The 69,247-nt window shown below is 41.4% G+C and overlaps 6 protein-coding genes across 13 annotated transcripts in view; 2 read left to right on the top strand and 4 right to left on the bottom strand.

Annotated features, from left to right (window-relative positions):
• The window catches only part of SPPL2A (signal peptide peptidase like 2A), a 26,179-nt gene extending 13,138 nt beyond the window's left edge, over nucleotides 1-13,041 (bottom strand). The window contains exons 1-8 of one of the 4 annotated variants that reach the window (XM_036389504.2): nucleotides 12,835-13,041; nucleotides 8,975-9,094; nucleotides 8,048-8,230; nucleotides 7,191-7,280; nucleotides 3,778-3,911; nucleotides 1,556-1,707; nucleotides 705-801; nucleotides 93-194 (exon numbers count right to left, since the gene is read on the bottom strand). In XM_036389504.2, coding sequence (XP_036245397.1) covers nucleotides 93-194; nucleotides 705-801; nucleotides 1,556-1,707; nucleotides 3,778-3,911; nucleotides 7,191-7,280; nucleotides 8,048-8,230; nucleotides 8,975-9,094; nucleotides 12,835-12,888 — 932 coding nt within the window. In that variant the 5' untranslated portion in view covers nucleotides 12,889-13,041. The remainder of the gene's footprint in view (nucleotides 1-92; nucleotides 195-704; nucleotides 802-1,555; nucleotides 1,708-3,777; nucleotides 3,912-7,190; nucleotides 7,281-8,047; nucleotides 8,231-8,974; nucleotides 9,095-12,834) is intronic. The other 3 variants (XM_036389507.2, XM_036389503.2, XM_036389506.2) reach the window with 3 other exon arrangements.
• A 7,150-nt stretch (nucleotides 13,042-20,191) lies between these two features.
• LOC118690664 (CDC42 small effector protein 2-B-like) lies at nucleotides 20,192-26,077 on the bottom strand. Of its 3 annotated transcripts, none has more exons than XM_036389528.2 (4): nucleotides 25,452-26,077; nucleotides 23,822-24,028; nucleotides 23,294-23,395; nucleotides 20,192-22,758 (listed from the first exon to the last, which is right to left on the bottom strand). In XM_036389528.2, the coding sequence occupies exons 2-4, from the start codon at nucleotides 23,873-23,875 to the stop codon at nucleotides 22,684-22,686; spliced, it is 231 nt and encodes a 76-aa protein (XP_036245421.1). In that variant the 5' UTR covers nucleotides 23,876-24,028; nucleotides 25,452-26,077; the 3' UTR covers nucleotides 20,192-22,683. The 3 variants fall into 3 exon arrangements, with proteins under 3 accessions (XP_036245421.1, XP_036245424.1, XP_036245422.1); XM_036389531.2 differs by having other exon boundaries at nucleotides 25,468-26,077; XM_036389529.2 differs by having other exon boundaries at nucleotides 25,512-26,077.
• A 2,474-nt stretch (nucleotides 26,078-28,551) lies between these two features.
• Nucleotides 28,552-31,385, top strand: LOC118690582 (nicotinamide riboside kinase 2-like). Its single transcript, XM_036389386.2, has 8 exons — nucleotides 28,552-28,698; nucleotides 28,846-28,936; nucleotides 29,315-29,360; nucleotides 29,500-29,686; nucleotides 29,924-29,995; nucleotides 30,689-30,795; nucleotides 30,996-31,087; nucleotides 31,195-31,385. The coding sequence occupies exons 1-8, from the start codon at nucleotides 28,673-28,675 to the stop codon at nucleotides 31,198-31,200; spliced, it is 627 nt and encodes a 208-aa protein (XP_036245279.1). The 5' UTR covers nucleotides 28,552-28,672; the 3' UTR covers nucleotides 31,201-31,385.
• A 248-nt stretch (nucleotides 31,386-31,633) lies between these two features.
• SQOR (sulfide quinone oxidoreductase) lies at nucleotides 31,634-41,721 on the bottom strand. Of its 3 annotated transcripts, none has more exons than XM_036389383.1 (10): nucleotides 40,239-41,721; nucleotides 38,701-38,946; nucleotides 38,185-38,355; nucleotides 37,651-37,704; nucleotides 35,952-36,146; nucleotides 34,871-35,080; nucleotides 34,221-34,404; nucleotides 33,342-33,409; nucleotides 32,328-32,506; nucleotides 31,634-32,125 (listed from the first exon to the last, which is right to left on the bottom strand). In XM_036389383.1, the coding sequence occupies exons 2-10, from the start codon at nucleotides 38,926-38,928 to the stop codon at nucleotides 32,068-32,070; spliced, it is 1,347 nt and encodes a 448-aa protein (XP_036245276.1). In that variant the 5' UTR covers nucleotides 38,929-38,946; nucleotides 40,239-41,721; the 3' UTR covers nucleotides 31,634-32,067. The 3 variants fall into 3 exon arrangements, with proteins under 3 accessions (XP_036245276.1, XP_036245278.1, XP_036245277.1); XM_036389385.1 differs by lacking the exon at nucleotides 40,239-41,721 and adding an exon at nucleotides 39,660-39,984; XM_036389384.1 differs by lacking the exon at nucleotides 40,239-41,721 and having other exon boundaries at nucleotides 38,701-39,984.
• A 506-nt stretch (nucleotides 41,722-42,227) lies between these two features.
• On the bottom strand, nucleotides 42,228-47,803 carry BLOC1S6 (biogenesis of lysosomal organelles complex 1 subunit 6). Its single transcript, XM_036389387.2, has 5 exons — nucleotides 47,552-47,803; nucleotides 46,702-46,846; nucleotides 45,655-45,742; nucleotides 44,967-45,053; nucleotides 42,228-44,179 (listed from the first exon to the last, which is right to left on the bottom strand). Exons 1-5 carry the CDS (start codon nucleotides 47,616-47,618, stop codon nucleotides 44,060-44,062), a joined length of 507 nt encoding a protein of 168 aa, XP_036245280.1. The 5' UTR covers nucleotides 47,619-47,803; the 3' UTR covers nucleotides 42,228-44,059.
• Nucleotides 47,804-51,692: 3,889 nt separating this feature from the next.
• Nucleotides 51,693-68,590, top strand: SLC30A4 (solute carrier family 30 member 4). The gene is made up of 7 exons (XM_036389391.2): nucleotides 51,693-52,415; nucleotides 57,193-57,339; nucleotides 62,222-62,375; nucleotides 62,625-62,913; nucleotides 63,184-63,289; nucleotides 65,565-65,699; nucleotides 66,343-68,590. Exons 1-7 carry the CDS (start codon nucleotides 52,025-52,027, stop codon nucleotides 66,495-66,497), a joined length of 1,377 nt encoding a protein of 458 aa, XP_036245284.1. The 5' UTR covers nucleotides 51,693-52,024; the 3' UTR covers nucleotides 66,498-68,590.
• The last annotated feature ends 657 nt before the right edge of the window (nucleotides 68,591-69,247 follow it).

The following is a 69,247-nucleotide window of genomic DNA, read 5'->3' as shown; positions in this document are numbered from 1 at the left end:
AGAAGGATGCTGCACTCCAGCATTAGTTGTATGCTGGGAAGTTCATTAACACCAGTTATTCACCTTACTCTCAATCAGAATGCACCACTTACCTGTCTTCATTTCGAAATACTGCCCAGACAACAGCTGCTGCTATGCAGAATATAGCAAGGAAAATAAGCCTCACTTCAATGGTTTTGTTGGAACATGTAATCCTAAAAGAAAATAATTAAATTAAAAGAGAAGGCCTGCAACAGCCAAGACACATGCCTGTGCTATCACACATCCTTAAGCTGACAAGGTGTTCTCAACCCATCTCCCTGCTGCCTGTAGCACAGTATTTGCTCCAAACAGGATCAAATGTGCAGGATCCTCCCCTTACAGAGTTCCTTGATGAACACAATAAGCACACATGACAGACAACCAGCATTTTGTAAAACCAAGCTCAGACAGCCAACCAGAGCTTTTCAAATTTTATTACAGAATGCTTCCAAATATAGGTAATGCAGCAAATCTACAGCTATTTTAACTGTTGATTATGCTACAGATGCCTTTAATATTTATTAAAGCAGCTCGTAATTTTCTTTTGTTACTATCCCACACACTAAAACCATACAGGAAACAATTCATCAAACTGTTCTTGTATTTTCATGCTGTCTTGAGTAGCAACCAGAAAATACCCAGAGGAAACCTGCCATTTTTAGTAAGTGAAAGGTGCACAATACCTGCACTGCCCAAATGGGATTTCTCCTATTAATGCTGCAAGACAGTTGTACAGGCTCATTGCAGATGCCAGGCAGAAGACTGATATTATAACATAAACTAAATCAAAACAATGAAGACAGGAATCAGTGCCAAAAAAACAGAAAACAGCAAGTAAACACAATAACACACGATGTGATATTTTGTGTTCAGGGTGTCTGACTGGCACTGGGTGATGTGGTTTAAGGGTTACAGTGACAGTACTGAGTAGACAGTTGGACTGGATGATCTTGAATGTCTCTCTCAACCTTGAGGATTCTATAATTCCATGATATAAACTGTTAACAGTTATACCAGTGCTCAACAGTACTGGAGACCATAGTAAGCTGAGTATAGAAAATGCTGAATTCTGAGTGTCTCTGCTATGACAAAGTTCTCATCAAGCAAAAACTTGACTCAGAGGTGTCAGAATTGCTTTCTAGCCAGATCCTCACCAAAAAACTAAAACCAAACACCAAGCCCCATCTAACAAATAAATGCTCCCATCAAGCAAACTCCAAACACTACTAGGTTGTCACTGCCATCCTCCCAAGAATGTTGACATAAATCATATTTTGTTTTACTCATCATTAGTCACCTCTCTTGCACATGACTTCATTCAGAACAAGCACTGTCATGGCAGATTTTGAAAGACAACTGAAGAAACCTTTCCTTTAAGTAGCAACTGCATCCTTTCAACCCTCAACTCATGCATGGAGAGGATAATTTAAAAGTTATATTCATTTGAGTTTAGAAATCTAGCTTTTTAGACTTAAAACACTTCATAATATCACATAGAAAAGTGAGTCAAATGAGATTATTCATTGTTTCTTACCTAACCATTTGTAGAAGAAATAAAGTAAGACCAGCATGACACAACAGATGACAACAAACAAGATAACTGTTACAGGGGTGAAAGTAACATTTTCTTCCTTTTTCCATCGCGTTTCTCTCTCCCCTGGACTTGCTACTGCTTTCAGATTCTCACTGTTTTACGAAAACAACAAACACATTTACCTCAGATGACAGATTATGAAAATGTTATGCTATGATCAGAATTGATGGTTATAAAACATTTAGACTGACAAGGTTTCAGTTTAGTCCTTCATATTATCATTAGACTTAAACCCAGAGAAAACTGTATGGTTATTGTTTGAATTTCTCCCCATTTTTTAATGAAGATAAGCACTTCCAACCTAGCACAGATCACAAGGAAAAGATTCTTAACTATACTCCTTTCAAATGGTGTGGTAATTCCCAACTTTAAGGGAGCATCCTCAACCAAAACCCTGGCCCATGTGAAGAAAAGTAGTACTACACTCAAACTGCTTTTCAGGATGCACACACTGAGCTCTATTAGTGCATCACCTCTGATTAGAAAATTTATTGGGCTAAATGTGGAGAATCTGATACTTATGTCTACAATAAGTCAAAACCAGAGGTATTGCACACTCTTAAAACTTCATCTAGACATTAAGTGTCTGCAAAACCCATTCATGTTAGAGAATGAAGCTAGCTAAGTACCAGTTCCTTTACTCTTACACCTCATAATTACAGAGTAAGTGAAAGAGAGGTGGTATAATTGGGGGTTTTTCACCTGGGAGTAAGATTCCTGTGCATACATACTCCATATTTATACCTCACCATGCAAAATAAGGAGGCTTAAATTGCTGTGTTTGTTCTTTGAGCAGAGAGCCCTTCTACTCTTTAGTACAGACCTGGTGCAAATTGCCCATCAGATAGCATGTTCCTGAGGAATCCCAGAACCCACCTGCCAAAAGCTGAATTCAGCACTGAAACAGCTACCTTCAAAAGAGAGTAACCCACAGGAGCAAGGCACCTTGTTAGATGAATCACCTTCTCAGAAGACATGCTTTGAATAAGCAGCTTTTTTAAAAAAAAAGCTTGCCCTAGATTTATGAAAGAGCACTTTAACTAGTTTAATAAATTACATCTAGGTATTTTTAATATGGGAGACAGCACCACATTTTGTTATTTTAGCATTCAGTACAGCCACACCCTGCAGCACTGCAGGTGAAAAAGAAGCATAATCAGATCCAACCTTTAAAAAAAGAAACATGCACACCTCCCCTCCTTCTACTTCTTTAATCTCTTTAAAATAGCTAATTTGCATAACTGTGGGAAAAAGGAAGCTGTTGTTATCACATACAATCCTCTCCTTGTTGTGCTGAGGAGCAAAGCACCAGAACACCACTGAGACCCTGAAGGTAGCAACACATTTAGCATACAGAGCCACCCAAGAAATACTGCAGAGTAACAGCATGCTCTCAAAGGCCAGCTATAGCCAGTTTAACCCCAGACTAATAACAATTCTGTGCATCACTCAGAGCTGCACACCCCTCAAGGACAGAGCAGAAATCCCCAGCACTCCAGTTTCCTCTGCCTTTTCCACATTGTGCACTGCCAATCCCTCCTCCCTGCTCAGGGACTGCTGCTGCCTCCTTGTCCTTGCCCAGGCCTAGAGCTGCTGCTGCCCCAGCTCTGCTGCTCCACCAGATAAAACAAAAAGCTGAAGCAGATAAGCCAGGCTGGACTTTATCTGGAGCCAGCCAGACAACCAAACTGTGCATCCCATTGCTCCCAGTGACAGGAGTGCTGCACAGCCAGCTGGGATGGAGCAGCTGTACAGATCCCTACCAATGCAGACACTACATACAAGATGTATTTACCTCCTGAATCACTGCACTTGAAAGTGTAACTAAAATACCTAATTTCTATTGTGGATATTGGAGAATTATAATGCTAGTTACAGAGTGTTTGGTAATTTGTCAAAGTGTTAACTCATGCCTCCTCACAAGAGCTGCATTATCCCTCAAGAACTTTTACACTCTGTTCTTGAGGTTCCTCAAAGACCTCTGGTGATTTTTCAGAGGTTACAGTGCTCAAACATTTAATGACAAAGCAGCTAATTGCACTTAGGTCTTCTAATTTTTTAACTACCAACCTAAAAGAAAAAAATTTCTCACTAATCATAGTGACAGCTTTCACAAGCTTTGCAGTCCATGTAATTTAAGCAGTTCCATTTAACCAACTTACAGCTCTGCTACTCCACTCCAGTAGCCTCCCAGTGCCACTGTAAACACAGCAATTAGGAAGATGACAACCATACTGTAGTCAAACTCTGGCAAAGGTGGTGAATACAGAGTCACATTAACTTCATTTCCAAGCACCTGAAATATAACACACATGTTGGTTCATAAAGGGAACAAAGAAATTATATTGCTTATTTTCCAACAAGATGTACATCATGATTTCCTACTCTTAATCTACATAATGCTGAGAGGAAGTTGTCAGCTCACTGCACAAGACATGTCAATATGTTTACCAAGAAGCAATGCTTCCCATGCTACCTTTCAGGGTGGTCAGGTTTGGAAACAAATCTATTACTGCTCCTGTGCAAATACAGAGATACCACAAGAGAAAATGGAACCTCTTTGCATTCTTCCCACACTTCTGAGAGGTTGTGCCTCCAGCCCAAATACCTCCCCAAAATACACCAAGTGCTATCGAAGACATCTGCTCTGCAGGAAAGCACACCTAACTCAATCACCTTGAAACACAACTCACAGCTCCACTGAGGTACCAGCAGATCTACCTCTGGCTCTCAAACCCACAGAACTCAGCTCAGAGCCTGACAAGAGGCTTCAGACAGAACACCAGTGACAGCTCGAGGTGGCAGGAAGTTATTTCCCAACAGCTTAACACAAACATGCACTGAGATGGAGTCAAAAGAAAAGAAAACAATTTCACACTATTTTAAAAATTTAAGACCTAAGGAAAAGAAAACAATCAGCTGAAGTACACAAAAGAAAATGGGAGAGAACACTGAGATGTAACTGGTACTGAATTGTACAAAAATCCTGAAAGCAAAACCAAGGTGCTTCCATTTGACTGAAAGGTAAGATTTAAAAAAACAAAGAAAGGACGATAATTTGGTAGGAAATGGAAAATAGTAGGGAAGACAAGTTTGCTGTTGCAGTCAAACTAAGTCCAGACATCTAAAGTAATTGTGCAGTGAGAACAGACTTCAGAGATGCAGAAAAAAACCCAGATTTGTTTACAGTCTGCATGTGAGATAAAAGCAAGAGAGAGAAGAACATGCCAGACAGTTTGGCTTCAGAAAGATCAAACTGGCACTAAAAAGACTGAATGGGAAGGCCAGTGGTAGAATGGAATACAGTGGCCACAGATGAAGACAGCTGAATCATTTCAACATCTAAATTTTCTAATTACAGATAATAACCTTTCTGCAGGCTAAAGAAGTCAGAATCATTCCTTTTGCCTGAAGTTATGGAAGTTCAGAAAACAAGGAATAAAATTGAATTCTAGTGAAACACTGTAGTTGTATGAAGTGGAACATAACATTAAAGGGAAAAAAACCCTATTCGAATTACAGCATCCTCTGTGTAAGAAAAGCCAAACAAAAAAACAAACCACATATACACAAAAACCCAAACACATACCACCAAGAACAAAAAAAAAAAGAAAAAATCCTAAGAGGTTTATACATTTTTAGTATTCAGTTTCAACATATCTTAATCCAGTTTTTCCTTGAAGTTTCATAAATCTTACAAAGTGTAATTCACATTAGAATCCAGAGCAACTGTTTCCTTTTGCTCCTATCGTTCCCCTCTTCACTAAAAACTCCCTAAGTCTCAACTTCCACCACAGGGAGCACTGGAATGAAACAGACTGCATCAGGTAACAAACCTGCAAGAGAGCTGTCCACTGACTAAAAGGTTTGTACCACTCTGCTACTGCTATCAAAACTCTTAACAGACTTGGCTCTAATGGTGAGGGCTAACAGAGATGATTTACTTGTCAAGTAAAAAGAATGCTTATATAAACTACTTCCCTCAGACTGGTATTGTCTCTCTCTTCTAAAAAAAAGGAGGAAGCTGGAAGCTTTAAAGACAGTTAAACAAGAAATGCAACTGTAGTTGGAAGTGTACAATGGCTGCTGGATTCCAAGCAGCGCATATAATTCAAAATAACAGCTGCCAGTGACAGGACAGAAGGCTTTGGCAAAAAAGCAGAGCAAAACCAGGAAAGATCACTTGTAGTCTAGGCAGTGTTCCTCACTACTTTTATGAAGGCAGTCTCATTCTAGGACAAAAATGAATTCTTTTATTCAGCAGCAGAATGTGACATCACCTGGCACACCAATCTGCAGCAGAGGTGCTTTGGTGAGTTACTCCAGCTGTACAGAAGTGATTCCACATCACAGCTCTCCAAGCATAACTGGGCAATAAAGAAGTGTAGAGAAGATCCAGACCTAACCTGCCCTGGCTCCCTTTCATGTTAGGAGGGCATCCTAAAACCACTCAAGCAAGCAAACAACACTCATCTGACTGAAGAAACAAATCTGAAGACAGAGGACAGCCTGAACCCAGCTGGAGTACTTATCAAGTACTTATCAAGTACTTATCAAGGCTGTGGCAGTCTGAAGACAGCACAGACCTTCAGTCATGCCAGTGCCTATCTGCAGTGACAACAGCAAACAGCCAAAGTCCTACCAATCAGGCAGTTTCAGCTTGCATACTTACCTAAGACAACCTCCCATGGCAGCTCTGAAGATTGAGAGCAGAAATGGTGAAGTGAGCTTGCAAATTCAACTCAAGAAGCTAAGACTACACAGTGCTAGCCTCTGCTATCCCCAGAAAAACATGTGCAACACAACTCATGCTTAGCAAAACTATTCAACACTAAATAAAAAAATCAGAAAAAGCCACACTGATGAAAATATACTGTTTTCCTTAAAACACTGTGCAATGTTTTGTTATCCTAATATTACATGCCAAGGAAAACAAACTCCAAATACTCCCAAAACAAACTCTCCTGCCTATAAAGTGTAGGAGATAGCACAACTGCTGTATTTTAATAACATGCATTTGGCATCTCACCAGCAGAAACTCAAACTACACTGCCTAACCATTCTTCAGCTAATGCTGTCACATTATACAGAGGGAGCTCAGCATCTGGCAAAGGCAAAAAACTCTCAGTCTTTCCTCAAGATCCAACCTGCCCAGGTGCTGCTTGCCTGAAAGCTCTGGTGCCAGCAGCTACAAGCTCAGCTGCTGTAGCTTCTGCACTCAGGAACTTCTGCACTCTCAGGCTGCAGCTCTTCATGTGTGTCAGGCACCTGCAGCTGTATCCAAGTCTACTGGAAGATACAGCTTATCTTGTACAGCAGGAAACTTTTCAGGTTCCCCATCTCCAGTCAGGTATAGTGTTTCCCATTCTCAGTGTTCTAATCAATCCATCTCTCTTGTTCACCTAATTAGGAAGGCCAGTACTTCCACAACTAAATGTCCATCCTCTCTTAGGAATGAAAGCAGTATCTAAGCACATTCAAATCAGGCAGACATCCAGACCTGACCTGAAATTAATCTATTTGTTCAAATACCTAAGTTTATACAACCATAACATGCTGAAGTTCTGTTACTTACCAGCTGCATATCTACTATGTCATTATATCTTATAAGAGCAATTGGAAGAGTCACATCTTCAAAACCAGTCTTGTTATCTGAAATAGCAGACTAAAAAAGAAAGTGAAAATGGTATGTATGTTGAGCCTATTTACAAAGTAGGTTAGATCCCTAAAAGCAGATTATTCTTTCCATTTCAGTGTATTTGTAGGAAGGTAAAAATCAAAAAGCTCATTCATCACCCTTTGCAAAAGATTAAAAAAGATAGATGTACTTAAATCAAACCAGGTGATAATACCAACATGTCTGGATTCCTAATGCTGTTGTGTTTTTATAGTATTACAAGGGATAATCAAAACTGGTTTCAATTTCTACACTTCTAAAACAAGATGAACTTTCAGTGATAATCACACAAATTCATGAACTGTACATATTTGTACATACAGTTTGCAGCTGCAATGGAGAACAAAAAACAATGAGATCTCACAAGACCTTTTGTGATTTCCAGTTTTGGATTACACTTCCCTAGCTTATTTTACTGATAAAAACCAGTATCACCTAGGTTTACATGGAGTTCAGAATGCACTAAAATTAGGGAATGATAAAGACAAGTATTTGCATTCAGAAACATGTCTGAAGATACAAGGAACATTTAAACATCCAGCTCTGCAGCTCCTCTGAGCTGATTCAAGCCAGCACTGCACAGCCCAGGCAGCACAGCTCTGTGAGGAGAGTAAATGACTCATGCTGCAATCCCACACATGGTCAGCTTCCTCTGCTTTTGGGGCTTCTCTCAGCTGACCCTGCACAACACTGCATGGCACCAGACAGACAGGACACTACTTCAGTATAGAAGAAAACTGCTTGTTGTTACTTACCAGCCTAGATTTACTGGCAATCAGAAGCATTTTAGCACCCAAACTTTGTGCAATTCTTGCTTTCTCCAAGAAAGTGCAGTTTCCTCTCATCACTACAACTGCTTTGTCTTTCATTAAGCCAGAAGGAACTTCAGCTGAACTGCAGAGGACTGTAGAAGTCAGGTTTTCCAGAGTCCTGAAAGTCTGCAGTGAAAGAGGGAGAAAAGGAATGTGATTAAAGTAGGAAATTTGATATTACAAACAAATTAATCCAGAGGACTACATTATGCTCTTTAACTGGATATTTGCCAGGAAGAGGTGTAACAGAAAAGAGTAACTCAGGAATATAAAATCACAGCAGCAGTTTCTGCAGCCTGCAATAGTGAGGAACACTTGAAGCAGCATAGAGCTGAAATAATCTGGGTATTTCTAAGTGCAATTTCACAGTAGTTGGTACTGTAATTTAAATATAAGAAACTGATTACACAGAAAAATCACCTGGTTTCAAGACAATTAAACAGTACATGAAACTGACAAGCCAATATAAAAAAGCTCCAGAAGTTTACCAATTTTTGTACACAAATAAACAGAAATTTAACTCCCAAATACAGACCTCAGACATAAGGATAACATCCAAAGAGAAAAAAATTAACAGGATAAAATGAATACATAAACACACAAATAAATAAACACATAAATACAAAAGCTGGTTCTAAGCACAGAGAGAGTATTCCCTTTGTAAACTCTAGAAGCCAACTCTTTCAAGGATAGAAATGTTCACTACAGCCTTTTTTTTGGGTGGTTTGGGGGGAAGGGGACAACATGAAGCAAAACAGCAAATATTAGTGTAGCACATATTTAACTCAAAATTTTGAAGACCATTTATAGTTGACTTAAATTCATACTGCATTCTAGTTTTCTTAGAGAGCATGACTACAAGCTACTTACAGCATTGTCCAAGGTTTTTGGAAGAGATAGCCAATTGGAGTTGTAAATGATGCAGTAATCCTTAGTTACTGGAGGCTCTCCACTTCCAGAGGCGTGCAGGATCCCCTCATCAGCAGCCACCTGCAAGAGATCCCAGAGTTCTGAGCTCCGCCAAGTTCAGAATATCAGCTATGCAAACATTCTTCTAAAAAGCGTATGAAGAGAAAGACTTGTTAGCAGAAAAGAAATTTACTAAACTCATTATTTTACATAAAAAGTGATGCCATGAGAGATGGGGAGCTTGAGAGCAGAGTGGAAATCTAGTAAGAACCTAGTTACTGCATAATGCTGCTTATCTTCTTTGCAAATACAGTGTGTTTATGACATGTACAGTTCATGTCACCAAGCAGAATACCAGCAAGAAACCAAAGCAATCACTTCAGATTCTCTATCTTATGCCTTCCAAAAAGTGTAAAATTTTATATGGAAAGCAGTTAGAAGAGTACATGGAAAAAGAGATGGAGTTCTAGAGTCTTCCTTCCTCAAAGACTCTAGAATTTTCCCTACTAACAAAAGTGGGGATTATATGTAATACATATATATATATATATGTATATGCATCATATGACAATTCCCCAAATATTTTTGTCAAGTAACTTTAGTTACTTACAAATAACTGTCAACACAAAGAGACCAACTAGTGTACCTTAAGAAGAATTTGTGTAGTCGAGGAAATACTGGTGTTTCTTAAGATTAGAGCCCCTCACATAATATGATTCCTTTTATTTACAAATACAGCTGAGTTTTAAAACTTGTGATAATGTTAGGAATATATTCTTCTCCCCAAGCATAAATAAAGGTCAGGTATCTAAGTGGATAAATGAACAGACAAAAGATTAGATGCAGCTACATCTATAAAGCAGTGAAAAGAAATAAACATTATTTGCATCTCAAAGAAGTATCCCCGTAAAAAACTGGAAGATGTTCTTACTTCAACTGTTTGTCTTGAAACTGACCTCAATAGCATGAAGCATTATCAGAGTAAAAAAAATCATTTTTTTAAATTCTGCTGTAAATTTCAGATGTGTACAGAAAAACCACTAGCATATAAAGCTAGAAGTAGGCATGTGTATGGGGGAGAAGCTCAAACAGTCAGATACACAATGCTAAGCAGTAACAGTGCTAGAGAGGCATTTCTCCTCCAGCTAGAAGATCTGTATTCTGCAGCAAGGGAGAACTGGAGAGAAAATAAAGGCATGTGACGATATTGTTTCAGAGGTTTATGTCTGCCTGGTTTGAATAGCAAAACCCCTTCTTCAGAGGAATCCATTCTACTGGCCCCAGCGCATGAACATCTGCTGGGAGAACTGTGTCAAAGGGCCTGAGCACATTAACTCTTGAATACAGAACAGCTCTTCAGCTGTCAGCTGAAATCAATTGGTCCATGATTTATGATCAGCACAAAAATGATCAAGCTGCCCCTCTTAAATGCATTCACCTAGAAGTACAAGCTAATGGTGAATTAAAAGCAGTAAAGACTTCTAACAGGTGCAAGCCCCAGAGGTTTACATCCATTAAAAGCCCTTTCTGCTTCACCAAATAGAATGATAGTGTTTTCTGGGTTCCAGGAAATCAAGTGTTAACACTACACAAGATCAATCCACCTAGAAGGAGTGATTACTTGCTTACATGATATGCATGTTTTGTTTGGCAAGCTTCCCTCCTCTGGGGATTAATCAGGGCACACAATTCATCCTCATCAGGTGGAGAGAGGCAGGACCTGAGCATGACGTGCAGCCACACCTATTCATGCTGAGCTCCAGACAGCATTGAGAAGTTAAAAATTAAAAGAAACACTACATGATATGGCTCACTTGGAACATCTCCAGGGAAATCCTCTTGCATCCAGCTAAAGTCCTGTTACTTTCTAATGGCTTCAGTGTCCTTTCACAACAGACAAGGGCTAGGTTTGGGTAGGTGGCCTTGCAGTCAGCTGTGTCACTGAACAAATCCTGCTCTCAGTACACATACATTTCTCACCGAACACATTTTCAATTTTGTTACTTAAGGAAAAGACTGAATGTGTGATCACAAAAACATCTCTTGAAAAGATTAACCTGCTTCCCTAGGCTGATTTGTTCTGGCATAAAAGCATTCCCATGGAGAAGAGGCATGACAGCTGTCCTTACTTTAAGGGCATCACCATCTCCTTTGCCTTCAGGTTCAGACAATTCCTAATAACTTCCAAACAAATTCCTTTCTATTTCCAACAGGTAGTTCTCTCATTATATTTCCTTCCCTTATCCCCTTTAAATTTTTGTTGTATAATTCCTTATCTTTGATAGAGAAGAAGTCTCATTCTGTCTCTTAATCCCTAATTTTCCAAAGGTGTCCCAGCCACTGCAGGGATATAAGCCTGGGCTGACTGCTGAGTGTCCCAGTAACTGCACCACACAGAATACAGGAAATCAGATGAACCAGGAGACACAGAGACCAAACCAAGCCTATGTTTACAACATCCATCACAATTAGTACCTAGATAAGACATACAGAAACGCAAGGGTACAGACTAGGGAGAAGGCAGTCTGTATGTAGCAAGTGACAACATAAAACCTACAGAAACATAAAAAGGCAGGGGGGAAAAGATGAACAGAACAGAACAACCATCATTTTGTTGTTCTGCCAGTGGCCATGTGACACACACAAATCAGCCCTTCTCCCTCTCTGCAGGCACTGTGACCCAGGAGAACAGGAGCCCATGCCCAGAGAGCAGCAGTGACCCTTCCCCAAACCCAGCTCCCCATGCTGTAAATGTCAAGACACTACTCCTGAGGCAGAATGACCTGGTCCAATGCTCACCACTGCTACAACTGCATCTGTAGAGCAAAGAAGGAGGCAGGACAAGGCCTGGAGTCTTATAAGAGGGCAGAAGCCCCTTCCCTTGTCAGCAGCAGCCAACCATTGGAGTAAAGGGCAAAGCCACTCTTCAGAAAACCCCAACACGCCAGTGACAGCTACATGGGACTCAGGAAAAGCCAGGGAGACAAGTTACTACCCCCACAGGCATTCCCAAGGTACTAAGAGACTGTGTTGTGCACCTGTTGCTGAGCATATCCAATGGTGACTTCCTACACAGGAAAGAAGTATTCTGCATCCTGTCTTACCAAAACAAGATAAATTCTGTTAAAATTAAGTAAAAAAACCCAAAACCAAACAACAAAACAATTTTGTGGAACAGCATTTAATGCATACATGTCCTTTATACTGCCTAAGCAGATGGCCTCCCCATTTCACTACCCCATTTGGCAGAAGGTGGTCTGCCAGATTTCCACGGCAATGTACACCTGTGGAGAAGCTGAGAATGTGCGCCACACCAAAACCAAAACTGAAGATGAACGAGACAAAAGTCAGGATACACACACACACACTCTAGGAGCTTCCCCCTTCCCGGCATCCGAATTTAAACACCATGTTTATCCACGAAGGCCCCCGTGAGATTTGTTATCTCAACTCCCAAGGCGTGACCGGAGCTGGCCCGGTCTGAGCTCCCCGGGCCCGGTGAGGGGAGCCGAGAGGCCTCGCCCGAGGCGCGCCCAGGAGGCCCAAACCCCCCGGGCCACACTCCGGCCCGACCCCGAGGCGCTCGGGGGCAGGGGGAGCGCAGCCCAGCCCAGCCCAGCCGCGGGAGAAGGGAGCTGCGCAGGCCCTGCCCGTCGCGGCCGGCGAGCTCCCGGGAACGGGCCCGGGGTAGAAGGCGGGCAGAGGGAGCCCCTGGGCCGGCAGCGAACAGCAGCGACAGCAGCGCCATCCGCCAGCGCCGGCCCAAGTGGCGCCGCTCGGGCGCGGCCGGCGCGGCAGCGCGGCCCCTCGTCCGTCCTTACCAGCGGGAGCAGCAGGGCCCACAGCGCGGCCCACAGCAGCCCGGCGGCCCCCATCGTCCTCCGCCGGCTGCTCGGGGAGGGGCCTCCCTGGGCTCGGGCTCCGCACGCCCCCGCGGAGCCTTTCACCGGCTCCCGGCGCGGCGCCACTTCCTCTTCCGTCCTCGGCGGCCGCCGCTGGCGGCCGGTCCCGGGACACCGCGGGCACGGCGGGCGGGGGCGGCGCTGCCGGCGGGGCGGTGCTGCCGGAGCCGGGCGGGCGCGGGGCTGCGCGTCCCCGCCCCCGGTGTCCGTGTGTGCCTCTGTGCCCACAGTGCGTTCTTTCACTGCGGTTCGCAGGGCTCCGTGGCTGTCAGCGGTATCCAGCCAGCAGCTCCCAGTGTTGTAGGCACTGAGGGGCTCGCTGAAACTCCTTAAAACCCTCACAAGTAAGAGGAAACGGCCGCGTTTGCCTCACGTCTCCCCACACAAAGCAATCCGAGTGCTTCGCCTCGCAGAGCCGTGGGGGAGAGGTGTGGTGAGGATAGCAGGGTGTCGTACGTGAGAGCAACGAGTAAGAGAAACAGAGTAGTGTGACCTATAACACAAGATTGAGGAAGTTGCGTTGTTTCCTCTTAAAAAACCAAACCCAACACATAAACAAACAAACAAACAAAAAAAACCCACCAAAAAACAACAACCCAACAAGCGCATTTCAGAGATGTCTTCCAGGTTTCTAAAGTATTAAAAGGGCTGTGATGCATCAGATGCAAGAACCAGCAGGGATTTCCAGGAAGGAGATGGGCTGAAACAGCTCCGTGATTTACCAGCAGAGGAAGTTGTTCAACATCCCTTTTTTCACTGGAGGTTTTCCAGTCCTGGTTCCGCGGTCCGCCCCTTGCCCCTTCCCGGGGCCTGCTGAAGAGCCAGCACAGGGAAGAGGAAGGGGTGAAGATAAGGAAGATTGTTGTAGGAAGAAGGGAATGTGGCTGAAACGGCGGAGTTGTGAGGGAAAGGGAAATGCAAGAATAGGAGAGTTGAGCTCAACTTCAGCATCAGTAAATCAAAGCCTTGAGTGGGTAACAGTTTTGAGTTGCTCACAAACTAAGTGTTTATTAGTTATTACGACTGAGGAAGGAGATTCCTGCACGCATGGTTTTTCCCCTCTCTGTGCATTTAAGAACAAAGGCATATGGAACATCTCCAGAGAACATTCCCCCACTGCATTATGGCAAATTGTCAAGAAGCTGTTCTGTTGCTGTAAAAACTGAGTAATGTTTACATAGCTGTACATAAGTAGTGTTATGATCAGTACCGATATTTTGATGGTAACAGACAGGCTTTTTATTTCGCTTAGTGGCAATCTGCAATTCATCATTGTATCAGCAACAGAACAGGCTTGTGCGTCTTGTAGAATTGCTGACTTGCAAAAGCGTGTCTAACAATTTCATGTGCTTAAACAGTTAAACAGATAATGGCACACTAGGACACAGCTAATAATTAATATTCTATGCAGAACTGGTATTTAAAAAAACAGGCTAGTACGTTGTCCATCTGTGTGTTTCTATTCTGGTGCTGTTGTCAGAGTAACCGTGACACTTTACGCCAACTACTATCTCTTCTTCTGAGTCTAACAAGATCTGGATGACAAATGAATACTGATTTACTTCAATAAATCTGCCAATTCTGTGATCTGTAATGAGCTATGGGCTATGGGTATGTACATTACACTGTATTTTGGGCATGGAAGAAGTGTTTAATTTGAATTACAAGTGTGTAGCTCCTCCCAGCATCAGATTCCATGGCAGCATGTCCTGTCCTGCCACATGCTAATCCTTCTCCTTGTGTTCCCCAGGAAAACACAGCAATTTTTACTCTGTCTACAGATGGAAATAAAAATGGGCCAAGGAGAAAGGAATACAATTTCTTCTGAATAAAAGGAAATTGCTCTCTCAAAAATGTATGTTTGGTTTGATGTCCCCTGCCTTGATGGTTGTTTAAAGATACTGTGAAAACATTTTTTACACTAAACATTATTATGCAGTCCAGTGGGACTGTGTGGGTTAGAAATACCTGCACTGGAAAGGCAACTTCAGTAGTCTCCAGGCTTTACCATTAGCTGTAATATGTAACCAAAACTAAAAACATTATCTATTTTCAAATTTCAACACTGAGAAAACTAGATTTTGTTCATATATGTGATTTCCAATGCCAGGCAGAAGAAATCTAGGCTGTAAAAACATTCAGAGCTTGAATAATGACTTCAAAGCCTAAAGGATCCTTTCTTTTTCTCCAGTTTTAAACCTCAAGTTCCTTACTTGCAATGAACAATATAACCCTATGCATGAAGAGATACTAAAGATCTGTACCAAGAATTGTATCCTTTCTGTACCGTAATTCTTCCCATCAGAGAGAAGAGCAACACCACTCTCAGAAAAATCCCTTTCCCAACCAAAACATCAGCACAGAATAAAATCTTTAACTCAATTAAGGCATTCCTGAAAGTGTTAAGAAATGGAGATGCTTAATGTAGGCATTGAGGATATTAGTTAGAAAGTGGAAACCAAATCTAAATAACAATTAGCACAGAAAATAAACAATAGTATGCATATATTGAAATCTTCTTCATGGGAATAATGAAATTATCCTTTCCTTCCCTCTGCAATTTTCCACCACTTACACACACTTCTAAACACCAACAATTTCATTCACAAGGAAAGAAATCTAAAATACCATCATTTCCAGGGCTGTTCTCCTAATTCTAACATTACATTAAGTGCTAATTTATGTTTTTTCATAATGATCAGCCTCTTGGCTTTTCAGTAAACTTCTCCCAACCAACCTGCTTTTTTCTATTCCTTTCCCTGTATTTCCTTCTGCAATTTAATTCGCTCTTCCAATAGCTTAACTTTGAATTATTGTCTAATTCTGTTAATTTTGCATAAAATGCCATAAGCAGAAGATAGTTCCTTGCTAGGTAGGCAGATGTGGAAGGGTGGCTATCAGTATTAGGTGTTTTAGAGAAACATTGCATAATTTTTAGAGGACTAAGATTGCAAAAGCAGCTAGACTCTGATTATCAGTTATGTCACACAAGTATCAGGACAGAGGGGATTTGGGGTTCATTGATCAATACACAAGCTTCAAAGGGATGAAGGAATTTTTAACATGTATTAATTTTTAAGAACTAAGAAAGAACACTGATCCAAATGCTGCACATATTTCTAAGAAATTTAGTAGGCAGCAGAATAGTAGGACAGAAAAAAGCATGTGATGAGGAAAAGGAAATAGCTTAACCAAAAAACATTTTACTCCATCCTATTAATTCTTTCAGTGCCTCATATTTTCACAGCTTTTTGGCTGGAGTCTGGAACAAAACAGCAAAATAACACAGTGAAACCTCTTGATTAAATGGGTACAGGAAACATTGTTGCTGAAGCCTGCTGTCTCTGTGAGACAGGGCACACATGGCAGCAATAGGGACATGTGCAACAGCCCCATGGGACCTGCACCTCCTGGCAAGAGACTGATCCAAAACATACAAATAACAGCATTTAAGAACTATTTATTAATACAAATACATGTTCAGCAACTTTTCCCCACGTACCAACAGCCTTATCTGAACACCAGTAAATATTAATTTCTGCAAGGAAGAGATACCCTAGTTCACTGAATATTATGAAGCAGAGAGAAGATGAAAGAAATGAGTGAAAGCCTGACTCATATACCATTATGTGGCACCATTAGCATGCATTAATGAAGCACTGTGAACCTTACTTTTGAATTACATTGTTAAGCTTGTGTCACACCCTCAAAGGCATTGAGTCAGGTTTTAATATTCCCTGGTGGTAGAGACTGCAAGGGTAAATGTGGGTAACTGCATTTAAAAGGGTATTTCTGTCACCATTCATCTGCAGCTTCAGCTCATGTTGAGTCCAGACTTTCAAACTTGCATATATTTGATCAATTTTTTAAAAACAGATTTCTGACTAGAATAAATACCATTGTTTTGTCAGATCTGTGAATCCTTAATAACACACAGCTCACTAATTACTGGTTATTAGGGCAGTCTTCATTCACATTTAGACTCATGTAAGTTATGTAAAATGTACACCTATTTTTAAGCACCAGCAAGATCAGATGCATGTAAATACACTATTATATATAAAATAAAAAGAATCCTGTAACCACTTTTTCTAGCTCTTTGATGAAGAAATACGAAATTAATTAGTCATCCACTTGTACAGGCCAATGTCAGCTTTAAAAGCACATTTAATTCTTTTCCAGTGATTTAAATGTAGATTTTAAGTCAATTTTTAAATTTTCAGTAAGCCAGAGCAATCATACTAATTTCAGTTTAAAAGAATGGCTTATTTCCTTACACATTACTTAAGATGGTCTAAATATATACATATATATTAAAACAAATATATTAAAACAGTAAAATACATGATTCAACTTTTTTTTTGCCTCTGAATTAGGATGGGCCCTTAGTAATAATAACCTTGGTTTTGTTCAGTTTGGATTCATATGCAAATATTAGAGGAAACTTAACATTTGTTAGAATATTCTTCCCCTTTATATTGTTTTAATAACAATAAAAACTTAAAAGGTTTACTGAATAAAGTAGTTTCAACACAGTTTCATGGCCTTGATTTCATGAGTAATTCATTGCAGAGGTCTCAACAGACACCTCAAAGCTGTGGTTCTTGTCCAGCCATTACTACTCTCTCACATTAAAACTGGGTTAAGAGAACTTCCACTTAAACTAAGGTTTTGGGTATCATTTTAGGATGTTGGTCATGCTAATGGGATGCACTTAACAGGATGTAAGGAACCAGTGACAGCCACATGATAAGCTGGGTTCAGGCAGTGCAGAGGCCAAAGCAGACCATGCCAGGGGTGCCCTGTACCTCATCCTCCCTGAAGGGACACAGCTTTTAGTTGTGAGCTTGTCCCTCTCTGAGCTCCCAGGTGCAGACAGGGGCTGTGCTGCAGTATCAAGCACCTCAAGCTGGGAGCTTTTTTGGCACAAGAACACATACCAGTAACATCCCTGTCTACTCAAAGTGCTTTCACTATTTTGTTTCATCTTCCCATTCTCTACACAACAGCAGGAGAAAAAGTATTGATGGAAATCTGGTATAGTCTTAGTAGGCATCTCAGCCTGCAGAGTCCATCAAACTGTCACCCAAACTTCCTCAGGCACAAGGAATTCTTCATGACCTTTCACTCCAATCTGACCATATCCTCCCAATACCTGGAATCTGAGTATCAGCTGGATCTAGTTCATTTCCCTGAAGTTTTGGCACTGCAGTGGACCAAAGGCAGATACAGTTTTACTACTGCTGTTTTGTATTAATGTTAGTTTTTATTTGGCTAGTGTTCCAGTGGGTGCAGCAAGCCTTGGAATTTAGAGCATCTACAACCTCACAAATAGCAGAAAAAAAAAGAGAAAAATCCCTCATGTCTTTCAAACATAAACATGACATCAGTCTGCAACTGTTGAAACCAGAGTTACCTTTGTGGGTGGCTCTGTACTTTCTGAAAACAGCTTTGTAAGCCACTGCAGGAAGAGGATACTACCATTCATTAAAGTTATATTGGCAATCTGTGTCTCAAAGTCCCAGCTTAGTCATGCATTTAAGTGCCTAATTTCCTCCATATACCAATTATGCACATATTATGGGTATTTTCCAACTGATATCAAAGCTGTCTTGTGCATTGCAGATAAGAAACGTCAACATGAGCATGTTCTGCTCCTTCCTCATTAATGTGCACCACATTGCCTCTCTGTGGCTAAATCTCCCTCACTTCCATACCTCATTTTTTCTGTAATTCCTGATCAGCCTGTTAGCTCTTCAACACCTTCCCTGCAGTAGGAAGAGTTAAGCAATAACAAGGGGATTTTATGCTTTCCCATAGCAAAGAAAAACTGGCTTAGAGCTGTGTGTGATGAAAGGTTTAATTCCACAGCTTAATGCACTGTTGAGGAAACAACTGTCCAACAGAGCAATTGTTAGAGAGGACCTATTTTGTACAGGATGAGAAACCTTTTACATATACAGTGTAAGCACATAAATATTAACAGGAAAACTACTGGTCTAAGTACTTTGTGTCTTCTGTGTTAGACAAATCACTGTGTATGAAGGAAAGACAGTTTATCTGTAGAAGTCCAGGCACCAACCACTTACAGCATCTCTTTAGGCACTCAGGACTCCACCTTTAGAGGTAAGCAGCTAAAATTTTGAATTTTAAGCATTAACCACAACGTATCTGGAAGTCTTACAGGAACCCATCCACCAGAGAATATTTTAGCATCACTGTAAAATAGCACTGTTTTCTTTCTGTAGTTCCACAGCAATTATGAAAGGCAGACAAGATTGTTTCTTATCTTCAGCTGTTGGCTTTTCAAGGCAGTGTCACAGTGCTGACGGCAAAGTAAATCCAAACATGGTCAGGAGCAGCCATTTAATCATCTTTCACTGACAGATTGGAGTTTCTTTTTCCAGTGATACTATATTTAGTAGCATGTAATGAATTTCATGAACATGGATTTTAACACTGTTAAATTGTGCTTATTCTTACTGGCATAGTAAGATTAAGGGTATTTATTAATCTCTCAACATGTTTTGTCTACACAGAGTGGAAGCTATAACAGCACCAGGTAGTCCAATATGGCAAGAGCATACAAAGGAATAGTGCCACATGTGTGGGTTGCAAGTTATCATATCACAGGCAACTTGGAGCATAGCATTGACACCCTGTAATTGTATAAAGTTGCTCTGCAGGAGATAAAAAAGACATATTAGGCTGTGAAAAAGACAAATACCTTTTCTATATACTGACCACAGGTGTATGCAGTATTACAGAACAGTCAGTAAAGCCTAGCAGGAACATCAAGGGATAAGAGAGCAAGAATTGAAAATACCTCCCCATCCCAAATTTTTTTTCTCAAGGAAGCAAACAGTGCTAAGACTCTGCCAGACTACATAAAAACCAGTTGATCCTGCTCTGCTTGCAAGTTATTTTACTTCTGACTAAAAAAAGAAACCATAAAATGGCATCATGTCAGACCTGCAGTGTTTCTTGATTGTCTTGATGTAAGGTCTTCACAGCCTACAATGTAAATTAAAAAGTTTGATCAATTGGTATTATTTCTGTATTTTATTTCAGTCAAGCTCAAAAATCCACCAAACCCCACAGTGGAGTAAGAGCTTGCATAGAACAGAGAAGACTTGATGTAAAATTGTGCTCTCTAGTGGAGAAATTTCATTCTGTGCAATAAAAGTTCAAGCCATGCTGATCCATCCACTTAACCAACAGGTTTTTGGTGCAGAGAAAGTATCAACATTTTCCACAATATGAAAAGAGTGAAGTGCCCAGTTCAACATATTTATTATAACTCATAAGATAGACTCATACTGAGTTACATGACAGATTACAGGTACATAAGGTTTCTAAATATAAAACAAAAAATACCTAAGCCCTAAGACATGTGTTATGTTTGTTAGATTTTTAAAAGTAATGATACTTTTCATGTACTAGCAAAACATTTCTTTTTAATGATGCTGCACTTTATTATGGTCCTATATAATATTATATAGTCTGATGAAAATAGGTTACTTTCACACCAGATAGTGCTACTTGGTTTACATGATCAAAACTAGGATTTTTCTCTAAATAGGTGTTTAATAACAAATTTTCTATTCGTTTATTTTTAGAGAGAAGAACTGAAATATTCACCAACACCTTTATTTCTAGTTATACCACTAATTTTAAATCTGCTGAATGGGTCTTCAAGAAACCCAAACTCCTGTTCAATGTGCTTTCTTACAGTGTTCACAAAACACAGCCCATTTTCTTCATGACAACTGTCCTATCACCACTTTTTCTGGGCAGGTATAGATAACTGAATGCATTAACTATATAATAGCAGATTAATTAGAATCTATTCTTTCAAACAACTTGGCCACTTTCTGCTTCCTCAACACTATATAGGATTTAGATTCTTTAAACTCTGCATCTTAACTAGGCTGTTAGAGTATATCTCAAGTTAAAAGACAGAAATGTAAAAGACTTGCAAAAGCTAAATGTACAGTCAACGATGCTAATTTTAAAATATATTAAAATTTGGTGTGCATTCTAATTCAAGGGTAAGGATCTAGCAAGACATGGATATTAGATTTCTCTTATGTGGTTACAGAATGTTATGATCAGCTGTTGACTGTTACAGAAAGCAATACTCCCTCTTCCTTTTTGTACCTAAAAGATAAAATATGGGGGAGGGGAAAAGCTGGTTTTTTGAACATATCCAGAAACACGGAGCTACCATTCATGTTTTAAGTTCCCTAGTATACTCAGAAAAGGCAGCCTAACAATTCAGCAAAGCCAGCAGCCTAGATTTAGGAAGTATCACAACTAGAAACAGAATCACACAAGTTAAAAGATTTGACAGCTATAATTTTTTGTAAATGGAAAAAAGTTCGTAACTGATCTTCTGCCGAGAGCAAGGGCAGAGTTTGCTGACTTCCAGCATAACTTGTGCTGATATGGCATCAATTTAAACACTTATAATTAGTTAATCCCATGAGAGCAAGCAGATTTCCTGTTTCTACAATGGCAGTCATACAGAATTCTGAGCTGGGGAACAATTGGCAGTGATTGGGTAAGACTAAAACCGAGTCCTGCTTCAGCAGTTTTGTCATGTCACTTAATAGAAAGATGAATAAGAACTAAGTAATAAACTGTAGTTTGAGTATGTCTAAATATTTATGGATATTTATTTAAATATTTATGAAGTGCTGGAACTCTGCAAAGTGCTGTTTCCATTTAATACTCTCCTGCAACTTTTCACAATTTTCTTTAAATTTTCTTTAAATTTTCTTTAAATGTGTGTCCTTCTCATGGCCATATCACTTACACCACATGCAAGAAAAGATCAATTTCATATAAAACAGACAGTCTTGAAATTAAGGAGCCAGAAAGACAAGCAAGATATCCCTTGAAGTCCTGTGTGGTTACAGTTACAGAGAGGTAACAAAGAGAGGGATCTTAAACGTGTTTAGTTTAAAATTCAATGGTAGTCAAGCACAACTAACACACACTTGTTACCATATTGTAGCACCACTGGAAGTTAACTGGCAGGTACAATTAGCTGTGTTGCAGTAATTGTGTGTGTGCATGGATGGGAGGCAGCCCAGTCACTGAGGGACACAGCTCTTGCTCTAAGTCTCATTTCAGAGTCTGAATGTTTGCAAAAGCTCCATTTTTAGATACGAAAGTGTTATCTCGGCAAGGCAGAAGTTTCACTGTGTTTTGCAGACTCAGCTAACTATCCTACATTAGAGTTCATTCACTACCAAAAGGCATTAAAAAATACCAAAGATTTATGCATTAGGTTGTAAAGCATCTAAAAAACAGGTCCAAAGTTATCTGACAGCTACAAGGTCATACTTAGCAACTCAGTTTAGCCCATGTAAGAAGTGAAATCATGCGATACCTTCCAATTAAATGTCCTCTGCATTTCCTGAGAGGAGAAAAAGATGCCAAAATTCCAGACAATTCATACTGACCTCCAATCCCATCTGATATGAAAGCTTCGAGAAGCTTTTGGGACAGAGTTAGGAAGTCATCCACAGTGACAAATTACAGTTGTTACTACAACACTACCATGAAAGACCATTTTAAGGATAATTTACAATAACTCCTTCAGATGATATTGTGCAAAGAACACCAAAGCTTGTACTGACCTATTTTTAATTCAGGTACTCTCCCTACTCCATGATAACAAGGTTTTAGAGAATATGAAAGCACAGTCTAGTCCAGGGAGTCCTTATAAGACAGAGCAGATTTCAGCTTTCTCTCAGTTTCCTATATTTCAACAGTTGCAGAAGTCCCATTTGTGTAGCCTCCTTTAGACTTCATGTGGTCCTGAATTGACACAGCCTAGGAAAAAAAAAGCCTATTAAAAGACACATCTTATAAATTCTGGTTGCCAGAGCAATTATTAAAGGCATCAATTTGAGAGGGCAGGTGGGCCTTATGTTTGCAGTGCTGAGTCCCAAGAGTAGGGAGAAATAATAACTAAATCCAGGACTGTTAAATACTCTTTTAAGTCAGTGTTTGAGATCCATTTTGCTATACAAAATCCACTTATTCTTACATCCCTCACCCTCCACAGCTTTGACTTCAAGGTGATTTGGTTCTAGTATCAAGTGCATCCATAGAATCTGCATCCAAAAGTTCTCATAGTGTGCAAAGATACTGAGGAAATGAGCATTTCCTTCTCAGTGTATCTCCCACAGTATCTCATATTTACAAGCCAAAAGACAGTTCTGTTCTGATGCTACTCTATTGATGAAAAAAACAAACCCTCAAGATTTTTCTCTGTGTTATAATTACCTAGTATTTTATTAGCTACCTGCTCTGCAGGTTACTGAGGGGAGATGTGTGCCTCTCCCCCCCCAGAGTGCCCACTTACTGAGGAATAGTCACTGCTCATCTCCCTGGCCCCGATGTGCGCAGTGTGCACAAAGTTCATGGGCTCTCCTATCATATTCCGGTCCAGCCTCCGGCGCCTCTTCTGTGAGAAAATAAAATATCTTAGGTCTCTATTCAGAAAACATCAGCAGCCTTCAGCCAGAAACAAGTAGCCAAGATAAAAATAGATAGCCAGGACTGACTCCAAATGACACCTCATGGCAAGCAGGCTGAAGTGTCAGACTGTTCACAGTAGGACACTATGAAAGTCACTTTTATTCCTGCTAATTGAATACCAGCAAAAGCTTTCTTTACTGCTGGAAAGTCAGGGCCTGAGAACTGCAAACAGTCACACTGTCTAAGTTTCTGGCAAAGAACACACAGTTCAAACATAGCTTAACAGGACTGGTTTTAGCTTTTGCATTACTTTGCCCAAACTAATCAAAACAACAGCAATGAAAGTGCTCCCACGTAACTGGAAGACAAAATTTCATATCCAATAAAGGGTGGCAGTTGTGCATCTACCTACCGGTGGGGGCTGTTCACCATTGCACCAGTTAAAACAAACCAGGAACTCAGTCATTATATTTCTCAGTAGGTAAAAAGGTCTCGTTAAGTGCAATTCTCTGGGAGTTCAAGCAGTGCAAGGACAGTACAGTTCCTAGAGTGAGCTTAGAAAGGAAATGCTTGTGCAGGTTCACTGGTAGAGATCACAGAATGCATCTGATAAGTATACCTGCAAAGAGATTAATATTTAAATTTATATTAAAATATATCAAAGTTTTGTAACAGTTATTGAGCAATAGGCAGTTCCTAAGACTAAACCAAGACTGTTGCATTCTTAAACACTCCTGTAAAGGAGAGGAGCATCAATTTAAAATCACTATGTTCACGTCACAAATCAGGGTTAAGAATTCTGCATATTTACAGACAGTATTGGAAGTTCTTTATAGAAAGGTGATTAAATCAGTGCTAGAATTAAGTCAAGTCTTGTTTTACAGTCTGTGATCTGGTTATAATCAAAGCTAAGCAATACTTATGAATTATTTTTATAAGTAATTTAAGTTATGAAACTTTACTGTTCTGTAAGAAACCAGCTTTGAACAGATTAACCTGCTAACATTTACAAACTGAGGCCTTACATATGTATGGTTACTCTACTTAGATAGGGAAAAGCTCAAAGCAAAGAGCCTTCTACAATTCCAAATAGCCCTTAAAAGAGAAAATAAAAGCCTTGCATACCAGCAAGACAACCATGCATCAGAGGCTAGAACTTCCCAGAATGTATCAAAATATTAACAAAGCAATCCTGAACTGGAGACACAACCAAGAAACTCACTGACCCTAAGTAGCATGAAGCCAGGAGACAGCCCAACTTTTAGTAGTTACTGACTTTTTTTTTTTTAACGTATCTTTATTGAAAGCAAGCCTTGGGTTATAGAGTAGCCTTTCCTATCAAATTTTTCATACCCCAGATCATTAAAACAATATCACAACTGTTCGTTAAAGAAAGTTTTGTTATTTTTTTGAAGCTTACAGCTTAACAGAAGTTAAACAGTATAGTTTCATCAATTCAGTCTTTCTGAACCCCCACTAAAGCTTTCACAGCAGACCAGCATAAGCTTCATAGGCATTTCCTCCTTCATAGGCATTTCTTATGTAGTCCCACAATTATGTAATTACCACATCTATTTCTTTCACTTTTGTGGCTTTCTCACATTTCATCACGTCTCACTTCAAGCAGATTTTTAAAATTTCTGTGATTTATCTTTCAAAGCATGCTATGTCTGCCCCTTTGTTTTAAGTAGTCTATATGATACATTTCTGCAGAATGTCTTATATTATTCCAGTTTGTCCTAGGTGGTTTTAATACAATTCATTATCTGCCTCAATTATAATTTTTCACCTCATGCCCTCACAATGGTCTTTACCACCACCGAGAGGGACAGTGGTTCACACAACCATAAAGACAAGCACAAGTCAAAGCTTTTGCCAGCACTTCACATTAACTGCGGATTTTTGGGGTTTGTTGCATGTTAACGAGACCACATCAAAGCTAAGCTTTTCTTAAGTGTGTCAGTGCACAGAGATCACCTATTCGGAAAGCAGAGTGACTGACGGACCCTGTGCCCATCCCCAAGCACCAGCTGAGCGCCTACCGTCCTCCTGCCGTACCCCTGTGTGTGTGTCCATCTCCCCGCGTGGGGCTCCGTGCGTACCTCGGCGCTGCCTGCTGCTCCCGGAGAGTCCTGACAGGATGGTGTGTCCTCATTCAAGCGCTGGCACACACCCAGCTCCCGTCTTGGCAGCTTCAGCACATTTACAGTTCATATTCCTGGGTTATAATTAGTCCTGTTGGCTAAGCAAGAACGCTCCGCTGCGCTCCCATGCCCTGCGGCGGCTCCTCCGCTCCGGGAGGTGCTGCACAAGTCTCCAGTGCACTTCACGCGTTCCTACAGGTGTCAGAAACGCAGAGAGGAGACCAAAAATAGAGCCCTGCTCTGGCGTCAGATTTGTGCAGCCGTGCAGTTTTCTCAGCACTCCCCATGCAGCCTGTGGCTCACTTCCACCCTGCGGCAGCTCTGCAGGTGTCCTGCTGGCACACGGCGTGCTGAACGCCTTCCTGTTGTCTTTTACATCAGAACGCTTCTTTTCCTCTGCATGACTCAGAGAATCATCCCCCAGGACAGGAACGTTTGTGCCAGGGCATGGGACACCACCTTGCTCCCAGAGACTCAAGGTTTCCACAATAACCAGAAGAATTTAAAAACATCTTAATGTTTCCAGGCTCACCAAAGACAAGCAAAAGCCAACAAGAATCCCCGAAGCAAGGAGAAAACAACATTTTGTCACAGTTGGCACACAGACCAGAACGGGACAATATCCTGTTGTTCTTTCTCTCTGTTTTTCACCATGGCAGCAGTATCATCCAGGCGAGGAGACAAAGGGCCTGGGAATGGCTAGCACGCGCAGACACGGCCCTGGATGTGCTGGCAGGATGCACAGCCCTGCTGGAGCCCGGGACTTAAAGTGCCCCAGAGCTTTGGGAATGCTGAGATAAACTTCTCCGAGTGTAACAATCAATTTCTCCTACCATTGCTGTGTATTAAAAAGTATTCAAAGTCTTCTTGTATTTTACTTGTAAAATATCAATGGAAAATATTGGCCTGAATTGAACCAAAAACCTGAGTCTTTACATAATCAGGGGAGACATATGGTAATGTTGATAAATAACATCACTAAAGATAATTATTCTTCCCAACTGGCCTTTAGACTCAAGGTCAGATCATGCAAAATCCTTGCCTCGAGCTGTTAGTGCCGGACAATGAGGGTACAGTTAGTGAATATTGTCACAGGCTGCCATCCCCCTGCCCCAGCTCAGTGTTCAACTGGGATTTCTGCTGGGCCCACTTGCTGTCATTTTCACTCCAGCTCTGTCAGTGCTGAGTTCATGCAAGGAGCAGTGTATTTCAGCCTAAGTGCCTTTCTAAAAACCACCATGCTTCTAATTTGTTCATTATCCCTCCTTTGCTCGCTTGACATCAACATCATGTTAAAATCCTCAAACTGTTGTATGTTTACATACTTGAATGACAAGGTGTGGCAAAAGACAGCAAAACTTGTATTAGTTTTGAGTGTGAAACTTGGAGAGTGCATCTTGCTTGGTAAAAAGGTGAAGAGTACAAAACAATTATTTAGACTTTGGAAGAACCTTGGGGCCAAAACAGCTAAAATCTGCTGTAGAGTGAACTTAGCTGCATTCTGATTTTACCAGTGTATGTACACATTACAGGGATGCATTCCTCAAACGATATAATAATAATGCTACTATGTATCATAAATGCATATATTGGTCTACCATCCTGGAGCTTTGCAGAAAGCTGGGAATAAGGTTTTACCTGTGTAGGATTTTAGAATCCTACTTGTGTAGGATTTTTAACCTAAGAAATTTGGATATACTCTCTGAGGACACCCTTCTTTCCAAAGCTAAGTAGACATATATTAAAAAATAATTCTTCGAAACCAAACCAACTAACCAAAAATAAAAAAGACACCAAAAAACCTCCTTACACTTAAAACCCCCTAAACCACAAAAAGGCAGTCCCTCTGTTTAAAAGTGAAAATGAGCTAAATTACCTTAATCTTGAAAATAAAAATTTATTTTCAACTAAGTGTCTGTTCCCCTTAAAATAAGAAGAAAAGCCAAGAGACCAAAGTGTGTGTTCTGTTTGGAAGTTAAAACAACTGCAAGAGAAAGCAACTAAGGTTTGCTTGCAGTTTTACCAGAAAAAAACAGTAAAAATAATGAAAAAAAACAAGCAAATGGTTGGCAACACATCCACCGCCAATAATGTAAACATGTTGAACGGACTAAGTGGCTTGTAAATTATGAAATTTACTGTTACTAAAAAAAAGCTATGATCATAAATTTCCCTTCTTTACAGAAGGAAAAAAAGCAAACGGTAGAGTTCCTCAGGCACAGCAGAGGAGCGAAACGTGACAGCCAAGGAAAAGCATATGAGGGCAGCAGGAAAAGCAGTAATTGCCCTTATTTAGAGAGGGCTACAGAGGAGAATCTCTCGGTGTCGATATCGCGGTCGGTGTTCCCCGGGCCTCCCGAGGCCCCGGCCCGGCCCGCGGAGGCGCCGTGACCTTGACCCAGCGATGCTCGCGGGGCTGCCCGGGACAGCGGGAGGGGGCGCCCCGCCGCTCCCTCAGGAGCCTCGCGCGCCCTCACGGGGAGCCACGGCCGGTGTCGGCCCCGGCGCAGCTCCTCACTGCAGAACCTGCAGAACCGGGCCGGTGTCCGGAGCGGGGTCCAGCCGAACCTCCGTCAGGCCCGAGCGCCCGGCATTGCCGCAACTCCGCCCTCACAGGAGGGGAGCGCGCGTCCCAGAGCCAGCAGGGGGCGCCACGCCCCCACCGTTCCCGCCTCCGCCCTTCCCCGGCGCCGAGGCCGTCGAGCTCCCCCGAGCGGTCGCGCTGTAACACGGCCGGACGTGAGTGAGCGCGCCCCAGCCAATCGCCGCTCGCCGCTCGCGTCCCGCCGCCTCCTATTGGCTGCGCGGCGGAGGCGGCCGCCCAATGGGCGCGGCGGAGCGCGAGCGGAAGGCGCGCGCGCGCGGGCACCGCCCCCCTTTGCGGAGCGCGCGGCGCGGCGCGGACCGGCCCTGCTGCTGCTCTGAGCGATCATGGCGCTGCCCAGCAGTTGACGTTTGGCTTCTCCCCTCTCCACCTTCTCCTCTTTCTCCGGCCCCTTCCTTCCCTCTGCCCGGGTCCCGGCTCAGGCACCTAGACGGCCGGTACCGGAGACACCGGGTCCCCCCCGCCCCTCAGAAACAGGCAGTAGGAGTCGGGCCGGGCGGCCGCCGGACGCGCCATGAACATCATCATCGGCATCGGCGGGTGAGAGCCGGGACCGGGCAGGGACGGCGGCTCGGGCCGCGGGACGGGCGCGGGTCTCTCGTCCCGGCCCCTCCCGGTGCCGCAGTGGGGGTGGGGGGGTGGACCGGCCCCACGTGGCGCTTCCCGACGGCCGCGCTCTCGCCGCAGGGTCACCAACGGCGGCAAGACCACGCTGACCCGCCGGCTGATGCGGGCCCTGCCCAACTGCAGCGTGGTGCACCAGGATGACTTCTTCAAGGTGAGCGCGCCCGCCGGCCCCTGCAGGCCGCGGGAGGGCGCGGGGTGACCCCCGCGGGCTTCCGCCCGCGCTGCTGGCGCGCTGCCCGCCCTGCGCCGCCCTGCCCGTGGCTGTGCGCTCCCGGCGGGGCCGGATAAGGCTGCGCTAGAGCGGGTCCCCACGGCTTCCGTGCTCGTGTCCGTGGGAAGATAGAGGAGCAGGCGGCTTTATCGTACCGCTCGTTTTATCTGCATGCAAAGGAAACTGGTGGAGGGCTAAGATTCCCCTTTGTAGCTTCAGGGTTTGGATCTTGAATCTTGCTTTGAAACGGGTATTGAGCTTCTCAGTAGTTGTCCTGACCAAGCAGGTTTGTTTATTTTTTTCTTGTTACTGTTTCAGCCCCAAGATGAGATAGAAGTTGAAGATGGGTTTAAACAGTACGATGGTAAGCCTTTGTTAGTGTTTTCAAAGCATAACTCAAAATCTTAGACTATATTGATTCTTTATGTGCACTGTTTTGTACTGACTGTATCACTAGATGATATTTAATTGCTGCTTAATGATAGTTGTCTGTTTTGTCTTAGTGATTAGTGCATTAGATATGGAAGCTATGATGAGTACCATAAATGCTTGGATAAAAAACCCAGTCAAGTTTGAACGTTCTCATGGGATCAACAACACACTGGATGCCCAGATCTTGGAAGATAAGGAGAGAGAAGATGAAACAATCCACATTCTTATTGTTGAAGGTTTCCTACTTTATACCTACAGGTAATCAATTGCACCTTCATACATTTAGATTTTTACATTATTTTATGTAATGGGCAAACCTCCAAGGGAATAAAAAGACATTTCTAAACCAAGAGTTAATAGCTGGCATTGACTACTGCCAAGTTTAGTTGTCATAAGTCTAAAGGTGGCTCTAAGTACAGGAAATGGATATAGTTTTACTTTTCTGGGTTTTGCTACTAATTAGTCGAGGTGTAACTAAACAGGTGTCTCTTTCAGGCCACTGATTGATGTGTTCCACCATCGGTACTTTCTTTCCATTCCATATGAAGAGTGTAAAAGGAGAAGAAGGTAAGTTTGCCTGAGTTCTAGCCCAATAACATCTAACTCATTCAAGTAATACTTTCAAAGACTTTAAAAGACTTTAGCATTACCCATTCAAGGCTTTGTTTCTCTGAAGCTTTTAGATGAGAAGGAATAAAGGCAAATGTAGCTGCTGAGTTAGAATACTGTAGCTTCCTTCACCAAACTGACCTATGACTTCCCACCAAGCTGTTGTGTCGTGTATGTAACGCTCCGTTTCTGCACACACCTTTCACTAGGCTTTCTACTATGCTGGTTTTCCAGTTACACAGTTCCCAGGTCTCAAATCATCTGAGGTTTTACATTTGGCTGTGTTGTTGCACACATACTCTGTTCTTACTGCAAATAAAAACTTAAATTATGTTTCAAGAGGAATAAGCAGACAGCTAATTTACCCAAAGTTCTGCTAAAGCTTTTAAGAGTTTATTCACCAATATTTAGATCAGTCTGTCTTGGGAGCTCCTTTTGCATTTTAATCACTTTTAACCTGCACATCAAATTTCAGTTTATTTGCATAAATTGATGCTTGCAGCTCTTGCTAACTCCGAACTCCTGATAAGCTCAGGCATCAAACTGGAGTCAATGGGCTTAGGCTAATGTGTAGAGAAGCCAAATGAAGGATCTGTCATTTCCCTGAATTGTTATTGGAGTACTTGTGTGTAACAATGCCTTAATTTACAGTTCAAGGAATTACACTGTACCGGATCCACCTGGATTGTTTGATGGCCACGTTTGGCCTATGTACATCAAGCACAGGAAGATAATGGAAGAACTTGGAGTTGATGTGGGTATGTCTTTAATGACAACAGCACTTTATGAGATTGCTTTTCAAACCTGTGCAATACATACTGGTTAGATGCATGAGGGGAGGTGAGGCAGGTAGAGGGAGTATATTTCTCTGATGCCAGCTAGGTGCATGCTTTTTAAGTGAGGATCTGGCAAGCATACAGAGACATTGTTACAGTTTTCTTATTTTACTTTCTTTAAGTGCATTTGAATGGGACAAAATCAAAGGAGGAGCTGTTTAATGATGTGTATGGACAGATCCAGAATAAGATTGAAGAACTGCTTAACACCCAGGTATGTGTCCAGGTTATGTTGCAATTCAAAGGCAAACATCTTAAAACCTGTGTTAGAAAGTATGAAGCTGTAACTCAAAATATGTTCACATCTATTTTTTTGTTTAGAAATAAGCTGCTGATTCTTGTGAGTGAAGATAATTCCTGTTTGCTCCACGCTGTCTACCTGACTGCCTCTAAAGTTCCAGCTTCTGTGAAGACTCAACTCCCAAATTCAACTTTGTTCAACCTTTCCCTTGAAAACTGAGTTCTGTATGGCCATAATTAAAAAGCACTTCCCCCTTGTCTGTGATCCTAAATTTTGCTTCAGTCTAGTTTGCCTTCTCAGGTGACTCTTTCCATGATGTTCTTAGAGTCACAGGTTAAAACATTACAGTGGAACTGATGTGAAGTGGTTCAGCTGTCCTAGGAGAGTGTGTGTATCTATATACACACACACTGCTTTGACTTCTCTGCTTTCAAAACTCTGCATGCATTCCTCTAAGAATTAGGCAGCAGGTATGCTTCGAGGTTAGGATTGATGTTCTTCACAAATAAGAGAACTGGAGACTTTCATGCCATTTTACTAGCGTTGAATAACTGTTCAGTCCAGTGCATGCATTGATTTTGGATGCAGACAAATCAGTTTAGGTTCAGGAAGAAAACTTTGCATACAGAATTGCTTTGAAAGTATTTATTCTAGCAATTCCTGTAGTAATCTGTAGGGTAAGGCAAGGTCAGATTCCTGTGCAAATACAGAAGTAGTTTAAGTGTCAATTTGAAAGAGCATGGGAAGAGCACTAAAAAGGCTTTAATCCATAGCAGAAGGAAATGTAAATTAACGACCAAAGCCTGATTTAAAAAAAAACAAATTTAAATGTCTGCCAGGTATTCCAAGAGGGAAGATATATAGTGATCCAGTGTGAAACCAGTCCACTTCTTTGGAGGGTTTTAACCAATGCTGAGAACTTGAAGACTTGAGGACTGCTTGAAGAACAGCAGTTACTTCAAGCTCAGATGCATCAGCTTCCTGATGGGAGCTGGTCCTCCCCAGTATCCCCTGGAAACAGAGAAAGTTCTTTCACATACTGTCAAAGTAGGGCCTGGGGAAAGGTCTTTTTTCTTATAAGATACTGTACTGTGAAGAGATGAGCATTAGAGTGTTGCTCTGATCACAACTGAGGATGTACTCTGCTTGTACTCTAGCAAGGAACTAAACCAGGACAGGTCTCTATACCTGATTGTTTTTCTTCAATACTTACTTAAGTAGTGCATTCCAATAGAGCAGAGGCATCATATCAGCTTTCATGTGGTACATGGTTCTTCTCTCCTTACTCTGGTCAATGGGAAAGGTCTCCAAAGGCTGAGCGTTGTAGTCAAACTCAGCCAGAATCACCTTGTTGTAGCCTGTCACTAGTGGGCAGGATGTGTATCCATCATACTGCAATGAAATATACCCACTTCTCATTATTCTGACCAAAGCCTAAAGGCCATGGTTAACATTCACATTTCAAAATAACTTTCAAGGAGGTTTCTGCATTTCCAGTGTAAATATCAGTGAAACTGCTGCTAAGCCAGTTCTGGTTTGTTAACCCTAATACTAAGCCACTCTTTCAAATGCAGATCTGCTTAACATTGCTTAAATTAGACCTAATCTAGAACAAAATAGGGCATAATGTCATTAATGGCTGGTCATTGTAACCAGTGGAACTGGTGACCAGCAGATGTGGATGAGAGCTGGTGTTTGTTTCAGCAAGGCAACAGGAACTTCAATGAGAATTTCCAGAGAATTGCAGGATATTCAGGTTAGTGCTCCCAAGGAAGCCATGTGTAAAATAAAAGTAAAGGCTCAAGGACAAATTTGAACATAATTTAGGCTTAACAGCTGTAGTACAGAAGCTTCAGTTTACCTCCTTAAAAGATCATATCCTACATGGGAGAAGCAAGTTTGCAAGAGTTTTTCTGGAGCAGGTATTACCTTAACAGCGTAAGTAAATCACTTGCACTGATGAAAACCCTGACTAATCAGCCTCTAACCTTCTGTCAACTCAGAAGTCAGGGCTTCAAAGAGGTAATACCTTTCAATGGCAGTATCATGTACTGTGCAATTCCATTACTACTCTGACATGCAGCAAGTAACCATTTAGCACCACAACTGCAGAGGCAAAGCCTTTCCTACCTTCTGGTTCACACACTCAGCTGCTTGCAAGACTTCCTGCATAAGAAGGGAGAAAACATTCAAGAGAATTTCTCCCTAAGACAAGAACTGTAAGTACCTTTTTAACTGGCAACTTGTTCTTCATTACCAGAGAAATGGTTTTATCAAGGACTCCAGACTGTGCAGCTAAATAAAAAAGAAATAGAAATGTACTGTTTCAGCCAACAATTGTCATTACTAAAGCAAACAGTAGTACCCAGGCATTTTGTTGGACAATTCAGCTGCAATTGAACTTACATGTAAGTTTACTGACCCAGATTAAAAAAAAAAGGACTAATGCTTTGTCCTCACTGTTTTGAATATGTTAAAGTTTAATGAAACTTGACCTGATATTTTTAGCCTATGCCCATTCTCCTATGATAAATTATACTTGCTCAGTCTTATCAAACACTGACATTCTGGCACACTGAAGTAGTGTTTCATTTTGAGTGCTGTAACTGTGGACCCATTTACTGAAGTTAAGTACTCCACCCTTTCATTACATTAATAACATACTGTATAGCCTGGGATTTTTTCTACTCTTATTTGCCTTTTATTAGTTGTGAGACCATACACTTAAAGTGTTTTAAGTGTGGAACCTGTGGCTACAAGGCCAGAACATGTGATTTTTTGATAGTGACTATCAGGTGACACATGCATGAGGAGCTAAGATAAAGCAGAAAGGTTCATTACTGAATGGTGATGGAATACAAGAACACTTCATTCATTATATGACATTCTATGAACACAAAAAAAAATAGAATTAGTTAATCTGTGAGGCATCTAGAACAAGAGAATTGTTGGGTTAGTGGCATCAACATGGTCTGTAGGTAGCTAGCTGGTCCAGGAGACTCTGGGCCAAAATTGAAGTCATGACCTCAGGAGTAACAAACTAAAAAAAAGCTTACTGACTCCACTCTTGTCATTTACATACACAGACCTACACATGCAACTTTACCTACAGCTGCAGCAGTTTTTGATGTTGGAAGGTTGGTGCAGTCTCCAATACCAAAGACATTAGGATACTTTTTATGTTGTAGAGTCTCCTTATCTACATCCACCCAGCCACTTGCATCTGAGACAGGACTGTTGATGAGTACAGCAGGTGGCCCCATTGGGGGTGTGACATGAAGCATTTCATACTGAACAGAAAGAAAGACACTCAATGGTTAGTTCATCAGAACAAACTCTACCTGTTGGTATAAGGCAATAAACACAGTGTGGAGAGAGGGTTTCTTGGGTTTGTGTCTGTTTTGGGTTTTTAAACACAAGTATATAGAATGAAAATCTGCTCTCAAATTTCAAGTGCATCCTTTAATTAACATGAATCTTATCAAGCAACTCCATTTGGAAGAAATTTGCCTTCCTCCATACACACCTGAGACATTCCCATGGCATACAGGACTCCAGGCATTATTTATGAGACATTTTTTCTTCTCTCCACCTTGGTTTCAAAATTTTTAATGTTCTGCTAAAGTTAGAGATAGTACTCTCGGGGGGAAACAGCAATGCACAATGAGGCAGACTGTGTTATAACAATGTAAAAGTTACTTTGCAGTACACAAGGAAAAGAAATAGAACCAAATGAGGGGTCTGAAAGCTCCTGACCTGATAAACTTCAGTCTCTCCAGGTTTGTCCAAGTTTTCAAACACAGCTTCTTGCTTGTCTGCTCGAACTTCTATGAGGTTGCGCTTGTAGTTAACAACAATGTTCTTGTCCTTTATTATTTCAAGCAATGCATCAGCATATTTCTTAACACCAAAAATCACACCAAGTGAGGTGTTGAATATGATGTTTGCTTTGGAACGTTTTCCTGTCTGCAGGAGGAGATCCAATTAGCCTTTTCTATTAAGAAACTGTGATAAGAAGAGACAAAAGAACTGTGCTGCACTACTGAAGACCTGATAGAACTATTCATGCAGTTCAATTATTAATGAATGTTTAATTAATATTTCACAGCATGTTAGAAGGTAGACCCTTTCAGCGTGAGACACTGAAGATACCTCACACACACAACTCTTGAGAAGAGGTGGCTGCAAAGCACTGAGGAACTGCTTTATGCAGATCAAATTCTTGAAGCAGTTTAGTGTTAAAAAGCTTTCAAAAATCTTCACTTCTGTGCATAATTCAGGTACTCACCCAGCAGGCAGCTCATGAAACTTAAACACATATGAAGCCTGATGCTTCCACCTGTCGTTGTCTTTTGCTTCCACTAAGCTTGCCTGGCTAAGACTCCTCCTGATGCTGAGACAATGCACCACCCCAAGGAGCAAGCATAGCCACTTTTCAGACTAGTAGACAAATGGCAACAGGTATGAAGTACTTAAAGTAACAAGAATGATGTAATTCCAGCCAGCGTTATTTTGGTGCACCATTTATAGTAATAAATTAGGCTGAGAAGAGTTGTATCTGCAGCTCACCAGAAGCAGGGCAAGCCATTATTTCAGTATGAAATTCTGAACTGAATTTCTGAATTCTACAAGTTTCTCTAACATTAAATATATGTTAAATATTTACATACATTCCTTATACATTAAAAATGAAAAAGCAACTTAGTCACTTTAATAATCCTGAGTCACAGCACTCTCATGTCTTTTATATTTGTTTTAAAGATAATATGAAACCCTTAGAACAAGCCTTCCTTCCAACTGTGAGGAAAAGCACTGGCAGAGAGGGTACAAGACTTACTTTTCTCAAGTATGCATCTGCTAAATACATAATCTTCTGAGGAGCCCCTGCACACTTCACTGGAGTATTTGGAAAAGTGAAGATAGCATTTCCTTCCTTAAAATCTTGTAAAGCTCTCCATGTTTTCTCTACTGTCTGGGCTGAATAATTGGAACCTATTTTAGGGTGATTAAAACCTTCAGGCAAGCCTTTGATCTAGGAAAAGAGAAATTAGGATTTCAAGTACAGATGGCAAAAGTTTTGTCAACACTGACAAGTATTAAATACAGACCGAGAAATAACTACATAAGAAGTTTCTATCAATAAGAAAGTCCATATTTACTTGCTACTTGGTATTTTTAAAATAGAATTTAGTATATGATTTTGTAGATGTACATTTAGTGAAATTGGTTTGCAACATCTGAGCATAAGTCTTCAGAGCAGACCCAGTCCCAAGTTTTTTAGACTGAAATTCAGAGTAACAATATATAAACATCATCACAAGTAAAAATCATGTAAAAAAAAAGCATTATGAAAATTTATTAGGTGAATTAAACTCTTCTGTAATCAGTTGCAGATTTGCCTAGGATCATTTTGTTTTTACTAATCTACATCCAGTAATTATTTCCCTAATACTCCTACTATGACCCGAGCATCTGATTGTGAGAAAGGAAGTGGTACCCATTTTAAAATAATGGATTGCAGAAATTCTGTGAGAATATAGAGTCATGTTACATGCACTGCCATGTGTTTGGGACGTTCCAGTCTGCACCAGAATACACTGCTGGTGAAGAGAAACCATCCCCCTTTTTCAAGTGTCCACTTTTGTTTTGAAGTTACTCTGAGTTTTCATTACAGAGTGTGATTAACTGTGTTACATGGCTTCTACTAGTGAACACTGAATTTATTTTTATCAGCTTGTATTGAAGCAATAGATATGAAGACTGAGAGGAGAGTCACTGAACATGCTGCAACTCCTCATTCCACTGACCTAAACACCAGAGCTTATTTGTGACTGTAGCTAACTGAGACCAGCTCTTGCTTGACATATATCTTGAAAGCTTTTCAAACAGATACTTAAATATATTGTCAGGTACTACATCATATTCAGGTCAGGGTAAAACCACAAGAGTCAAATTGCTCAGACATCTTGCTTTTGTGTTTTCCTCCTCCTACATATCACTGTGGTCATTCTTGCACCAACATTTTCCTCAGAGTGTCACTGTGTGCAGTGTACAGGAAACGTTTCACAGGGGAAGGGCCCCAGGGCCTATTTAAACTCAAGCCCGGTAACTCAGCTGGCTCCTGTAGAAGTGCATCCTTTAAGAAAGGTGAGGGTAGCTCAAATTAATTCTGCAGGTCAGATTTTACTGCCTGCTCTGTTTACCTCATCCTGTGTACATTAGAGATGCCTCAGACTCCAGTCAGCACACCTTATTATCTCATTATTACAGCTGCCTTAAAGCTCTGGACTTAACTTGCTGCCCCATCTACTGATATTGCCATAGAGATGCAACAAAGTTGTCATAAAAGGCTTTCCCAAGGGTAATTTGGGTTATTACACAGAGATCTGTGGTAGGAGTAAAGTCATTAGTCTGCCTTCTAGCTCTTTAATTCATAGTGTTCAATACCTTGCAGTATAAACAGTTCTGAAAAGCCATTTGCTTTTCTGAATGTACGTGATGCTATTAAAATTAGTAAATATATGTAAAACAAATACCTTTTCATAATGCAGACTAATTCCAAGAGCAATTATCAGATACTTGTAAGATACCTGTTGTGTAAGGAATAAAAAGAATTTTAGACAAAGAAACCAAAGCATTACATCAAAGTAAATTTCAGTTACCTGACAGCAACAGAGTCACAAGGAAGGAGATACAGGGAGCATCAGTAGCATAAATTAAGCTCTAAAAATTCTAGTTAAAATGCTAACTGCATTATGAGTTACACACATAGCCTCTGTTATACACAGACCCAGGTATCTGGAGCAAAAATATTCTCTCTCTTCAGTTCACCATAAACAGGGCAAAGGCTTATGATAATAGTATTTTAAGTTGATGTTATTCTAACCTAGTTATCTACCACAGTTTTTATTAGAAAAAGATTTTAGGATCAAGTATATAAGACTAATTGGAATTTCCCAGCCTCCTAGAAGCTGGAGGCCTTGCTCATTAGGCAGTTCTAAGAGAATCTGCAGGAAAGGGACAGAACTCATGACATAAAATAAAAAACTTTTTTTTTTTTTCATTATTACCCTGATGTCATTCTCCAGCCAGACATAGTTCTTATCTGGATCCAATGCTGTAACTTGAGATCTGATCCACTCAACACCTGAAGGCATTACACTTCTCATGGGACGTGCAGAAGCTGCCAGCTGCTTTGCACCACCACCAACCAGGGTCCACAGGGGCTGATAGTAATGAGTCTGAAATAAAAGTTCAAATGGACATTTCAAAATTGTTTAAAGGGACTTAAAGGCACATCACTCCAAATGCTCAGAGCAATGTGCTCTAAACATTGTACTATTCTTAACAAAAGAAGGTGTATAAACAGCTGTATAAGCAACCAAGATTTTTCCATGACAAAGCCGCAGGGATGTACAAATCTCACGAAAAAGAAAGTGTCATATAAAATCTTTTGAAAGATGGTTAGTTGGCTTACTTTCCACAGCTAAAAACATGTGGGGCTGCAGAGGGATGAGAATCAGACCCATCTGGTCACATGTAAAATGCTTATCCTTGACAGTGCTTTACAGCAGAGGGACACTCACCTTATTTGGCTCAACAACAGCCACATTTTCTGCCCCCACTCTCCTCTTCATCCGAGCACTCATGGAGATTCCACCAGCGCCTCCACCCAACACAAGTACTTCATAATAATCCCTGACAGCACACCTGGCTGCTGTGTGTAAGGAGCTCATCTTCTGCATTCCTGGTTTCAGCAGCCACACACTAGAACGGAGACAGGAGCAGGAAAACACTGCTCCAACTGCTGACATCTTTCATTAAGTGGGAAGCTAGGAGATAAGGAAAGGCACCAGTAACAATTAGAGGAGGCAGAATTTATATCTATTTAAATGTCTGGGTTAGTTTTCAAGGCAAAAATTATAATAATAAATTCCTCAAGTCATCAGGCAAGAATTACAGCTTTTTCATTTATTTACTCATTTATGTTACTTACCAACCGGAATTTCAAAATCACACCTGAAACCTCAAATATTTCAAGAAAATCTGCTAATGTCAGCTTCAAAAATTCTCCACTACACCAGATGTAGTTCAGCAACTCATTCTGCACCTTTATGTGCTATCTTGACATCCCTCATGTCTCTGTATCATGAGTTCTTTATAATTCTTTATAATCTATGCCCCATTATTAATCCTTACAGTTACAATTTAGGACAGAGAAGGAAAAATCCCAGAGGCATCCACTGTAAAACCAATGCTAATAATTTTGTTTTGCAGATGCAAAACATGATGCAAACATTTTCTTCTCATTCCCTCCCCATTCAGAACAAAACACCCAAATCCACGGGAAGTTAGTTTAACTTCAGAAGGCTGTTTATCATCTGTGCAGGCAGCTATTTAAAAATGTGCACTTCCATTTATAGATCTCTTTTCCCTTTCACTCTAAGGCTATTTGTTTGTATGCTTTTAGAATAAGTCTGTTTAATACTGAAGAAAACGCACTTTCAAGAAATCATAGTTAAGACTGAGCAGGAGAGCTCAGTACCTCAGTATCTCAACTAGAGCCTAGAACAAACACGTAACCCAAGCAAGGCAGTTCTTGCAGAGTTCTTGCTCAGTACAACTGCAATTTCTTCTTCTCCAGGGCACCTCCCGTATGCTAAGCTCCTCAGACTGCCTGCTTTATCGGACCAGTTTATTGAAGGAACTTGGAACAAAGAGAGTTAGACAAGTCCTACTGGCAAGAAGTACAGATCATTGCAACTATTCTTTAACAGCTAGTCCAGATCAGCAGTGAAGTACTCCACCCATGCACGTGTGCGAGCTCGGCGGGCAGCCCCCGGCCGGCTCCAGACCTGCGAGCCCCTCAGCTCCGGTCACAGCGGCCGCTGCTGCTGCGCGGCCCCGAGGCCGAGGCACCCGGCCCGGCGGGGGGAGCACGGCCCTGACCACGGGGCCGGGGCACGACCCGCTCCGCGCTGGGCGAGGCCGCTGCGGCCCTCAGGCTCCCCGCAGGCTGCCCACCGGCACGGCCCCCGCCGCCTCCCGGCTCGGCCCCAGCGGACACCCGCGCTACCTCACGGCGGCCCGGACCCCCCGGGCCCGCTCCCCGCTCCGCACTCACCGCTCCTTGCGCCGAGCAGGGCGGGCACGGACCGCGCCGTCGGCCGTGTGCGATCGGCGCCGGTGCCGGGAGCGGCGGGGCGGAGCTCGGGGCTCCGGGTGCTGCCCAGCCGCGGGCAAAGGCCGCGGTCCGGTCGGGAAGGGCAGGGCCGGGTGGCGCAGCCGGCGGTGGTCGCGGAGCCCCCGCGAGGGCCTGAGCCGAGCGCTCCCCTCCGGGCAGGTACCGGTGGCCCCCACAGCTCCAACCCCTTGCTTCCCAAAGTTTTGAAACTCCAGTCCTAAACCTGGCCTCCTGCCAATCCCGGTAACCCAGCCGTGCATTCGGCGTTGGCCTCCATCCCAGGCAGCAGCCCAGTCCCACCTGGACACACACGGCACGCGTCACGCACATCGCCATTACCAACGGCAGAATCACCACTAATACAGTACCTGCCATGGAGGGAGCACGGATACTTCAATATCTGAACTTTCTCCAGTTACTTCAATATCTGAACTTCCTCTGTGAGCACCAGCCCTAAACTATAATCTAGGAGCCCTTTTCCATAGACAGAAAACCAGCAAAATTATTAAGCTTAATACCACCAAAACACTTACTAGATCAGATCAATAAATAATAATAAATGAGCTCTGATGGAGTGCATCCCCCAGTGATAGGCAAAGGCTCTCTTTTCAAAGCTGCTGAACACCCAGAGTTCCTGGGTTTCACTGGACAGAAAATATACTGAAAAAAGACACATATTTTTTAGAGTGTGTCATAGAGATCAGACTTATTGTTAATAAAAGAGACTTCTCTAAAGAGAAAAAGGCCCCAAGGTTTATAGTTACATCCTTTAAAACACCCAAACTGCCCATTTTTATAGTTTTTATGACTTTCTCAACTTCCTGTCCAGTGGCCTTTGTATAATCAGAGTGCAGCCTTTTTTTCACATTTTTTGTTCTAAGAGGTTGATCCTCATCTCTGTGCATGAGAAAATTGTTGGCCTGTTTTTTTAAACATGTATTTTTAAGACTGCCTTTAAACATTGCAGTATTTTCTTTAAGCTCCCATGCATATTTCCCCATAGACTGCTTACAGATATAGCCTGCAGTTTTAATTAAAAAAATTACTCAAATGAATTCCATAATTCAGAAACTCACAAACCAAACATGAAGAAACTCCTCACCTTCAGCACAGAGGCGTCCAGCAGCCGTAGGGAGCAAGCACTGCCTTAACCTTTCCAAAGTCCAGGCAGGATGAGAGGGTGGGAGCTGCTGTGTGAGGGCTGGGCACACACTGCCTAACCCTAACCCTGGACTACCACATTTATCTACTCCATAAGGAACTTTTTATAAAATCAAGCACGACTAAGTGTACACAGCAACAGAACTGCTCACTCAAGCTGTGCATGACGATGAAAGCATGTATTTTTAGATGTCAGTATTGTTAATTTCATCCAATAGAGCATTTACTTTTATGCATTAAGACTTACAAGACTATTTGGTAGAACATCCTATAGATGTAGAACAAACTATAATGAATTATAGTTTTCACTGAAGTAATTTAAGAACACATTAATAGAAGTTATGTAAATGGAACAAACTTCATCCTATACATTTTTATTAATTTTCCTCCTTTATTACAGAAAGGTCATTTAATAAAATTAGGTCCTTATTCATAGAAAACCCAGATCTTATAATGCTTTTATGGGAAAAGTTAATCAATCTCATTTTTATGTACATGCATGTGATTCCTCAAGTAAGCACTGTCCGCTTTTACCCCTTTGATTGGAAATTATTCAAAACTCTGAAATGTGCCAAATTTCAAAAGTATCAATTTCTTAGAATTCTCTTGTTTTAATTAAAGTAACCATGATTTTTTTGAAACAAAACAAAATCCCACAAAACCACAGTTCTTTGAAAAAAACACAGTTCTTGACAGAGAGAGAGAATATGACTTGATATAGTAAACTGGATTCTGTGAGGGCATACAAATCAAGAAATATCAAAGGAATTCAATCCTGATTTGGATACCGAGGCATCCAGTTTCATGTAATAGTTTAATGAGAACGATTTTAATTCCCAGAATCTGATTGTGAAATTACATCACAAAATAAAATACTTAGACAACATTTAGTTATGTACATTCTGCTCCAAAAAATGGACTGTGGAAATACTTTACATTTCTCTTAGAAATACATACAAACCACAGCAGAGGCCAACAATCCACTGGCAATTACTGGCCATGAGTCAACTTCAGGGAAAATACCTGGGGAAAGTTTTAATCTAATACTGCTTCACTAAAAGCATTTCAGTGTCCCTTCAGACTGCTTTAAGTAATTTGTTCTCCTTGCCCCAAAACATTATCCCAGTTTACCTTGCATGATGCCTGGATACTTGTTAGAGTACGTCTTTCACAGAAGAAGATAACAAATATTAAGAACAGGAAATTAGGAGTTCAGAAAATGACAGTACAGAAAGTCCAGGAAGGTGCACACTGTGTGAGTCATCTAAAACAGAAGGAAAAGTAAAATGAACTGTGCCCCTGTGATACATTCCTATACATTTTTTATGGAAAGCTTTACATAGCTTACCCTTTATCTTACTTCAAAACACATCATTTACATTATCACTTAAAAAGAAACACAGATATACTTGAAAAGAAGTACAATTATAAAATAACTAGTTTGTTAGCCTGTAGGAACAAATAATTTAAAGCTCTTTCACTAGTCTAGACAATTTGTACATTCATTTGAATGGGAGTTCACACCAAGTGCTGCAAGATAGGAATTACATTCAGAGGAATGGATATCAACCTCCATTCCAAATTTCTCATCAATAGACACTAATATAATCATCATTCTGGGCGAGGACTCTTATTAATAAATCTCTTAGATAGCTCTGAAGTGCAAATAATTCATTTGTTAAGGAAAAAACACTAAATGCAGTCGTTTTCCCACAAGTGGCTGAATTTCACATGAAGTGGAAAAGTTTAGTTTTGGTTATGTTTTATTTTGTCACACAAGATAACAAAATTACAACTTCTAATCCCACAAAAATATGCTTAGACCACACAAGTCTTCCTAATAAACCACTACAGAAGCAACAGTTTCCTGGTTTGACTTAAATGTTTGGAAGCACAAAATCATTAATCTTTGCATTGCGCACGCATCAATTTTGACAATCTTTAGTGTTCTGCTTCTCCCCTGCCAATCCTTTCAGCTGGGAACTTATTCAGAAGTTACTTTAAAGCTGTTCTTAAGTTACTTGATGACGAAAAAAAAAAAAAGATTGCTGCAATGAAGTGAACTTTTACACTGATATTTTCTTCAGTTCTTTAGAGATGGATCAAACTAAGGCTGCACAAGAAATCAGTATTTATGATCAAAGACAGATCCCAACTGCATGAAACAAAGCAGTTTCAGTGAAAATGCAGCCACTGAAGTCTGGTGATGAGAACTGAACTTTAAGAAGTTCTTTGCATTTTGTCTGAAAAACATGTGCCAGTCATCAAATCTCTCAGAATTCTGAACACCAAAGGAAGAGAAGAAAACAAAAACAGATAGGTACTTAAAACTATGATGCCAAGTTCTCCTATATACATATATATAAAAATTAACTTACATTATAATATCAAACTGCATAGCATTACAAAAGAAGGCAACTTGAATGGCTGAAATCAAAAAATGTGAATGTTACCAACTCTATTATTACCATTCTGGAATTTATAATTCCAGAGAGTAGACTGTGGCTAGCAACAGCTGTAGCCCAATTTAAGCAAAGTCTGCTTTAATTCCAGTGAATGTAGAAATCATTAATTCAGACAAGTTGCTGCATGCTCTGTTTTCAGGTCCTCTTTGCAGGTTTTGCTGTTAACTGTTTCTCTCTTTCAAGTTCCTTCTCACGTTGCTGCTCCCGTTCCAACTCTTCCTTCTGCCTCTTTTGTTGCAGCTTAAGTGCTCTTTTCTAAACAGAAAATACAAGAAAATAACTGTAAGTTTTATTTAATTTATATTTAAACCGAAGCAACAAACAAATCCCTCCCATTCTGCCTCTCTCCAACACACCCTCCTTTGAGGGTGACTCAAATGACTCATACTACATATGACTGAATGTAGCATAAACTGTTCCTTTTTGCTTCATTCCTCTCACTTTGCTACTGTTCAGAAATGGGAAGTTTGTGACCTACACTGGGAAAACACAAACTGGAGCCCCCTTCAGTCTCACTAAAAGTCATCCTTTGGGTATACCTGATACGGTTCTTACCATGCAATTTACTGCCTCCAAGCAAAAATTCTCTTGTTGAACACACTCACTAATCTTGCCAGAATGTAACCAGGCTGTCTATATAGCATGAAACCTGTGAACTTATGCCCTGTTCATGGTACATTAAACAGAAGGAGAAATTCTTACATTGGTGACAATCTAGTTTCCATTGAAATGAAACTGAAACAACAAAGAGAACTGCTTGGAATGGAGTGGACTAAAGCAACAGAACAAGGCATGATTCATACACCACCTAAACATGAAGATTACACTGAAAGAGTAGTTCAGATGTGTAAGATGCTTGAGCACCATTAGGAGCAAGTGAAAGGATAAAAACATACATGGCTTGGAGCTACTGAAAACATCATTTTAAGATAAAATTCTATTTTAATCAGAATTTTCAGCATGCATCCAAAATAAAAGTTGGAAGTCAATAATACATAAGTAAGTATCTGTATTGGAAAGTAAAAATATTTATCCCACTTACTTTTAACTTTGATGTCTTTTCATGCAGCATCATCATTTCATTTCTAATATTCACTAACTTGTTGTGATAGTGTTTAGCTTCTGAAAACTTAAAAACCATAACTGTTAAAGCATTGACTGTCAAGTTAGAACAGTTGTTTTATAAAGCTACACAGTAAAATAGCAATCAAAAACAGTGGTTACCAGAACAGTTTGATAATGGAACAAACATGTTCAAGTTTATATATAAAATTTACATATCACATATATTAATATAGAAAACTACTACAATACAACAGTTGCACACAGTAATCTACTGAGTTAAGATTAATGAAAAAGAACAAAAATATTACAATTTTATGCACCATACAGGAATGTTTCATGCACCATTCCTGCTAGTCTGGCGAGGTGCACTCCCATGCGGGAGTCTCAATCCTACTGGAAAAATGTGTACATTTGCTTTGGCTGCTGGCTTTGAACAGCCAGTCCCACCAATGCTGCCTGCCTGAGCCTGCACTCTCTTCCCACTGCCCTTCCTATTTAAGGGAAACATGCTGGTTCCCACCCTCTCCAGCAGTTTGTCCCTAATATCTGAGCTGGTTTTCTTTCTGTAGGTCATTAAGAAAAAGGAAAAGACAAAAGCTGCTAGGAATGCTTCAGCAAGAAAATCTATGCTAATCTAGAATTTAAAAGGCATTACTCATACTTACCAAAGCATTGATATCAACAATGGAGTTACACTCTTTGAATTTTGAAATTTCTTGTTCTAATGTTTCTAGCAGTACCACTTGGTTCTGTCTAAAACAAAAAAAAAAAGATGCATAAACCCAAAGTAAAGCACCCCATTTGCTTTTCAACCAGCCCTTTAAATAGACTTTTAATCAAAACAGTATCAATACACACTTCCCAACAGCACAAGGATATCCAGGATAAATATCCCAAAAACTCTGAAGAGGCACTCTCCAGGTTGCAGTGGTTGACTGAAAAGAAGAACAATTAGCTCTTGACTTTCCACTTGGGTGCCCCTGCATCATGATGGAGGACGAAGTTATTTCTGTACAGAACTTGTGTGAATTCCTGGTGATTATTAAGGATCTCCATTCCACACAAATCAGCTCAAGTCTTTCCAGACAAAGGCTGCCCTTGGCAGGAGCATAACCACATCATGCATAGTGAAACCCAAACTAAGGTACCCTGCAAAAACTGAGATGGATCTGTGTAAAGCTCCTTCCAGTATCTCTGTATCCATGGCAGATCTGATCTGCATTTGAAATCAACCATTCTTGGTTATCAGTGAGGTATCAGTGTACAAAGAACTCTTATCTGTTTAGCTCCTTACTTGTATTGTTCAAGTGTTTTGCAATATGGTTTAGAGACTGAACAATAAATATCTCACTACAAGCTGCTCTGAATACAAACTGCATGTCTCCAAGCAAAATAAATCCAGCTTTTAGCACACTTTTGCACTACAGAAGTGAATAAGCATTTAAGAAATCTAGGTCTTCTGCTCTGCCTGGCTTAGGGCATTTTACTCTTCTAGTGTTACACATTCTTCAGCCATAGTGCTCACAGGCTGCACTGCAGCTCATACACCCCCTGCTACTCCCACAGATCACTGAATTATTCAGGCTGCTCGAGTCAGGATACAGAAATGCTGATAAACTATATTCCAGTTAAAGGGAGCTGGCACATTATATTGAAAAGAGCAGCAAATCAAGTAAGCACGTGTATGAAGTTGGTTCCAAAAATCTGCTTACGTAAGTTCCTGCAGTGCTGATTTTGATCGCTGAAGATCAGGCAGATAGTGGGAAATCAATCCTTCAGTCAGCTGCTCCACAGCCTTCTCATCTATTAAAGGCAGATCTTCTACAACTCCTTCATCTGGAGACGCATCACTGGGACCTACACCAAACAACAGCAAGGCTGAATGGAGTGTGGCAGGTCAGCACACACTTCAAGCTTCACCTAGAGCAACTTATTTTCCTTTTCAAAAAATTAAATGCATTAAAACACATTAAAATTCTCTGCACTTTTTCAATTAAACTGGACTTTCATCTTCCTCTTCTTCTTTATTCCTCCCTTATTCTCAGACCTGTATCACAAGCTGAGCTGATAAACCCCTTTATGTGAACAGCAGCAGAATAGAAAGAGGGAAATATAACTGTTCCATATATATATTAAAAAAAAATAAAATTGAGTACTCCAGTCTACTGAAGAAAAAAATAGGCAACATCAGTGTTCTGACTATGTATCAAGAGTACCTAAACATTAACAGCCCTCAACCTTTGCTTTCAAAGTCTGAGAACAAGCCAGGCTATGAAAGGTCTTCGCCTGTCACTCAAAACACCAAGAGTTCATGCCGAACTCCAAGAACTGAACTTCACAGCCTGGAATTCTCGTACGGGCACTCTATGATTATTTTTTGTCTGCTCGTGGAAGATAAAACCCTTTACCCTACAGGCCCCCGCACGGGAGAGAACGCTGCGGGAGGCAGCCCCTGCCCTCGGAGGGAGCCCGTCCGTAACGGAGCTTCCCGGCGGCGGCTCCAGCCTCTCCTCGGCTCTCCCTGCACCCGCGTCCCGCCCGGCCCGGGCTCCCCTCACGTACCCAGCGAGCGCCCGGGCTCACCCGTGACCGCCGCCTCCTTCCCCTCCGGCCGCTCCGCGCCGCTCATCGCTGCCGCTCCCGGCGCCCTCCGGCAGGGCAGAGCAGGGCACGGCAGAGTAGAGCAGGCACGGCAGAGCAGAGCAGGGCACGGCAGGGCACGGCAGGGCAGGGCCGCCCGAGCCCGCGGCAGGCGGGTCCGGCTGCCCTCACCGAGAGGGCCGGCCCGGCGCCCCTCGGCCCGCGCCCCGCCGCCGCCGCCGCACCATAGAGCCGCCGCCGCCGCCGCCTCCTCCGCCGCGCTCCGGGCCTGGGCCGCGCCTGGCACGGAAGTGACGCGAGAGGGCCGCGCCGGGCAGCGGGGCCGCGCCGGGCAGCGGGGCCGCGCCGGGCAGCGGGGCCGCGCCGGGCAGCGGGGCCGCGCCGGGCAGCGGGGCCGCGCCGGGCAGCGGGGCCGCGCCGGGCAGCGGGGCCGCGCCGGGCAGCGGGGCCGCGCCGGGCAGCGGGGCCGCGCCGGGCAGCGGGGTGCGATAGCTCCGGCCCGGCCTGCCCGGGGACAGCGGCTGCCCGGCGGGAGCAGCACAGCGCGGCCCAGGGAGCTGCTGCCGCACAGGAAACACCTACAGGCACTGCAGGTGTCCTTTCGTAGGGACATCCTTGCTCTTGTATTTTATAGATTTGGATTCTTCAGAAACCGTGCAAACTTTACACTACTTGTAGCTTTTGTGTATGCGTCTGTCTCTCTGTCTCTGCATCTCCCCAACAGTGTGCAAGAGCAGAATCACTTCACACAGTATTTTAGAATATTCTGAGTTGGAAGGGGCCCAGAGGTACCATTAAGTCCAGCTCTTAAATGAGTGGCCGATATGGGGATCAAACTGCCACCTTGGTGTCATCAGCATCCTGCCCTGAGCAGCTTGCAAGTATTTTCTATGGTAGGATTTAAGGTTTTTTCCTCTTTTACCTACAAAGGTCTTTTGAGGAAATGCAGGTGCAACTATAGAAAAACTAATGAAGGACCACTCAGAAAAAAAAAAATAAGGCTGTATTTTAATATATACCCAAACCTTAAAGATTAAATTCAATTCAGGCAGTCCCCCTAATGCTTTTCAGAAACAGATTGAGGCAAAAAAATGGGCTTTTGAGGTGATCTGTCAACCTTAAAACTAACATTTCTAACAGAAAGATTGTTGCAATTCATTTGCATTTTTCTTCATATGCATATTCTAATTAACTTTTGTTCACAATTATGTCACTATTCCATCATCAGATTAAAGACTTACCCATTTTCCTGCTTTTTTAAAGAAGCAACAAGAGGAAGGTGTTAATTAACTCGAACAGACTCAAAATCTTAATCCCAACTGGTTAGCAATTTTACTTAAAAGTTGCTTTTGGTAGGGGGGAAAACCCACAACTTTTGTTGAAAGTTTCACTGGGAAAGACTTTGCCGTTTCCAGATGGAATTTCTAGTAAGAACAAGTGAGATAATGACTCTGAAATAGTCTCACTTGAGATGTGGGAGTTTCAGATTTGTGCTCCTGCTTTGCCTGTTCCAGGCCTTCCCACGTCTTGCAGAAATAGACTAAGGATTGGAATAGAAAACTGCTATCTGGTTTTCTAGACAAATTAAAATTTAACTGTTTGTTAACCCAAATGTTCCAAAAAAGAGGATGATAGAAACCTTTTTTTGTTCCTTTTCTTCTGCAAAATGTCCTGTTTCACAGTAACTATTTCCCAAGTGCCTATGTTTGTAATACTGTTAACACCACATAATTGTGTTTCATTTTATGTTGTAGCAACTGTGTTCAGAAACCATTAATGGACACTGTCACATAGGCATTTTGGATTTTATTTGCAACCGATTTAAGCAGTTACATCTATTGTAACCATGCCCCATCCTAGAAGTGTGAGTGAAAATGGAGTTAAGTTAGCTTGAATTGTATAACAAATAGGATGTTTTAAACCATCAGCGTTGGAGGTGCCACGTGACTTCAGGGATGACAACATGAAAAGGAAATACTTCACATTAATAGATAACCTCTCAGAGACTCTCTGTCCTCATTAAGTAAATGAGACTATAGAAAGAGTAGAGCCTTGGCTGTTACAATGAAGAAATTGAGTGTAGCTGGTACAAACAGTTCTGTTCAGAGAATGAACCATGCATGAGCTGGTTCTTGACTTGATAACACGTCTGGTTCCAATGCATGAGCTGGTTCTTGACTTGATAACACGTCTGGTCTTAGTTATTCAGTAAAAGGTGAGCAAAGCAAACCTTGGTGCCCTGGTTTAGTGTGTTAGTCCCCCCAGCTAAATACCCTTCCTCAGTGCTGGAAGTTTCTGTTCCTGTAGGAGTGGCAAAGCTCCAGTGTAAAGCCCAACATTTTAAGACAGTTTTAAATGCAGTTCTTTTGGTGCCTCCTGGAGCCTGGCTGCTCATGCCTGTGTGTCCTTCACTCACTCTGTGCTGGTACAAGTGGTGAAACTCTTGAAACACAGAGTGAGTTAAATCACGCAGAGAGAACAGAAACATCCAAAATGGGTGAACTGGAACACAGCTGGGAGCACTTTCCTGGGCAGCAAGGCTGGCTTAACTGGTTTCCCGTCCTTGGCTGCTCATTCTGACTCCCACACTGTTCACTGCCCCCTCGTTGTCATATGGATGTCTGTGCAAGCTGAGATCATGCAAGCAGTCTCAATTACATATACAAATATATCCAAAACCCTCCCAATACGCATTGTTTAATTCTGACCCATTTCAGGGACTCAGTTCATTGTCTGGCCCCTGAACAATTGTGCTGGTAACAATGCTGGGGGAATCATGAGGTGGGTAAAAGGGCAGGAGATGGCACCACTTTAGCCACTTGAAGAAAAATAACCTGAGATTCACACTCAGAAAAACAGCCATGTTGTAAAGTGGCAAGGGAGCTCATATAAAGTGTCATACTGTCTATTTTTGGACATCATTAAGAGAACAACAATAAACAACCTCCACCCAAGGCCAGTTTACCACAGAGGACTCCCCTTCCCACAGGGCCAGTTCCAAGAAGGGGCTCACTCCCTGGCCTCCAGCACTGCCCTGATGCCTACCAGAATCTGCTATCAGCCTTTGACCAGGAAAGGAGTGCCCTTCTCCAAAATCCTGCACATCTATACAACTCTAAAGTCTTCTCTTGGTAACCTCCTTCAACCCAGTAACAAAGCAAGACATGTACTTTCTCTCTGACAGGCATGATTTCCCAGAAATGTTTATGGCTTAGCAAACTGACTGAAGACAGTAATAGAATTTGGCCATAGGTACAAACTGATGCAGAACACGTGTAGGCTGAAATTCAGAAGAAAATTTCAAGTACTCAGACCATGCCGAGCAGGAATAACCTCTCATTAAAATTAATAAAGGCAAGAATCTAATATACTTTTGTATTAGAACACAGCTATGAAAGGAACAGCAGGGTCCCTGAGGTTTGTTTCTCCTTACATCCTTTAAGGAATGTGCAGAAAGGCATCTGAAACTTCCTACAACTGTACCTTAACAGAGTTACTGAAACAATGTAAAGAACAGTGCCGTGACAGAAGAGAAAGACAAAAGCAATACAATGCAAACTTCTGCCGTTTAAAATCTGAAGCCAGAGCACCGAACTATGCAGTTCAGGCTTCCAGCGTACTGAACACAGCTTCCTGCCTATCAGGGACCACCATACCGGCATTGTATGGCTTTGGCAGTTCTTAGCCTCTACCTCGCATAGCATTTACCCGCTGAACACAAAGGCACGGAGGGAGGGGAACATCCCCTCAGGCCACCCCGAGGGACGCGGGCCGCACCGGGCGGATCCCTGCGCCCCCCGAGCCCCGCAGCGCGGTCCCCCCGCTCCGCGGGCAGCGCGGGCGCGGCGAGGCGGCGGCGGCGGGACTCGAACCCGCGGCGAAACCGCGCGGGAGGCGCAGGCGCGGTGCCGGCAGGGTCCGCGGGAGCGCAGGGGACGCGACTCCCACCAACTGCGGCCGCCGCCGCCCGCGGGGCGGCCCCGGGAGCGCGTAAGGATTGCGAGGGCGGCGCGCTGCCCGCCCGCGGCGGAGCGCGGAGCGGAGGGATGTGACGCGCATGGCGGCGGCGGCGCTCCCCCTGCGCCGGCAGGGAGGCGGCCCCGCGCCGGGCGCCGCCTGCCCGGCCGCGGCGTGACCGGGGCCGCGCCGGCTGAGCGCTGCGCGGGGTGATCGGGGCCCGGGCGGTGACAGCGCCTCGCGGCGCGGTGCCCGGCGCGGAGGCGGCGCTGCGGGCCGGCAGTGTCGGGGCGCTCCGCGGCGGAGCCCCGCGCCCCTTTCCGTCCGACCTGCGCGGGGCCCGGCGGGGCGATGTAGGGGACATGCCCTGACGGGACGACGAGCGGTCGGGGCGCCGCCTGCGAGGGCACAGCTGCGCCAGCGGAGCCGCCCGCGGCGGGTCGGCCGCGCCCGGCGAGGCCCCCGAGCGCCGCCGCTATGGCTGGGGCCGGGCTCTGGGCGAGCATCAAGTCCCTGCTAGGGAAGAGCGAGGACCCTCTGTTCCTGAACGACTCCAGTGCCTTTGACTTCTCGGACGAGGTGGGGGATGAGGACTTCCCCAGGTTTAACAAGCTGCGCGTGGTGGTGGCGGACGACGGCTCGGAGGCGGCTCCGGAGACGCCGGTGAACGGGGCGTCCCCGGGGCTCCCGTCCGACGACGAGTCCCTGCTGGAGCGGGACATCGCCCTGCGCAGCGCCCGGGCCGGCCGGCCGGACCCCTGCAGCGGCTGCAGCAGCCGGCGGGAGCGCTCCAAGCAGAGGAAGGTGAAGAAGCGGCTGACGCTCGCTGCCCTCCTCTACCTCCTCTTCATGACGGGGGAGCTCATAGGTGAGTCGGGGGCCTGCTGTGCCGTCCCTCCGGCGCGGTGCCTCCCAGCTTGGTCTTGGCTTTGGCCTTGGCTTTGAACCATCAGTCCTTTAGAGAGACCAGAGAGATGAGCTGCACGTGCAGAGAGTGAGAGGGAATAAAATCCGCCTGTGTTTTCCTTGAATTTGCTACTTTCCTTACCTGAATTTTTCATCAATTCCTCGAAATGGCATAAAATATACAAATTTTTCTTTGTCTAATGGATTTTATTTCTTCTTGTAAGTTTTTAAGTTGTTTTTTAACAAAGGAGAAGTAGCATGAACAATTTCAATCGCAGTATTTTTTAATCAACGGCCATAAAATCTTGCTGTGCTTGCAACAAGAGAAGAGGAAAATACAGTTTTAAATGTGACATTTACCATAATAATGGAAGTAATACTCGGGGGTATTTGTCTTTATCCAGATACAGTAATACACACTATTACTTAGAACTAAAAAGACAAGTCCTGAGCTATCAACAGCAATCCAATGGAGACATCACTCCCTTGAGAACTTCTTGATGTCCTGCTGTGCTCTGGACTAGCATGTGCTCCATCCAGACATAAATCATATGAGCACAGTCATTTAAAGTGACTGTTACTTTAACGCTTCCTGCTACAACATATGAGTACCAAGTAGTTGCATTAAATTATTTGTGGTTTTTGTTAGTACTTGCAGAAGTAGTGGGGTTTTACCTGAAAATTAGTTCCCAATATAAGCACCTGATTGTTGGTCAGAAGAATGAACCTATTGCTCAAGTTCAGCTTTTATTGCTCCCTCCCAATGGCTATGCTGTGCAGGATGAGGAGTGCATTATACACCAACATTATACAACTGTGCTTTATCAAATAGGCTATAGCAGCATAGACTTGAAATAAAATACGAGTGTCCTTGAGATGCATAGATTAGCTGTTAAATGTTATGCCTTTGGCACTGTCTAATCATTTTTACAAAGTTCAGTGTTTATCCGTTAATCTCTGTTCATTTACTGTGTCCTGTTGCTATCTGTATTTTGGATACAGCCATGCAGTGCAAGTGTCTGTTGGGTGTGACTCAGCCTCCTGAAAATGCTTTAATGTTCTTACCCACTGTCCCCTGATTTGGAGTTGTGGGGAGCACTGCTCAGTGCCAGTACCTTCATGTGTACGTTGAGCCAGGTCTCTCCATAGCAATTAAATGCTTTTAAATTTCTTAAATTTCAGTATTCAAGTCTGAATCAGAGCAAATCAGATTAATTGCTTGCCATAATTCAAACACACACAAAAAATCAAATTATAAAAACTTTCTGGAAGTGAAGAACAGGAGCATGGGATCTACATCCTCCTCCTGACTTCTGCAAATTGAGTCAATTGAGTACTTGTGTGAAGTGAGCTCATGCTCTTAGATGCTTTTGCTAGGACAACTGTGAATTGTGTTCTTAAGACAAACTTGTGTAAGATGGATAGGGAACAAAATAGTTGCTAGAGGATAACTATTGCAGTTTGTCCCACAGATGTAGGGGGAAAAAAACCCCTACAAGAAATGTTCAATTTTTCAGAGAGACACCAGAGTATTGACTGTGTCTGCACCAGTTTTATTTGGGGCCTTATTTCAGGAATGTGGGTTAATGGAAAAAAGTGGCTTTGCCTTTCAGCATGTCTCAGTGTGTGGCTGGTCATTAATAACAGGCCACAATACATCAGCTTATTATGGCTAAGGCACTGTGTGTCAAACCTTTGGGGATTTGGCTGAATGCCTCCATTTACCCCCTGGCTCCATGTTTTTTCTGTGGCTGAGATTTTGGTTCAGCATGAACTCAGGTAAATTTGATAAGCAATAGTGTTGTATTTTAGGCTTAGACATCCTTTAACAGGAGAGTGATGTTAGTTGATTGTATCAGAGTTCTGATGTACACTGAATTTAGTTCATCTGAAGGGCCTCTTACTGAATAATGTCCGAGCTGTTGGCAGGTTGATGCTCAGGTCACTGGGAGTGTTTCTGTTTGGAGCTTTGGATCCAATTCATGCTGTTGGAGACCTCTCCATAGCTAGTGCAGGGAGAGCTCTAGAAATAATAGATGCTGAGAGTAAAAATACTCTGATCACTGTCACATCATCTTTGTTCTTCCTGCACAGTCAGGGCTTGATCAGGCTGGATTTGTCTGTACAGAGTATTGGTGCTGTACTGTGGACTTGTCCTCCTCAGCTCTGGGTGTGCTGTTCCCAGCCATATTTCGTTCTTTGGACACAGAATCAGAGCACTGAGGGTCAGACCCATCAAATATTCAGGCATCCATCTTCCACAGAGAATAAATTATGGGTTTGGATAGCTCTGTAATTCTGTGGATCTGGATCTGAACGACTTGTCACAGGGCAAATAATAATCAGCAGAAGAGTAATTAGAGATACAGCCCCCAAGTCCTGGGTCAGTGTCCCACCTGTTTCATTTATTTCACTCCAGCCTGTACTGTGTTGTCTTTGGTTGGTTTGAAATTTCCAAACTTTATGAATTGATCTTAAGCTCAGGTATTTGGGAAACTCTGATCGTGTAGGGTACTTTACCTGACTTCATTCTATGATCTTTGACAGATTTGAGTTTCTAAAAGAAAGGCAGAAGATTCTATCAGACAATTAATTTTTTCAGTAAAAATCTTTCTGGTGTCTGTTACCAATGTCAAGATGAAGGAAATCTTGTTTCAGCAGCTTTTTTTGTGAGATCTTGATTGGCATACTTTTTCCAAACTCATTGCTTCAGCCTATCTCAGTGTTTGTTGGTTCATTTGATGACCAGTTAGATAACAATTTACACTTTGGGGAAACCATTGTGCATCAAGAAATGAAAAACATATTGCAAGTCCTAATTAGCTTTCCTCACAGGGTTTTGATGTTTTCAGCTATGTTTAGAGATTTCTAATTGATCATCCATGAGGAGAACTGCTGTCCTTCATGGGTCACTGAAAACAGTGGTGAGCCATCAAGCTATTTGTAAAGGTTACAGATGTCTTTTTTTCCAAGTTGCCAATTGTATCTAAACAGCCCCTAGGCAGTACCTTTAACCACGTGATGAACCAATACCTTTAGAAACAGAGAACCTTTGATTTCAGGATTTCCTAAATGGTAATTATGTTTTCTTAATCCACATGCTGCATTATGTTTAGCTTCAGTATCTGAATTCCTTCCTTATACTTTTATTTTGAAAATCTTTAGAAGTCAGAGGCTAGCTGAAGTGGAATTGACTCTTCTTGGATGAAGTGATTCTCAAAATAATACATATGAATCAACATATATACTCTAAATAATGATATATGTAAAGTGCTGAACTAAATGTCCTCACATATAAATGATTGTTTCTTCTCTGTTGACTATAAAAGAGGTTGAGTTGCACTTTCTAAATATTTTTTTTTAATTATGGGAGAACACAATTCAGAAAGGAAAGGCATAACTCATTTTATTCAAAAAGTCGCTGAATTGCTAAATCTTAAAAAGTCATTGTTTTTGAGCTGTGATGGCCTTTTGGAGAATTTCAGCCTCAGAAGAATTTGACATAGAAGTTCTGAACAATTGAAGAAAGGGGCTGGAGGAAAGGAGCTGTTTGAAATGTAGTGCATTTGGTAGGTGGCCACAGCACAAGAGTACTGCAGGACAGCTGTGCTCTGCGTTTGGCTGGGGAGGAGAGAGTACCTCTCTCTGCAGGTGTGTACATAAGAACACCCTCAGCCACACACATACAAAGGTTTTATGACCAGTCTTAAAAACTATCAGCCAGTTGTGAATTCCCCCTTTGCTATTTCCTCTGGTCAGCCTCTTCACTAAGACGATTTTAATTGTATATGAAGATTTCTTTATTTGAAATGTTAGTTGGAGCCTGAAGCCTGCCAAATGGCACACCAGCTGCACACTTTGCTCAGTACAATTTACAGGCTGCATGACAATCTCAAGGTAAAAAGAGAAACCAAATATTCGCTGAGCTGACACTGAAGATTTGATCTTTTCTGAGATAATGGGCTTACCTTCAAGCATATGGGAGACAACACAGCCTGTTCTTGACTCCCCTCTGTATAAGGGATACTTAGGTGAGAGGTGCATTGTTTAAATCTCTCACTCATCCAGTAGCAGCTCTAGCAAGTGAATTGGAACAAAGATATTAACCTTTGATCTCAGGTTATTTGTCTCAATGCAGCTCATTATTACAAGAAAAAATTATGGTAATCAATAACAAAGAAAAATGCTGTACAAGTGAAAGTCATTGTCTGCAATAGATATTGCAAGAACTTACACACTTCTGCCAGGATGGGGAATAATTAACGTTAAATGATAAAGTAATGAAAATAAAAAAGTGACAGGGTAAATTTCATGGTCATTGAATCTATGGAGTTCTGTTCCTGTTCTGTTATGTCAGAGTGTTTAACAGATGTAGTTTAACAAAAGAATCAGTTGATTAAACACATGTGCAGTAATATGTAGAGAAAAGATACAAAACTGTTTTGGACCTGATCTTGCAAACATTGTGATGCAAGTAGTCTCTGTTAGAATAACAGGAGTGAATCCTTTTTATGTTACTCTTAATAGAAAGCACACTTGACTGCACTTTTAACTATGGTAGCTTGAAATTACAGCATGGCATTTTGCTTGTAATGGCAAACTCCCCTCCATGTTTAGTGGGTATAAGAAGGGCTCTTATATACTCTTCTGAAAATAAATAACTATAAGCTGTGCAAGAGGATATTATGTAAAATAATTAAAAATGTCATATGTCCTGACTTTTCCTATTATGTTTTCAGGTGGCTATGTTGCTAACAGCCTAGCAATTATGACAGATGCACTTCACATGCTCACTGACCTTAGTGGTATTATTTTGACCCTCCTCGCTCTCTGGCTGTCTGCAAAATCTCCAACAAAGAGGTTCACTTTTGGATTTCATCGCTTAGGTATGTAGCTATCAGTTCTGCTGGTACAGAGTATTTTAAGCAAAACCTGTAAAGACCACCTAATTCTAGAAGAACAGGTAGCTAGAAAGAAAGTAGTAACAAACCTAAGAGATGCTTTAACTAATTCTCAATGTCCTGTCACTGGCCATTTGGGATACACTGCTTAGGTTGTATTGCTACAAGTGAATAGATTAAAAAAAACAAAAAACCAAACTTGGCCAAAAGTTTGACGGCAGAATTTCATTCAGTGGGAGCAGGGCAACTCCCTCCAATTCTGAATGCTTGATTCATCTTCCTTCTTGAAGAGGAAGGCTGGGGAATTGAATTCATGGTGACATTGTTGGTGCAGGAGCTGTGCATGTCAGCCCGTGGTTGTTCACAACAGATTATTCACAGTGCCCAGGAGTTAAAAAATCTTGTTGACTTCAGCAGAATTGTGATACTGGAAAAAGGTCCTATTCAATGTGAAAAATTACATTTTAATCCACAACTAAGAAGTTATGTAGAACATATTATTAGAGAGCTCTGCCCTGCCAAAGCTCATACAAATCAGTATTCCTCTTGCATTCTCCAAACCACAGAAAGCTGAGGTCAAAATGCCCCATGGTTTGCAAAATACAGCAAGTTACTTAACCTCTGTCCAGTTTAGGTGTCTCTAAAAAGAAGTATAAACAGAATTATGGACTAACCCTTGGAAGAATATTTTCAGGATTTATTACTTCACGTTTGGAAATGTAATGATGATAAAGGGTGTTTTCATGTGGCTACTAACTGGATATAATATACAGCTGCAGGTCTGTAGACATTTTAGCAAAAACTTCAAAGTATCTTTTTCATGAAATAGGTAATTTCTAGTGTCCCAGTTTTCTACCTGTTTTCTATAACACTCTATAGCATACATTTTTCAAGGAATTTCATTCTTGTGTAGTCACTATTTGCAATTCTTATTTTGGCTGCTAGAACAGCAGTAGAATTCAACAACTCCATCACTCCTTGTCATTTGTCATCAGTTAGTCACTAGTGCATGAATGCATAACTCTGTACACTAGCTAAGCTCTTTGGGGCTCTAGCAAGAGAGCATTAGCAATGCCAGCATTTCCCATTACAAACTTTTCTTTCATGAAGTTTTAATTTTGTGATAGGAGCTCCTCTGATGCTGAAACCTGACCTTGCAGGTATGCCCCTGGCATTTGCTCATACTCTACAGAAGGATGTTAGCATTTATACATACTTTAACCCTATTTCAAAATAATTTGGGTAGTTACATGTCTTTGTAACTTTTCTAAAATCAAATAGCACAAACCTTGAACACACCTAGCTTAAAACAGGGGTTTATCTAAAAAAAATAAAAGGACCTTACTTAACCATTAAAATATTATTGAGTTCCGTAAATTTTCGCTGACTTTTCAATCAGTGTGAAAGAAGAAATCCCTGAGGATTCCTGCCATCTAATTTTCTGTATATTTTTTCTTTCCAGTTTACTCCCAGGAAATATACTAGTCAAATACTAGCCTGACTGACCCAGTGGTGGTCCATGGGGCAGATGTGGCCCATAAAATTAATCTGTACAGCCCTTCTCTCTAGGAGCAGCTCCAGGGAGCAGCCTCTCAGTTCTGCAACAATTGCTCCTCCTTTTCTGCTCGCAGTGCCAGCAGGTGGTCAAAGACTAGAACAGGTTGTGGAGTGGAAATACATGAAACCCACCTGGAAGCAGCCCTGAGCAAGCCACTGTGGCTGACCCTCCTTTGAGCAGGACTGCACAGGTTCCAGGGGTTCCTTTTTACTTCAGCCATCCTGGATGAGCAGCAGGAGAGCCTGGGGCTGGGGAGAAGTTTCTGTGCTGCAGGAAGGAAGAGGAAGTCAGTCAAGGCTTTGCCAGGGACCCCCAAAGTACAGAAGATGGGATGGTTCAAAATTACTATATATACTATAGTCTTTTTAAAAATCACATTTGTGAAATTTATTTGCCTGATTTTAGGCACCCAGTCTGAATGCTGTGGCCTGAGGGCCCAGTTTCACACATCAGTGAGTGCTGGCAATGGAACAAAGCAGTTTCTAGGGTATATCCTTGTTGTAACACATTTTTTCAAGTAACCTATATGTAAGAAGCTTGTCAGCAAATAATATCAGTTCAGCAATAGTTTAAACTTCACAAGAGAAATGTTAAAATATGTCAGCATGTTAAAAGTAGGGTACAGATTGGGTATCTGTCACAGAAGAATATGTGGATTATTTGTTTAAAGCTGGGAATATGTGCAAGAACTGTGTCATCACTGACCTGCTCTGCATTAAGTTTTAAGATAATCCATACATTCAGTAGGCATGAAAATGTTCTAATGTACAATGTTTCTGGTACTTGTTATCATTTTTGTTTGCAGAATGATGAATTTTCAGTTATTCCCATAACTATCACTTTGTAAAAGCAACAGACCTGTTGTCTAGTCAAATTCCAGAAGGAAGTTAGCACTAATTTTCATTTATTTGAATTCTCTTTGAATACATAATATATAAGTTCCATCTTCAGTTTTATTCCCTTTTCAGTTATGAAAAGGAAGCTGACAGATTCAGGAATAGGTTAGAAAAGTGAAGACAAAATAATGGAAACTGCAGTCATGTTAAAGAAGAATTAAATTCTTGAAGCCAAAAATAGTTCAGTTTCCCCATACCTCCTTTTCAGCAAGACACTGAGCAGATTTAAGCGCAGATATGGAACCTGGCACTCGTCCATTGCTGCAGAGACAATGTTAGTAATGACAGAATCAGCCAGTCCACTGAGACTGTGCACAGTTCATTTCACAAGAAGGGAAAGATCTCAGCACAAATATACAATGCTGACATGACAGTGACTCTGGAAGAAACTGCAAGGAAAACACTGGTTTCCATTGCAGAAAATATGGGTTTAGATTGTAAAAGCACACTATATTATTTCTCTGGTAAATGCTAATGTGCTATGGCTTCACAAGTTTTTCAAAAAGCATTCTGGAAAACCTTCTAAGCAATGTATTGTGTATTTTTAGGACTGTTGCCCTGAATAATCTGCCAGCTTCGTAAAGATAATTTCCATTTCTGTGGATATTTCCAGGATTTTCAAGTTGCTCTGAAATCATCTCAGATTATGACAGTTGACTTTCAGAGCCTTGTTACTGCCTGGTAATGCTGTTCCTCATCCAGGCATTGACACACTACCCAGCAGCTGAATGTGTTGGTGTGAGTTTCTTCTCCCATAATGATATTATAATTCAGTGCACAGATCAACTGATTTTGGTGACATTAAAATGCTGATATAGCTGTAATACTCAATAAATAAAATTAAAACACTTCTGTGTTAGAGAAGACATCTGCAGTAACCCAAGTTGTACTTCAGGCTGACAGATTGAAAGCAGAGGAAGAAGAGAGGCAATTCTCAGATGAGTATTCTTAGAACTATGGTACAGCCAAGGGCAGAATTTTGCCCTAACTGGAGAATAAATCAGGGCAACGTGTGGAACTAGGGGGAAGAACAACCATTACAATTCCAAGTAAATTAATTCCACCTCTGATCTTTGAGTTCACAGAGGAAGGCTGAGATCCCAGTGATCCATCTGGCAAGTGACAGTAATGAGCATTATGCATAATGATTACAGATTACTCAGGCATGGCTGCAGATTTATATGCAATACAATGGAGCAAGCATTAAGGTTTTCCCAGGGCTTTTTGTAATACCCTGTATTAACTTGATTATAACTGAGACAGTCTTTAACTGGGCTAATGTTTTCTCTGCCAGCTGTGTTGCCTTTTTTTTTAAGTTTCAGCTGCTGCAGGCGATAGTTTTCAGAATATGAAGCTAGAGGGTAAAAGTACATTTATGATAAAAGCAATCTAGTGGCCCATTTGGAAATACCTATTTTCTTTATAGTAGGACCTTAAAACTGTAGTGTGGACTCATCCTTCTCAGGTTTGTGTGCTATCACCAGCACAATTTCATGACTTGGGTACTGAGGCAGCACAAAAGTCCCAACCTATAAAATATTTAGCCCTGTTTACTCCCATCTGAACAGCAGGAACCTCGTAGAGAACTGTAACCACTCTCCACAGATATAAATGGCAGCAGAAAGCATAGGACAATGAAATACTAGTTTTTACTAGTTTTCTAATTTTTATTTTTATTTAGATATATGTTTCCTTTTGAAAGTCCCTGCTGATAGATAAAATTCCTATGCCAAAATAATAGTCATAATGCTTTTGCTTTTTGTGAAATAATAATATTTGGTAAATATTAGATAATATTAGAACAGCATATCACAGCAATACAGAAACTTACATTAAGCAAGCCTTTGTAGCTGAAATCTGCCTCAGATAACATTTATGAACACTTATGTCAAGGAGCTTAAGAGAATAATGTGTGACAAGTTTGTACTGTTTGATTTCTTTAACATTTTGTAATTTCTTCTCCATCCTAAATAAAAAAGGATATATAAAAATAATAAATAAACCCAGTTAAATACTCTGGACACTTAAAATCAAGGTTTCCCTTATTTGTGGGTAGGCTGGTAATGTTTGAGATCACCTCTCCTCCTCATCCCTGGACAAGGCCTTTGCCTGTGAATTCTCAGGCAAACGTTCTGGGTATCTGAAGAAGTCAGGATCATCACCTGTGCAGAAGTTTTCAGAGAAAACATAATTTGAGGTATATACTGATGACAGGGACATGTGAAGGAGTTTATTAGAACAAAGTCAGTTGGTTAATCCTATTTTACAGGTTTTATTTATCACACAACTTGTTTGTTTATATTGGTATGATATGGATAAAGTAGTTAAAACGAGGCCCTGTCCACATTCTAATTTGGAAATAGAAGCGGATCTGAGACACAGTTTTATAATGTTCTTTCCTTTTTGTTTGCAGAAGTACTGTCAGCCATCATTAGTGTACTGCTGGTCTATATCCTTATGGCATTCCTGTTGTATGAGGCTGTTCAGAGAACTATCCATATGGACTATGAAATAAATGGTGATATCATGCTCATCACAGCAGCCGTCGGTGTTGCAGTTAACTTAATGTAAGATCTCTCTCTCCATTAACCCTCATAAATGTATTTCTCAATAAGCTGCTAATCATTCATGGTCTGTAACTTTGTCATGGGATGTAGTTTTGCTGGACATCTTAATTTTCCCAAATAAGACAAGAAATTACACCGAGTATTATTTTTCAATTATTTGGTTTAAAATGAAAAAATCCTAACAAATCCTCCCCACCCAACAAACCCTAAAGCCTGTTTCTTGAAGCATCTCTCTTCTTTCACTTTCAGAATGGGGTTTTTGCTGAATCAGTCTGGCCACCTTCACTCCCACTCCCATTCCCACGCTCACTCTCACGTACCTCAGCCGAGCTCTCCGAGCGCAGCCCAGGGCAGCAGCCACGGGCACAGCAGCCACGGGCACAGCAGCCACGGGCACAGCAGCCACGGGCACAGCAGCCATGGGCACAGCAGCCACGGGCACAGCAGCCTGGCAGTGAGAGCAGCGTTTGTGCACGCCCTGGGGGACCTGGTACAGAGCATCGGGGTGCTCGTAGCTGCCTACATCATCCGCTTTAAGGTAAGGAAAGGCCTCTCCTGGAGGCACGGGGAATCTTGGCAGTTCAGCTCTGGTGATTAAAGTCAAAAGGGGCCTGTTTTTATAAGTTATTAAATATAGCTTTTTAATGATATTTTAGGATAAGCTTCTTACATCATGCAAAATCAGCACAACTCTCTCTACTATATATATTGACTTGGAACTAGAAGTAACTGTGTCTTCTGAGTCACATTTTTCTAAGTGATCTTGTTTTCATACATCCTTTGACATTGTGACATTTCCCTTCTGCAGCCAGAATACAAGATTGCTGATCCTATATGTACATATGTATTTTCCATACTGGTGGTTTTTACAACAGTTCGAATTCTGTGTGACACGGGAGTTATTATTCTGGAAGGTAAGATCTCTGCCCATTCTGCAGTACTTTACATGGAAAATACCAGTTTTCTTGACATCATGATCCCCATCTCTGTGTGGATTGTACCTGGAGACCTGTCTGTCTTGGTGCTGCTTTAGTCTGGTGGTTCTTTATGGCTCCTCTAAATTGTAGCAATTCTTAGGTGTATTTGACTGTGGCCAGAACAACGCAAGTCCTGTATCTGCACACTCTTTACCATCAGGAGGTGCAGATGTGAAATGTACAGAACTTTCTTGTGTGTCTGCAGTGACTCTCAGCTGAATCAAGTGAACATTTGCCCAGACTCAGTTCTACACTCTCACTTTTATTACTTGTACAGTCAAAGTGAATGTGAATACAGGTAAAAGGAGGCACCAAGCACAGGCAAATGGCTGGACACATGGTTCATGCCAGTCCTGTCTTCCCTTCTCCCACAAGTGCCTTTGTATTACTTGTGTGTATCTGCTGTTCCCATAGGGGAAGGTGCAAGTTAAGAGTGATGTAAAATGCAGAAAAAAAAAAGAGAAGAAAAAGCTGAACATGGGCTGAAGGATCTTATCTTGTGTGACATAGAGGGAAACATGTCAGCAACATCCTTTGCTTTATCACAGCTTACATGGCAACTATTACTGCTTGATCTAGTACTATTACTTTATAAAATGAAGATGTTAGGGCTGGGAGAAAAATCCTAGGTTTTAACTGCACACTCCTAACTGTCTCATGTGAATTACCATCGACTTTACTTTTATTATGTAACAAGTTTAAATCAGAAACCTCAGAATCTTCAGTTAAGTGCTTTTGCTGTCACATAAGATTAAAAAAAAATCTAACAAAGTAGAAGTTCACTGAGAAGGCAAAAATGATGAAATTTGCAAAATCCTCAATTAGCTCCAAGGCAACAGATTTAGCTGAAGAAAACTGATAAGACAAATTAATGAAGTATCAGATTCCAGATATTTTGTGTTGTAGCTGTTTGCATAGGCATCCCAGTTGTCATAAAAGATCTCTATATTAATTAAGTCATTGAAAGTGATGGTATGTGGGCTTTATGCATGCTAGGAAACTTTTCCAACTCAAATTCAGAATCACCAGACAACGGACTTGCATTTATACTGGAAACTGCTGCTGCAACATCAAGGCCCTTGAAGTTGTATCAAATTTTGGTATTAACTTCCGTTCCTCTTTATACTAAAAATGCTAAATTAAAAAATTAAATAGCTGTCCAACACAAGCAATGAGATTCTAGCTTTTAATATAGATTTATAAGGAAGAATGGAAGCCCATCCCAAGTATGATGTAGATACGAGAATTTAAGTCCATTTTTCCTGGGAAAAAGAAAGCTGTACAAATACCAGAAGGTTAGCTAGTTATTTATCAGCTACATCATTTTTGATGGTCTCCACTAGAAGGAGAATTTTGTTTCATGTGAGACAGTCCTAGACACTGGACTTTCAAAAGAGACAGTACTGGAAATTACGTAATTTAAGAGACAGTAAGGCATCAGGTTCAGAGAAGTCAAGCAAAAAGTCTGAAGAAATCTGAGAAGCAAATTGCTGAACTCCTCACAGTATACATAAAGAAACTCCATAAAACTAGAAGATAAGCAATAAAAGCTACTGTAGCATCAAAACTACTCAGAAAGTGTTTATTCAGTACTTGCATTAGTTTTTGACCCAAGTTGATAATCTAAAATTTTGATTTTGCCCTTTGTACAGAAAAAGGATGGTGGTGGTAAGTTAGAGATGTGCTGCTGAAAATACCAAAAGGACTTGATCTCTGATTTGCAGAGAGGACACTCTGTAAAACACAGTCCTCTGTGTTGACCACTGCACATGGACTACTGTATCCTGTGAACATGATCTCAGATACCTCAAAAGCAGTTTCAGGAGACAGGCCCTAGTTTGTTTGGTGTTTTTTTAACAGATTTTGACCCTAGAGTCCAACCTAAGCAGTTACTAAGGGTTAGAAGCTGCAGTGGAGTTGTCAACAAAAGTACATCATTGCAAAGGATCTAATGCTGCTGTTGCCAGAGCGTGGGTTCTGGACAGGACAGATTCCACTGAGACAGCTCTGCAATTCCTGTACAACTTCTGTATCCATACCAGACTGAACTGGCCCATTTCCATATTATTTTCTGTTGATAACATAGAAGTTACTAATCACCTCCAACAGCACAAATTCTAATTCCTCTGACATTGAGATCTGTTGTGACATTTTAAAGGCTACTGAGACTCTCCAGAAGACAGAATTAATTTTATCTTGTTTGGTATCACAGGAGTTCCAAGGCACTTAAATGTGGACCGCATCAAGGAAGACTTGATGAAAATTGAGGATGTTTATTCTATAGAAGATTTAAATGTTTGGTCTCTCACTGCAGGAAAAACAACTGCCATAGTCCACTTGCAACTAGGTAAGCTGCTGGATAGCATAATTCTAAATTAAATCCAAGTTTAGGAAAACCCCACCACTTCCTCTTCATATTGTTATTTAAATTGAACCAAGAAATATCATTCTGGGGAAGGAAAATCTACTAACTCTGGTTTTGTACAGCAAGGAATAGAACAGCTTGGCCAAGAAAGAGATGGTGTAAATGAGAACTGTGCAAATAAAATATGTTCATACTAAAATGTCCAATGAAGATTCTTTGGGTATGGAAAAAAACAACACAGAATTTCTCCTCAGAAATTTTCTACATGTTTAAGGAAAAAAAGGGTGCAATCTAACATATGAAACATCTAACAGTCTAACATATGAAAAATAAATGTTTTGCCAAAACATGTGCTGATTCAGACATCAAACTATTCTATGAATATCAGTTCTTAGTAGGAAAGCTCAGGTTTTTGGGGGGATAGTATCAAATACACACCGAGTTCTATCAAGAGAGGTGTAAATTGATGAAGAGAGAGCACACAGTGACCACAAGAACAATATGAAATTAATAAAGTGTGAGCAAAAATTATTCTCATCGGTGGCACTGTGGTAAGTTTGAGAACATTTGCATTGCTCAGGTTTCTCAAGGAGTGAATTTATTAATTCTTTTCTTAATTTTGCAGTTCCTGGTAGTTCATCTAAATGGGAGGACGTTCAGTCCAAGGCCCGGCAACTGCTGCTGAACACGTTTGGAATGTACAAGTGCTCTGTCCAGCTTCAGAGCTACAAACAGGAAATGAGCAAAACCTGTGCGAATTGTCAGAGTTCCAGTGCCTAATTTCATGTTTTGGGAACTGCTGCCTTATTCTTTACCTTGTGTAGTCAAAGACTGAGAGCAATAAATGCAAAATGAAAATTATCCAATAGTAACCATTAATATGTGGATTTGTACCATGGGACATGCAGCAGGGAGAACTGGTGCTGCGAAAAGTGCAGTGGTTGCCCTACAGAACATTTATTTCACTCTCTCCGTTGTACTGGTTTATTCAATTTATTATGGTTTTGAGACACAGCTGGTTTTGGATTATTGTTTACAAACTGGAACGCGGCTCTGCAGATACCTCACAAATTACAGTCCAATATTGCCCTTTAAACATTATGTACCACAAAGTACCTGCACTCCAAGAGGAGCATCAGGCATTCAGTATTTCAGTCAAAAGTCTCTAAAGCTGATCATACCAGGGTTGCACAATATATCATGATCCCCAAATTAATTCTTCAGTATTTTTGCAATAGTAATTTTCAGACAGTATCTCAGACTATGAACACATACATTAAGTTGAATTCTCATGGAAACTGTCTCTTTGGAGACACTGCAACATACAGAATTTACTGTACCCAGACCAGAAAGTTAGCTTTAATCTGGGCATTCAGAGATCCAGACAGGAAGATCTTTGCCCAGACTTCTGGTATTTATCTAGCGACCCAACACTGGACCCAAAGTGTTTTAAGTGATCAGTTATCTTTAATGTGTTTTAGAATAGGATTTATACATTAGAAACAGGTTATTTATTTTATAAAGTTTTGACTTGTAAGAGGAATTTATTATTAATAATCTTGAATGTCTAAACCATCATTTGATTCACATTAAAAGGCCATTAGCATGCATTCTAATTGTAATTAATAAATGTCCTGTAATTGATAATTTTTTCCATGATTGTTTTGTTTTAAAAGAAAAGTCAAATGATAGAAGTGATATTTGACTTGGAAATACTCTCAAATGCAATCTACAGATATGTGCATCTAACAGGAAAGTGGGGAGCAGAAGTTTTAGACATGAACAATTCCATCCATCACAATCTCTGACCTTTCATCTTTGCTTTAAGCACAGTGTGGCAGCATCCTGACAGGAATGCCACTGTGATAGCAGTTCCCACTACTTAGCTTATGGATAAAGCAAAATCCAAGCAAGCTCTGTAACCTGAAGGTGTTGGACAACAATATCATAACAACCTACAGTGGCAGAAAGGCCCTTTTGTATTTACAGAGAGGAGGCAACCTGAAAGACTGTGTATTCATCTGGACAGCTCAGAGTCCACAAAGTGGAACTGTTTGGCCTCATTGTGGAACCCCTGTATTGTGAATTGTGAATATTTATTATCTTTATTGTGTAAAGATAATAAATCTTTACACTAAGCTATCATTCACCTACAAGCCCAGATTGAACCTGCTTCTGACGTCAGTGGCATTCAAGAAGCGAAGGGCAGCAAGAACACGATGTACAAAGTTCAGAAGATGGCAAGAACTTGGCTTCAATATTTTTTGTTTATTCTGTACTTTCACCTTATGCAGAACTTCCACTGACATGAAAAGTAGTTCTCTGTGTGGATCAGAAAGGAAAGCTTTTGCCCAGTTATGGTTATTGTGAATACTTCAGCTATTTTCTGTTTTGAAACTCACTAAGGTTTCACATTTTCATAAGGCTGATTTGGTGGTAACAATTTTGGCTTCTTTTCCTCCCTTTTTGGATTGTATCTGTTTGGGCAAGAAACAGGAACACTGGTGTACAGCATGGGAGTGTGTGCTGCTGAAAAGCAGCACTGTGCTTGGGAAGGTAATGCTGCAATAGAAACACTATCATCAATTAAGCCATATCACACTTCATGAAAAATGTGCATCCCATCCTTTCAAACTTACTGGCAAAAACCACAAACAACAGGTATTTTGCACATACTAATGCTCAAATAGGGTTTTAATTAAATTGGGGTTTACAGTTGATGTAATTAGATGTTGAAGTACAGTAGACATGTATTGTATTTGCAGTTTTTTAATAATTTACTATACATTTGTTTAATTGAAGAAAAAAGGTGTGTTGTTTTATTGTGGGTTTTATTAAATCGATTATTAAACTTCACATTGTCTTATAAAATATTTATTTGTATTTCTCTCTCTCATCATCTTTGAATTCTTACAGCAATCTGATTCTTAGGGCAGCTGTATTTTTAAATGTCTGAACACTCAGCCTTAACTCAGTTTGCAGATGCTATACATAGAATTAATTAAGTCTGTCTTTAGTCAGAACAATTTAAGACTTGTGATTTCACATGCAATAATTGCACTTCAGAAAGTATAAGCTGACAAAGTACGGTGAAGTATCATCATAAAGCAACTGGCAAAACATTCCTGAAACCCTACATTCACTCTTGAGGGGCCCTTGTTACCAAGGTCTGTAGACTGGAAGTTCAGAGAAAAGGCAACAGAAGATGGAATGAGAATAAAGAATAAAAGAATCAGTAAGTTTTTATAGCTACTCCAAGATTGTTTTCAGTATCAGCTTAGAGAAAAGGGGCATTATTATAATAAGGTCTCATGTTTTTCCAGGCCAGATTATTTAATGTGGCTAAGATAGTTTACACACTCTTACACTATTCTTTTCCTTCTAACAAATCCTCTGCCTGAAATGAAAATGCATATACTTGACAGAACTTCTTTCTAAACAAAAAACTTCCAAGATCCAAGCAGGTTTCCACAACCAGTATCCCTGGTTTCCAGAGCTGTGCTGGAATTATCTTGCTGACTGAACAGATG

The sequence above is a fragment of the Molothrus ater genome, chromosome 13 (assembly GCF_012460135.2).
Source record: "Molothrus ater isolate BHLD 08-10-18 breed brown headed cowbird chromosome 13, BPBGC_Mater_1.1, whole genome shotgun sequence".
Lineage (NCBI taxonomy): Eukaryota > Metazoa > Chordata > Aves > Passeriformes > Icteridae > Molothrus > Molothrus ater.
Note: the sequence above shows the minus strand (reverse complement) of the source record. Positions and strands in the feature narration are given on the sequence as shown.

Coding starts and splice junctions, on each gene's coding strand:
- LOC118690664 (XM_036389528.2), bottom strand. CDS start 23,875: ATGACTGAGTTCCTGGTTTGTTTTAACTGGTGCAATGGTGAACAGCCC. Junction 23,396..23,821: donor ATGGTGAACAGCCCCCACCG/GTAGGTAGATGC, acceptor ATTTTCTCACAG/AAGAGGCGCCGGAGGCTGGA. Junction 22,759..23,293: donor TGAGCAGTGACTATTCCTCA/GTAAGTGGGCAC, acceptor TTTTTTTCCTAG/GCTGTGTCAATTCAGGACCA.
- SQOR (XM_036389383.1), bottom strand. CDS start 38,928: ATGTCAGCAGTTGGAGCAGTGTTTTCCTGCTCCTGTCTCCGTTCTAGT. Junction 35,081..35,951: donor CAGATGCATACTTGAGAAAA/GTAAGTCTTGTA, acceptor CTCCTCCTGCAG/ACAGGAAAACGTTCCAAAGC. Junction 33,410..34,220: donor AAAAACTGCTGCAGCTGTAG/GTAAAGTTGCAT, acceptor TTTTTTATTTAG/CTGCACAGTCTGGAGTCCTT.
- BLOC1S6 (XM_036389387.2), bottom strand. CDS start 47,618: ATGAGCGGCGCGGAGCGGCCGGAGGGGAAGGAGGCGGCGGTCACGGGT. Junction 45,743..46,701: donor TCAGCACTGCAGGAACTTAC/GTAAGCAGATTT, acceptor TTTTTGTTTTAG/ACAGAACCAAGTGGTACTGC. Junction 44,180..44,966: donor AAAAGACATCAAAGTTAAAA/GTAAGTGGGATA, acceptor TTTTCTGTTTAG/AAAAGAGCACTTAAGCTGCA.
- LOC118690582 (XM_036389386.2), top strand. CDS start 28,673: ATGAACATCATCATCGGCATCGGCGG. Junction 29,361..29,499: donor TGGGTTTAAACAGTACGATG/GTAAGCCTTTGT, acceptor GTTTTGTCTTAG/TGATTAGTGCATTAGATATG. Junction 30,796..30,995: donor AGAACTTGGAGTTGATGTGG/GTATGTCTTTAA, acceptor ACTTTCTTTAAG/TGCATTTGAATGGGACAAAA.
- SLC30A4 (XM_036389391.2), top strand. CDS start 52,025: ATGGCTGGGGCCGGGCTCTGGGCGAGCATCAAGTCCCTGCTAGGGAAG. Junction 52,416..57,192: donor CATGACGGGGGAGCTCATAG/GTGAGTCGGGGG, acceptor TTATGTTTTCAG/GTGGCTATGTTGCTAACAGC. Junction 57,340..62,221: donor TTTTGGATTTCATCGCTTAG/GTATGTAGCTAT, acceptor TTTTGTTTGCAG/AAGTACTGTCAGCCATCATT.